This window comes from Perissodus microlepis, chromosome 10 (assembly GCF_051167445.1).
Source record: "Perissodus microlepis isolate ML-2025 ecotype Zambia chromosome 10, ASM5116744v1, whole genome shotgun sequence".
Lineage (NCBI taxonomy): Eukaryota > Metazoa > Chordata > Actinopteri > Cichliformes > Cichlidae > Perissodus > Perissodus microlepis.
Window position 1 is genome coordinate 13206943 of NC_140470.1, and position 71939 is coordinate 13278881.

The window sequence follows — 71939 nt, forward strand, 5'->3', positions numbered from 1 at the left end:
ACCTCCTGCAGCGCACAAAGCCCTGAGGTCCCGAATCAGTGAGATTGCCTGCTCTTCAGTGCCAACAGATTTTAGGCAATCATCCACATAAAAGTTCCTTAGAACAGTGTTCGTTGCAATATGGTTGAACCTCGCCTGATTGTCCTCAGCACACCTTTGCAGCGCGTAGCATGCACAGCTTGGTGAAGAAGTTGCACCGAACAAGTGAACTACCATTCTGTATTCCTTGAGGCCTTTACCAAGATCTCCCTGTGGCCACCACAAGAATCTCAACAGATCAGCATCTTCAGCGGGAACCCTGACTTGATGAAACATGCCTTCAATATCAGACATGAAGGCAACTGGTTCCTGCCTGAACCTCATCAAAACACCTATGAGGGAATTGGTTAAGTCTGGCCCCTGCAACAGCTGTGAGTTCAGTGACATGCCTTGATACGTGGATGCACAGTCAAATACCACTCTCAACTTCTGCTTGGTTGGGTGGTAGACCCCATGATGTGGGAGATACCATATCCTGCTACCACTTTTACAAGTTTCTGCCACGGGAGCTTCTTCGACATAGCCCCTTTCCAGTGTCTCTGACATAAACTTTGTGTACTCTTGATGAAACTCACTGTCTCTTAACAGCCTCCGTTTCAGGCCTTCTGCTCTTTGTACCGCCACAACACGGTTGTTTGGAAATGCAGCCCCCTTGTTCTTTAAAGGAAGGCCAATGGTGTAGTGACCGTGAACCTGCTTCACTGACAGTGACACAGACTCCATAAATTGTCTGTCTCTGGCTGACATTTCCATTTTCTCAGATAACTCATGCTCAGGGAAGTCATACTTCATTTGCTGCTGCGAGAACTCCTCTAGCTTTGTCACCGATATCCTGTTCACCATCACTGGTGGCCACTCAACAACTCCTTGAGCAATACCCTCTTCTCTTAGCAGAGGTCCATTAATCGTCCAGCCTAGCGCAGTTTTTACAGCATATGGGCCGTTGCCCTCACTGTTGATAACCTTCCAGGGCTCAAGCGCCTTTGGTACATTCGTCCCTATTAACATACCAATTTTTCCATCAATCTGCTTGAGCTGAACCTCCTTCAAATAAGGCCATCTGTCCACATCGCTTTGTTGTGGAATGTTCTCCTTTGTTACTGGAATCTCTGCCTGTGTGAAAACCTGGGGAATCTTCAAAAAGTTGTCCTCATCCAAACCACTGACCTCGAGACCCTTAACGACATGAGTACTGATTGTCGCTTCCTTTCCCATGGTGCGGAGCAGAATGTTGGACTTTTTTCCTGTGACCTGTAAATCCCTCATCAGCTCATCTGTACAAAAGGTTCCAGTGCTTCCTGGGTCTAAGAACGCGTATGATTCAACTGTTGTGTTGCTCCTTGAACATCTGACCTTCACAGGCACAATTGAAAGCGCACAGACTGCTTCGCCAGCCCCGGTACAACCGCTTGTTTCACTGCCTGCTGCTGGAGAAAAACTTGCTGCTGGTTCTCTGATACTTTTACTGTCACTATCAAGAGAAGAGTACTGCTCCTTATGCAGAATGGTGGGATGTTTCTGAGAACAAGTCTCACACGTGTGTCTTTGCTGGCAGCCTTTGCTCAGATGCCCCTGTGACAGGCAACCAAAACACAAGCTCTTTGATTTGAGGAAATCAAGCCTTTCTCTGTGAGGCTTTTGCTTGAGGAGTCTGCAGGTACTGAGGTTATGTCCTCCCTTATGACAGAAAAGACACTGTCTTCCACCTGTAGAGCCTACATTTTCCCTTTCCCTCTTTGTCTGCTCTGCACTGTTTGACACAGGTGCCATATTAGTAGCAAAGATGCTTTCCCTCTCCTTGAATTTCAGAGCATTCTCTTTGCATACCTTTGCTTTGCCCTTGTCTCTAGACAAAGTGGTGTCCTGAATGTTACCAAACAATGGGTGAGAAGCGATCTTTGCCTGCTTCTCTACAAAACTGACCAGATCAGCGAATCTAGCTCTCATTGCTGTACGTTCTTGAATGTCACAGGCGAAACCCCTCCACCTTTCCCTTAATTTAAAAGGAAGCTTGGAGATGACTGTTCTCATATTAGTAGGGCTATCCATCTCCTCAATGTACTCCATGCTGTCTACTGTGTTACAGCAACTAGTGAGGAACATAGCAAACTCCGTCAGTGCATCACCATCCTCTGGCTTGATTACAGGCCATTTTAGAGCTCTTTCAATGTAGGCTGAGGCAATAGTATATTCATCCCCAAAATGCTTGCGCAGAAGCCTCTTAGCTTCAGCGTAGCCCCTGTCAGGATACATGTGCGAACAGCTACGAACAAGAACCTTGGGTCTCCCTTGGGTGAACTGCTCCAGGAAGCGCAACCTATCTCTATTGTTGTCTGTCCTTTCCTCAATCCCATGCTCGAACGCTTTCATAAAAAACCCAAACTCCAGTGGATCCCCACTGAATACTGGAACATCCAAAGGAGGGAGAGTGGATGCTTTCTGTTGTTTTACTAGGAGCTCTGTAATCTCGTTTTGTCGCTTCATGACATCCAATAAGTCTTTAACATCAGCCATCCTGCCTTGACTAGTAATAGACTGGCTATTATCCTTCTTATTCAATGGATGAGGAAGCCTGCTACTCCTTTCTGAGCCCTGCATTACCTCTGACTCACATTCTCGACCGACATCTCCATGTTCTGGCTTAACCAAACCAAAACTGGCCCCAATATTTTGGCCCGGAGCTCTTTGGCAGGTAGCCATTTTGTTGACCAATTCAGCAGAAGTGTTATGGGCTGGCTCCTTCACAGTCAGCACCTCAAGCTTTGCGTTAGCTGCAGCAATAGCTGTTTGCAACTCCCATTCCTCCCTTTTTGCCTTAAGAACAGCTTCTTGTCTGTCAATCTCCATCTTTTGCTTTAATGCCTCAGCATGCGCTACCAGAGCAGCCCTTTCTGCCTCAGTCTTTAGCCTGGCAGAATATGTGGTCGAAGACACAACAGAAGAGGTTCGACTGCTTCGATGTGCTTTACTGCGTCTGGACGATATCGCTGAAGCACTGTCTGCAGGCTGAACTTCAGCATCAACCATTCTTGCTTCATCTTCTTGCATTTCCACTCTTTTTAACCATCTCTCGACTTTCTCCACAAAACTTCTCAAATAGCTAGCCTTTGGCTCATACCACTGTGTCTGATCATGAAGAAGTTCTGACTCAGTCAAGTGATTTTTAACTGCATCGTTGTTTTCACAAAACTCAATATACATTTTTGAGAAGTCAGTGGCTAATTTAACAGACACTTCCTCATAATTGCCGTCATCTTCCATAAGCTCCTCAATCTCTTTTATCTTTCTAGTAAGATAACCCAACTTGGTTTTCCTTGTCACTTTAAGATGCTGAAGCTTTTCCTCTTGTGCTTTATAGGTTGGCTTGGAAACTCTTTTTTCCTGCTGCTCCATATTAATTGCGCTGCCATAAACCTTTCAATGCAATTAATCCTTTACACAGGCCATGTACGACTTAACCATACAGGAATTTTCACAAACCTTAAAGCAGGCACAGCCTCTTACTTTTCAGATGCGGGGTTTTCTTACTGCCGAAAGGATCCGGGAAACACGGGAAGACTGAAGCGCATCCTCTTTCACGTCCCGTTTTCCAGTTTTCCCTTGCCGCGCCGCGGGCCGATTAACTCTGTGCGCCGGTGACGTGTGCGTAATCCTCTCACTTTCGGAGCAGTTTTCTGACTAATGTAGCGGCAACCTTCGGTCCTTCTTTGCCGCTTCTGCAGGACGTAAAGTTTCTGACTCGTGCTCTTGTTAAGTCGCTTGGATGCCTTCCGGTAGCAAAAAACAAGGCGAAGGAAAAAAGGGGCAAAACATTTATTTTCCATACAAATCGAAAGGTACAAAACAAATGCCTCTGGTGGGAGCTCCGTTTACATTCCCTTTATGTTACAACAAAAAATAACATTAAAACGGCGACGGTCAGAAAACTGTTGCTCCCCGTCCTGCTTGCTTACCTAACCCTTTTTTATCCACACCCCTCCGCATGCGGGCCAAATACACACCCCCTTTACGACATCTACCAACACTTTACAACAACAACAACAACAGACTAACAAAGCAGGATAAATTTATGGAGCACAGCCTATTACATTATAACATAAAATGATCAAGATTATAATAGAAACTTAAAAATCATGACAAATACTTAAATATGACATGATGTAACTGAGTAAAATATTGGCCTGGACTTGGCTCCAACAGTTTCATTTTCTGCTGTTTCATGGGTCAAAAAGGGCGTTGAACCAAACTGAACCTCATTGGCCGAATGTGCTGCCAGTGTGAACAAAAAATCCTGAACTTTCAAATAAAGTCTTGCTAAGCTAAGTCGCTAAGCTAACTCTGTAAATAAAAGACATCGGTGTGACTGAAATTGTTAGCTTAGGCACGAGTAGTTCATTTTTCTAAGGAGCACTGGACTGTTGCTGCACCAGTAGGCAAAACACACATAAACAATATATTCATATAAACTGCTACTGTTATTAAGAGTAAACTTTAATTAGTGGTCCTTTGGCAAGTTAATTGTCCCTGCTTAGTCTACAGCAAACAGCTTAGAAATCTTAAGGTCGAGACTGTCAACTGTTTTAATATTACAGTACACTGAGCCCTGTGTTACTTTGTGTGAGCTGCTGCTACTATTGTAGTGCAGTATCTGCTGTGTGGTTAATCATATAACCTTTTGCACACAGCAGACAGAGTCTACTTCCACTTGGTCGATCTGCTAAATAGCTTTAAAAATTGGTTAGGGAAGTGGCTTTGATTATACTAATACACTATACTGTGCCACTGTCACAGGACAGAGATCCACCAGGGAACATCTGTCAGGATGAAGAGCCTTTGCTTCTCTAAATATAAACCAAATACTTTTTCCAAATCCCGGGGGTAGATTGTAGTGAAGTAGATTCTGGGGTAGGGTTTTACATGATGTCCACAAACGCACCACTGACATCCACACCTTCCCAGCCGATAATTAGCAGGCTTATAAGAAACAGCTGCGCTTCACTACCAGAAGGAGGCATTTGGCAGTCTTGTCCATCCAAGGTGGCTGAGAGCATTAGGCAGTTAAGCGCTGCAGATCTCTCAAGGAAAGCTACTCAGTTTATTATTGCCCTTTAGAGAGTGGTAAGTGGGACTCTTGTGTTCATCATAATGTGGCATATAGTAGGGTGGACTTTGACAACTGTTTCCCTCTTTTGTTGCAGGTTTGCACTATACTGCTGCTCTCTTGTCATATGCTGTTTTGTTTGTTATGTGATGCTTTTATAACGAACAGTACTTTGGGGTGTATTTGTTTTATGTAGATCTTTTATTAATGTGTGTAACGTTTTATGCTTTGTTTTATTGCTTTAGTGGAGGTGCGGCCGCTTGCTGAGGGGCTAGGCACGTGAGGTGGAATCCCCTTCCCGCTGCATGCGAGTGTACACACCGGGAATAGGTAGATTGCACCATTTAGAGTTTAGTGTGAGTGACAGTGAGGTCTGCAGTGAAGTTACACGGGTGAGTAATTGGTGGCACCCTTGGGCACTCCTCCGTGTAGGTTGCCTCCTCAAGTGGCCGGTCTCCACTATTTTGTTTGGTTATTCTTTTATCATGCTGTGATTGTTTTAGGGTAGCATCGTGGTAGGGAGTCTGGTCATTTTAATCATCGTTTGTTAATAAAGTGTTTTAATTAACTATTTTGCCGTCTCAACCCTGCTACCCTAGGTGCCTTCCTGGTTTTATAGTTATGTTTTTAGTAGTTCCTCTTAATAAATTTTGATTTGTAAACTTCCTTTGTCTCACCTCTGCCGTTAATAACGAGTCTGTGGGCTTTGGTAGCCAGTGCAATACGTACATTGGCTAGAGAAATCTTTCCTGGGGTGTAACGCCCTCCCCCAGGTGGCGTTGTCAATATCTTAGTTACCGTCCCGGGTTATTCCTCAATCGCGACACCACACACAGATGCAACAGCTCATAACTAAATGGTGCAAACAGAGGTGAATCCACCTAAGCAGCACTTGTACGATTGCCCCCCGGCTCCAACTCCCGGTAAACTGAAGACAGATTCAACCATATGTGTGCTGAAAAATATTAATGAGTCCACACCGCATTTTCTTCTTAATAATAGCCATGTAACAATAGAAATATAGAAACGGTAATTAATCAGATTACTAGTTACTGAAAAAAGTAAAGGCCGTTATTCCATCACTGATAATGACACGATTATTTGCATTTCCACTACTTATAAACTAGTGTCAGTATTTAATGATCAATATCCACAAATAAGAATTGGAAATAAATGACCTGGATAAGCACAAATCTGACTGAGAACTTAAACTTCACCTTAATTTTTCCACTTAAGTTAACCTTAAGTGGTACTGTGTGCCTGAGAGCATTCAGTTCAAAACAGAAATTTTGAAAACGGGGTATTTCAGGAGCTGCACAAGTTATATGAGGTCAAGAAAACATTGAATCATCGTCAAGGTAACGCACAGTGTGAACGTTTTAACAGGACGCCTCACGACCTATCACGACACGGCTTACTACTGGAGAAGAAACACTGTCGGCCTGAGTATTTTCAAGAACTATTAAATGTGCACAATGGAACTCCCCATGAAACGACAGGTGACTCACCACATTACCTCTGGCTTGGAGAGCAGTCACACCTTCCTGTAGATGCTTTGCTAGGTCAAAAGCAGGTATAGAAATTAGGAAAAGAATTATGGCTCATTTATGATATCATATTGGTTTTTAGGCTGGACATAATTATTCCACAGGTAACTGGCAAGAGTGTGGTAAACGGGTCCCTAGCTGCAAGGTCACAATCTTAGAGGGGGGTGGCCAAAATTCAGTCCCTCTGGGCGCTGGGGTGTGTGGTGGTAGCAAAGAAAACACAACTTGCAAGGGAGTGTGATGTCCACAGGATTTGTTCTTTGCCGTGTTGTCTAATTTGTCCAGGTTCATTTGTCCGGCAGCTTATTATGCAGCATGGAAAAATGAAGTTCAAATGTTAGTGCTCTTTGATTTACTGAGTAGAATGAGTTCCTCGTGTTCTCAAAATAATGATCTGTCAAAGGTTCACAGTAGCAGTCGGCTATCCTAGAAAAAATATATCCTAATGCAGTAGTTATTCAATGTAAGAGATGTAGGACACTGGGCTAAGAAGATGAGGTTCAACACTAAGCATGTGGCAGTGTGTGACATTCTCTCGCCCATCTTTCGCTTCATCCTACTTTCTCTTCCTGTGTGTTGCTGATGTAGAGGGTGCTGACAGTATGCCTTCTTCATCAGAGTCATTCCCACTGCTGGAGGTGGTGTCTGACAGTTCACTGGAGGGCCTGAATCAGTTATTGGTCATCTGGTCATTGTCATCATCCTCTTTTGGCCACTTCCAAGTACCGGGCTAGAGAGCACTAACACCGGGGCATCAACCTCAGAATCATTTTCAGTGTCACGTTCAGCTTCAGATTAATTCCAAATTGGCTTCTCACCATTACTGCCCTCTTCATCGGCCTCTTCCGCAGTATTTTCAGGATTGTCCTCAATAATTATGTTGGAAATGGCATTGTGCTGTAGTTGTTCAGGAAAAAGAGAGTTCAAAATACAGACGATTTCCTCATTTAACAGGTCACACATTATACCAACCCACAGCCAGCTGACCAATAGACAAATTTTGTCAATTTCTGCATATCGTTTCACTAGAACTAATGCCTGGAATATCCTACCCCTATAAAAACAAATAGATAACTATTTTACTGTTTTAATGCTCAGATAGTGGGAAAACGCTTTGTGAAATCTGTGCAAATCTCTGTGCAATCCAGTTGTATCTGAGAGCTAAATCAGTTTAGCTTTCACATTTCAGCAGCAAATTTCCCTTAGTGGTGCCCCTGGCAATAATGTCCACAACACTGAAGGAATTATAGTGACACAAAGAGACCACAAGATGGTGCCATTATTTAGGTAGCTGATAACATTTGTGGGCTTTTAAGTTTAGGATATCATTTTCACCACTAGTTTAGCCCTAGTTTAAACTGATTGTGTTTGAAACTTGAGATTAAGATTTAGATAAAAAATTAACTTGTAGAAAATGATTATGGACAAGACTTTCAAGCTTTGATATCCAACATCTGTAGGACCTCCTTTGCAGCACTTCGAGGAATGGCTACATTTGTCCTGTGTTACTACTTTAAACCTTTTTATTGAATATAACAAAATCTATCTATAAACACTTCCTGATGCTGCAGAATGTTTAAGCCTACAGTATTTAAAATCTCACCACTAAATATGAGAGGATTGCAGATTGCAATCAACTGAGTTCTGCTGTCTTACTTACCAGTTGAACTGCATAATTAAGTTCGTAATCCAAGCTATGGTGGCCACCGTAGGACAAACAGTCTGGCCACCATTCATCTGTATTTACTCTGGAGGACACTGTAAAACTTTGTGAAAGGTGCAGGATACAAGTCGAGGAGCTAGTGAAGCTCACTTCTGCCTCATAGCCATACTGAGGTGAGTTGTTGAGGATATCCTGAACTTGTCTGTCATTAAGCGCTGCTGTTTCTGCTACAGTTAAGTGCTGTTAGCCTCTGTTAGCTGCTATTAGCCCCTGGTAGCTACTGGTAGCTGTCGTTAGTAAACTGCTGGACATTGTTGAACTCACACACTTATTGAAAAACAACAATCTTAGGTTATAACCAGCTTTTGTTGTAGTTAAAATGGCTTGCTAATGAAATTACCAAAATATTTGTAAAATATAAAACTTTAAACTTAAAAACTTATTTTGTTAAATATAATTCGGAACATTTGTTCCAATTCCAAGGAGTTACTTCTCCATCATACTTATTTTGTGTGAGGATACAATAAAAATCTTGCTCGTGCTATTGAAAATGGTATTAAGCATTTTCCTGGTTTACAAGTCTGAAATTCTAGTATCGGGAAAACCCCAGTTAGATCCCTGACTTTAGCTCAGTTGAGGTGAGGAGGAAGAAGATTGGCAGGTTTGTACACACATATAAAATGCATTTAGATTGAACTGTATTCAAGTTGGTGGGGCAGCATGATGGCTTCCACAAGCCCACTCCTATGTTTTTTTTTTATGAATTATTTCTAAGCTCATGAGAATAAGCAGATGTAATTACACACTAATTAAGGTGCATTTATGAGTACAACATTCTATTTTTCTTTTTAAATAAACTCAAAAATGATATGACTGTACCTTTTAAAATGTGAAATCAGTACTGTGTGTGGAGGAAAAAAAAGCACATGAACATAAATCTAATGGAAGATCTTGGGAGACTCTGCCATGCACTGGGTTTATTTGCTTTCTAGGCGTGCTTGAAAGGCAACACTGAATCATCCACAGTCCAGTCCGGCATATTTCTGAACATGACTGTGGGAGAACTTTGTGCCTCCCTGCCTGAATGTGTCTGTCTGAACTTAAAGCATTGCTATTTTCCACATATCTTCATATGTGTGGAAAAAAACATATTTCCCTCAAACAGAAGAAAAACAAATGCATGAAAGGTTGTCATTTTTTTAATCAAATTCTTCTTATCACAACAGCATCTTTGGCTTTCTAAATACTTTAATGCAGTGTTTAATGGCAATAGGTGTTAAACTTGCTTGATTTCCTTTTCAGAATAAGCTATATTTCGCAAATATTTCCACTATATTTATTGCTAAGTGCGTGAAATGTTTTTATCAAGCTTAAGTCCACTTAGGTGCACATGTCAAATTATACAAAAACCTCAGGTTTCTCATATTTTACATAAACAAATAAAGAAGGGGAGGACAGGGACCAATCCACGAAACAAACTGTACAAAAAAACAATGTCAACAACGTGTGGCAAGGAAATAAAATCCAGATGACTTAAACATGAAAGAATGTGGATGCAACTGGGAATGTAAATGGGAATACCACAAGGCATTCCTACAATATACAACTACTGAATAGGTTAAAGACAATTATAATACCATAGAAATGTTTGAAACTCATTTCCTCATTGTTTGAATCAAAAATTCAAAAGAAGATAAAAGCAACTGGGAGGTCAATGACAAAAATCACAAAATGCACAATTTAAACTACAAAAACAGTTCAAAATAAAAAAATAATTACAAAATACTTTTAGCGCACAAATAAACAAACATATTCCTTATCTGTGTTGCAGATTTTTTAAAATGGGGACTGGCCAATGAAAAAGGGGCTGACAATGATATGTTTTGTACATTTTATATTGTTATGACGTGGCTCCCGATGACAACATGTTTGTATGTTTACTGCGTTCACACAGTCCCATGTATGTACCATGAGAGAGGAGTGTAAGAGCTGCACGTGCTGGTTTGTTTGTGCACGCCGCTTAGATGGGGAGAGACGTAGCGGCACGCAGAGCAACGCACAGAGGTTACCGAGTTCTGCGACGGATGCACACGTTTGGCCTACGCGTGTGCACAAAGCCTTGCTTGCACAAGCACTTGTACGAGCCAGAAGTGTTCACACAGCGAGCGTTCTTGCATGGACTAACACGGACATCTGGTTCTGCACACTCGTCAATGTCTGGAACAAAGAAAAACAAGTATTCATTAGTGACAATGAGCCATAAAACAGAAATCCAAACATTAGTTGACAGAACAAAGTTATAATCTGCACATTGGCTGCTGTACATACACTAATAAGAGAATCTAGGACTCTAAAAGAATATGTGTATTTGCATTTTTGTAGTGTATATGTAGGACAGACCTATACAGCGAGCACGCGAGTAGTCTAGCCTAAAGCCTGGGTTACATTCACACATAGTGCCCAGGTAGGAACGGACACAGCGGCCATGTCCGCAGCTGCATTCGTCGGAATCTTCTTCTGAACTGTCACCTTTTCACAAAACGAACCAGGGGAAAAGAGAAAATGGGGGCAGAAAGAGGTAAATAAATAAGCCTCGTCTGAGGGCAGGAATGTTTCAGCTATCACTGATTTTTAACAAAAACCGTCATTGAGTGTTACCCGGGTTGTAGTTGGGAAAAGCTGCCTGCAAATCCTGTTCCCCGTCTGACTCCGTCTCAAGATGCATCCCACACAGATGGCTGAACATTGCTGGGTAAAACAGATAAAATTCTTGTTAATTCAATAAATGGATTAAGTGCTAAAGAGGTCTGGCAAGTTTTCAGTAGCTCACCTGAGTTTCTGGGAGGGCAGCTGTTACACTCGGGCCCCCAGCCACGACCGAAGTGACAGCAGCACTCTGAATACGTCACCACCCGGTTCTGGGGCTCGCTGCAGATCCAGCCCTCCTCAATTCGCGTGAAGCACACATCCTTGTGAGCTGCAGTCCGATCTAGAGATGGAAAAAAGGATAAAAAACAAGTCGTGAAATTTTAACTGATCTCAGTGTTCAAGTGTATTTAATAAGAGAAGGTAAAGAATACTAATCTTAATATACAATATTTGAAAAAAGTCAGATTGGTTCACATTGCAAATTACACCTAAAAACAGTAAATGTACACTTTTATTTGTACTACAAAGTAAGCACACAAATACTTTACTATTTTTTTTTACAAGCTTGTAATATCTGGGAGTAACAAGCATCAGGCGCCCATTCAGACATGTATATCCATCTACACCATATGGACAAAAGTATCGGGCCACCCACACACTTAGACTACGTTCACACTGCAGGTCTTAATGCTCGATTCCGATTTTTATGTCTGCTTGTTCACACTACAAATAAAATGTGACAGCAAACGCACTCTAGTGTGAACGCTCAAAGCGGCCACATGCGCAAAAGAAGACGTCACACACAACGCGCTCTGTTTAGACTCAAACCAAACAGTATTGTTTGACTGATGGCCCTTAATATAAAGACTTGTTTCGGACTTTACGTTTCCCAATTTTGCTCTAAGTTATAAAGTTATTTTGTTATTTACATATGGCCTAATAATTACCCTTATTGCTGTTTTAGAGAGGAGCGGTGCTTCAAAGGATAGTCGCAGATTTCTGTCAGAATCTCCAGATTATACAGTATAAATGAAATGTTCACGTTTCTCCAACGTTGTCTTCCCAACAATTTCACTAACATCTACATGGGATGGCCAGGAAGCGTTCGCGATGTCTTATCGGGCGCTTCTCCGGCGCTGATAATTGGCGTGTGACGGATTTAATTGCGACTTGTCCATTCAAACAGCAGTCGCTTTCTAAAACATCAGATATGTATCGGATTCAGTACCACATACGAAATTGACAGAGATCGGATTTGAAAATATCGGATTTGTGCCATTCACACTGTCATACCATGATCGGATATGGGTCGCATAGGGTCAAAAAAGTCGGATTTGATGCGCTTTCGCCTGCAGTGTGAACGTAGCCTAAACCTACAGGAGCTGCTCAGCCATGAAAACCCGGGCCATGAAGCTCCCAGCACACAGTTTTTGTGCTGTTGTTAAGGCGGAGGACGTTAGGAACTCTGCAGTTATTCAGTCAGCAGGGTGTTGGTGACATTTACACACAATGTGCCTCAGCACTCGGCCACACCGCTTTGACTTTACATTGTCTGCCACTTTGTGGCTGAGTTGCTTTTGGTTCCTAAACTTTTTCACTTCATAATAATACCGCTACTGTTGATCATGGGATCATGTAAAAGGGACTTTTTGTGTCATCACAGTGGCATCCTTGTAGTACAATGCTTAAATTCAGGGCGATATTTAGGGAAACCCATTGTTTTGTTTGTAAAGGCAGACTGCATCTCTCTTAAGAGAAGTAAGAGGTGTGGCCAAATACAATTGCCCATACACAGTCAAATGAAAACAAGACTGCATGGAGTCCTGTGAAAAACTAAATACACCCCATGATTCAAACTTGTAAAACAACTTTCGGCCCACTCTTCTTTATGACATTGCTTTAATTAACTGAAATGTGTAAGCATTTGTTTATGCACAACTCTCTTAACATACCGCTACAGCATTTAAATCAGGTTGAGGTCTGGACTGGGCCACTGCAACTCCTTGATTCTTTTCTCTTTATAAAAAAAATTTGCTTGTGTAGTTTTTATCATTTTCCCCTACATGACCCAGATTCAGCCAAGATTTAGAGATTGCCTCACATTTGACTCTAAAATACTCTGCAATGATTTCACGGCCAACTCAATGAGTGAAGGTGCAGGCCCTGTGTCCGCAAAACAAGCCCAAATCATCACCCCATCCACCACCTTGCTTGATGCTTGATTTGAAGTGTTTGTGCATATGCTGTGTTTAATTTTAATCAAACATGGTGCTGTGCATTCTGCTCACAGTTCCAGTCGTCTTGTGGTTTGTTAAAATGTAAGTTTGTAAATCTAAACTAAATCTAAATCTTTTTAAAGAGAACAAGAAATGCTTGTTTATTCTTTCTCTGATTGAGCTTGTCATTGACTTTAACATTACCATGGTAACTGAGCATGTTGTCTGAGTTGAAGCTCTTGACTTCTTGTATTTTCTCTGGGCTGTCTGACATTGCGATGAATTTGCTAAGATGTCCACTCCTGGGAAGATTGTGGCATTATGTTAACAAAGACCTGAATCCTTCTGGCCAGCAAACATCCAAAACCTCTGCTTTAATAGAGGTGCTCACATTTGCTGATGATCAGTTAATCAAGTGGATTTATTTAGAAGCACCTGGCTGCTACTTACCCTCTTAATACATGTGGAAGGGTGTACTTAGTTTTTCATTGGACTGCAAAGAGTCTTTTCGTATGACTGTAGTGTACGTCTCAAACTACATTTGGAGGATGGAGACCTGATCATGCTATATACTTCAAACAGATTCAGTTATTCTGTTCAATTATTCATAACGTCTTGTATCTAGGGATACGTGATAAGCATTGAGTTACCAAAACCATAAAAACACCAACAATTGTTGCTTTTACTAAGTTATTCATATGTGCAGGATACTGACAGGCTGACAAATAACAATTCCTGCAGTGTCTCTGTTTGTAGTGACAAATGATGGATGTACAAGTGTAAGACGCTAATACGATGAGATGACAATGTAAACTCAAAGGCTAAAATATATTATAGTTCTGCAGAATTATTGAGAGTGGGTTGTCAGCCTTTCATGCACTGTGTTTAATAGGAAACAACACTGTCTTTTTTGTCTGGCAAACAACAAAACGGCTGAAGTTTAGCTTCATTAGGCAAAAACCGAATAGTTACAGATCGTTTGCTTTTGGAACTGTTTGTTCTCAGCCTCTACATTCTTGGAAATAAAGTATTATAATATTTACTTATAATGTTTGTCACACTTAAAAAGTGCAGCGGTGTTAATTGCAAATATTAAATGACTCCATTGGCATTGAAAACTAATGCTGTGAATCGTGTATCGTGCAGGCCTTTCTCCAGCAAATGAGAAGGTTTCAGATGCTGACTAATTCTGTAACCTAATAAATGCAATTTTCATCCACAATTTAAAAAACCCAAAACAAAAAGGATGCACGTGTTTCTTTGTTTTGTTTTTTTTGTTTTTTTCATTTAAAAATGCAGGCGGAGTTGCGCAAATTATATGGTTACTGTCACACACTCTGGCATTGTTTGTGTGCCTAAATAAGTATATTCACCATATTTTTCATAACTACACAAAGAACAGGAAACCTTTTCTCTATAAATTGGGTAAAATGCCAGATAGAGCCAGTAAAGGCCAGATGGGACACAAATTGGAGGAATTACAGTAGGGAATTACATAAGCGGCAGATGACGAGGTAAGCCAAAGCTCATTTTGAGTGGTCAGGTTCAGGTGAGCTGACGCTGCTTTGTACCCACCGTCATAGACGCACTGTTTCAGCGCTGCACTGAAGGTGAGGGGAGGGTCACAAAAGCAGTGAAAGGAGCCGGGCGTGTTCTCACACCTCCCGTTCTTACAGTACGAGGGGTCCTGGCACTCATTCACATCTGCAAAGGGCACCACAGACACTGGTTACAGTAGGAACATCTGCTTGGGGCCGGCTATTAATTCCAAAAGAAAAAAAAACACATTACGATATTCAGAATAATTCAGTCTGGCAACTAGTATTTTTTCCACTTATTTCCTAGAAGATGTGAAAAATACATTTCCTGCAGATTTTGCTTTTTGTTAAGGCTGATGTGAGCTCTTTTTGTAAGGGTAAGGTTTATGTCTTAGTTACCCTGTATGTTATGTTTGCTACCTGTTTACATTTTTATCATAAATACTAAACATGAGGTTTTTTGTGATAAAATTTAGCCATGCACAGTACAACACCTAGAACTCCTCTGATGTGTCAGAAAGTTTAAAATAGGAGGCTCGGTTCCAGCTACATTTCAGTCTGCCAATAAATTTAAAGACACTTTAAAAGTAAGAATGTACTGTTATGCACAGTGGCTGAACTAGTTCTTTGATCACCTGCTGTATTTGTAAGTTTGCTCACTTAATAAATGAACAGTGTCTAATTTTGATGGTAGTTTCATTTCAAAAGAGAGAGAAGGAATATCAACCAAAAAGCCAGAAAAAACACATTACATAAAAGTTCTAAACGGATCATTGAGTGAAATAGGTATTTGTTCCTCAAGCAAAACATGACTTAGTTCTTGAAGGAGTAGCACTGTTGTCAAGTTTCTTGTAGTTGGACACCAGGTCTGCACACATCTCAGGAGGGATTTTGGCCTGCTTCACTTTACAGAAACTTTCTGAATCCTTCAGGTTTCTTGGCTGTCACTTAACTTCAAAGCTTCAACTCCCAGCAATGAGTTTCTATAAGATTGACATCTGGAGACTAGCTAGGCCACTCCATATGCTTCTTCTTTAGCCAATCCTTTGCTGTTTTGGTGGTATGCTTTGGGTCGCTGTTGTGCTGGAAGACCCATCCGTGACCCATCTTCAGTCTTCTGGCTGAGGGAAGGAGGTTCTTGTCCAAGATTTTAATTTATACGGCCTCTCAATGTAGTAAAATCGTCCTGGATCCTTAACAGAAAAACAGCCCAAGGCATAATGTTTCCAACTCCATGCTTGAGTGTGGGAATGCTTCTATCTGGGTCATAATCAGCACTTCTTTTCTATCACTATCTGACCACAGCACTCTCCCAAGGCTTCTCTGAATCATTTAAGCTGTTCACTGGCAAACAGCTTGTTTATGTGGCTTCTTGAGCAGAGGGACCTTTTGGGCGCTGCTAGATTTCAGTCCATTAAAGCACACTGTGTTACCAATGGTGTTTTTGGTAACTGTGTTCCCAACTGCCTTCAGATAAATAACCAGCTCCTCCCGTGTAGTTTTGGGCTGATTCACCACCTTTCTCCTCATCATCCTCACCGTATGAAGCAAGATCTTTTACGGAGCTCCAGACCGAGGCTGACTGATGGTCATTTTAGATTTCTTCCATTTCTGAATAATAACACTAAGATCAAGCAGCTTCACACCAAACTTCTTACTGATGGTCTTGTCGTCCGTTCCAGCTTTGTGCAGGTCATAAATGTCCCTGATGTCCTTTGACACGTGTGTTTTATACACATAACGAGTTGAGATCAGGAGTATCTGTAATTGATTGACTGATTGCAATCTGTGTGTACCATAAAAATTAGAGACTGTTCATTTCTTTCTAAGTAAGGAAACTTATAATAATTATTTTCCCCACTGTGGGCCATTTACCTGGATTGGAGTTCTGTTTATTATTACTTTAAATCTCTGTTCTTTTCCTTGAAGCTTGAATTTAACAAAATATGGTGGGACTACTGTAGACTAGAACCTACATAATAGGGTTTTACCAAATACTTAGATGTCATGCTTAAAATAGAGACCTAATCACAGTGGATTTTCACAGTTTTCAGTTTCATACTCTTGATTTCTATTTTCAGTACAGAAGTACCAAGGATTTTGTGAAAAGCATACAGTTACAAACTATTTTACACAGGCCTTATGCTTTCCAAAATTAACATTTTATGACAAGAGCATATGTAGAAGTAAGTTTATTTTAAACTCATCAGTATCCATCCACCTGTTCCTGAGTAATTTATTTATGTCGTGGTTGTAGTGGTAACAGGCAGACCCAAACCATTTATACTTCGTACTCTCATGAGTCCAGGTCCTGTTATCTAAGAAGCTTTCTCTATTTTTGCAACTCTAGCATGTCAGCCACAAAAAACTGAGGTGGACTTTCCAGGAGCTGCTAGAGCCTTGTTTTGATGACATGATGCAATGGATTGGTCTTGGTAGAGTTCTTTTAATTTTAGGGATTTTGACTGCTTGTATCCTGCTTGAGGTTTATGACCACTGGTGGGACTTAAATTGACAATTCATGTGCATGTAGCATTTTACTTTTGTTGCTAACATGAGAGCTGGTCAGCTTTATTGGAGCCGATGTCCCGAACCACAGGTCAGTGCCAAGATTCTTAATATGATCCTGTGTTACCTGAACTCCTCCACTATGAGCTATTGCTTCCCATGTCACCTGTAAGGTGTAATCCTCCATTCTGTGGGACAGAACCGATCTCAAATTTGAGGCAACCATCTATGTCCCAACTGTACCTTATTCAGCAGCAAAGTGCCTCTGTGAACTTCATCTGCACATCTGCAATGGTGCGTCATTGCTGCAACATGAGACACACGCCAAACCCACAGTTTGGTTGTGTGCATAAATATAGTATAACAGACAAAACAAGGATACACATGGTGTTGAGAGCCCACTTTAAAAGACTGACCACATTTACACAGGAATTCTGGCAGTATGTTCATCGTACTGCCCCCCTAAAGTCATTCTTCACTGCTGAATTTCAATACAACTTTTTTACTGCATTTGCTTTGCAATTGTAATTCTAACTGCAAGTCCTCAGCCTTTGGTCATAATGGGAAAAAAAGCAATTTTCCTGTATAACACAGATTTTTCCACCACATGATATTAGCAAACTTACACTCCATGGGACAGCTAGGCCTATCTGGTAGCTGATGCAGCTCAGCACTGAGTGATGACCAGATGAAAGCCCAGTTATTTTTTCCATCCGCAACATTAACTTCAAGATTTATGAAACAGCTACATGATAAGTCATTCTTTTCGAGCGTTGTGTAACACCAGGAACTCAAAACCTTCTTTTTTCCAGTATAAAAAACAAAGCGACTACTTCAAAAATCTCATCAACATGCAGATTTCTCCTTAACAAATGTAATATTTGTTCAATGTTTGACACTGATGAGCCACAGATCCAAGCAGCAATCACACTGGACATCATAAAGACAACCGCTGACTGGAGTTATCTAGATTAGAGAACATGTAAGCATTATTAAAGCCAAACCTAATACTTGTAGAGGAAAAGGAGGCTATTTTTAACAACTCTGTCTGTTACAGCACTGGACTGAGACAGTTGTCTACAGTCTAAATATAACATTTTTCCATCACAAGCACAACTTCACAGGTTGTTGTGAAATTCACAACTGATTTACGTGGACAGCACAAGCACAAGGTTTTAATCTTTATATGCTTTAGCTCTGTTGACTTGATAAAACATCACTCTCATTATATCACCATTTCTACACGTAAAAAAACCAAAACACAGTCAGACAACTTACAGTATTGTGCAAAAGTCTTGAGTCTCATAACATTATATATTTTTCTAGAAAATGGGAAATGGTTATAGCCAATTATTGAAGCGTGTGTTAACATAACTGTAGAGTTGGCCGACCTTTATTCTTCAGCATAGCCTGAACCCTCTTAGAAGAGCTTTCTTGTAATTTCTTCTCCTTACTTCCAGCGAACACAGTGATGATGATTTGAATCATAATTTCCAAATTTGGATTTATTAATCAATCAGACTGGCTTCTTGATAGAACTGAGACTGATTCTGATGAGGCTTATGGCAGATGAGCCATATGCATCACTGTGCCAAGTCTTTGCTGGATTTTTCCCCCCTATTTATTAAGGCCGAGAGGTTCAGATAACGTTCATCTGCTATAGACGAGACAGAAAAACTTGTCAAGTTTCTTTAGATATTTTAAGGACACAGTGCACACCATGCCAAAATACACCAAATCTTTGGCCAATAGCTCTTTAAGGATCATCTGGCTGGTGCAAAAATACAGGTTCCTGGTAATAAAATAAATAAATATTTAAACCAATTTAAAATTGGTTCTGTAAACACAACAGTGGTAGATCCCTTGAGTTGGGTGCCTTTTTATGCTTGATCAGTGTTAACTGGCTTAACAAATAAAAGAAACACTTCTCTGAAAATGGACAGGTGCAAGGACTGGATTGAAAATAAGTGAAAAAGCAGCTGATTAGCCAAGAAAAACTTTGAAAGACCTCCTAAAAGTATGGAAAACTACTGCTCAAGATCACTACGAGAAAGGTCTGACTCCTTGCAAACAAAGCATAAAGAAAGGAGGGGTGAGTCAAGACTTTTGCACAGTATTGTGTGTTTGAAATGACACATTTATTACAGCAGCAGCAGAATATATTAGTTTTGCACCTAGGCTCCAAGACCATCACTCCCTACAAATATAATATACAAAACTTGGGGAGTGAAGCGTAAATATAACCCCCCCAAAGGCTTTCAGAGTGTATTATTGATATATGATGTGAGGAGAAAGTGGAATTTGATATGTGCATGATGCAGTGCAGCTGCAGTAACCAGCCTAAAATGGCTCACAGACGTTATTCATTTTAACCAGGCACAGAAATATTTTGTCTTACATAAAACACTTACGTAACATATAACACTGATCACTGGTCTCTCCCACTGCAGGGAGTCTGCACTCACCAGCCTGCTCCTCAGGAGTCACACAGCTGTTGCGGTCAGTGGCCAGGGTCCAGGGTGGAGAGCAGATGCAGTAATAGGAGCCTGGGGTGTCCACGCAGCGGCCATTTTTACAGTTTTCTGGGTTCTCACACTCATTCACATCTGCGCAAAAAACCCAAAACAAACAGTGTTCAGGATTATTCCTATAGTATCCTGATAAATGCAGTTTAAGCGGGGCGAAGATACTAACCTGCTACTGTTACCATTACGCACTTTTTCCTGTTGGAGTCTGGGACCCAGGGTTGATTGCAGTTGCAGTAGAAGGACCCTTCAGTGTTGATGCACCGGCCATTAGTACACATAGACTCATCGTGACATTCGTTCACATCTGGGGAAGAACAAGAAAAGAATCCATCAAACATCTTTTAGAAAGAACCTAAAAATCTCTGTTTTGATTTTTCAAAATGAACCTTTAATACATATTTTTATGGGAGGGATTTACCAATGCACTCAAGGAGGTTGCTATCGTAGTAGAAGCCCTGTTGACAGTAGCACTCGTAGCCTGGAAGCGTGTTCTCACAGCGACCCTTCTTACAGATTTCTTCAGCAAACAAGGAACACTCGTCAATATCTGTGGACAAGGAGAGAAAGATTGCTTCCTGAGCAGCAGATTCACAGCTGATTCTCAGAGGGATTACTGACAACTGTGACTAACAGCAAACATTAGAAACTGTCAGCTTCTTTGGACATGGATGAAACAAAGGCTCTGCAGCTGATTAAAGTGGAGCTCAGATTGTTTTAACATCACAGAATGGATTAAGCACTGTGTAATTCTGGTGTGCAGTATGTGATCTTGGCTCTGACTTTACACAATACCTACCCTGGTAGGCCGGGAGGTTGTACTGGAGACTCTCTTCATAGTAGAGACCCTGCCCATTTGGACAAAGGTCGTGGAACTCGGCTGGGTTGGAGAAGTAAAAGTTGAATTCACAGTACATGATGTAATTTCCACATATTTACGGAACACAAATATAAGTTGACTTGCTTTTTGTGTACATGGTAAGGTTCACATTTACCTGAATGGGAGACAGGACAGGGATAGATCTCACAGTGATCTCCCCATCCCACTCCGATGGAGCAGCAGCACTCCTGCTTGGTGACATTGGTGGCCAGGACGCTATCGCAGAAAACGGTGTCATCAAGGTTCAGGTAGCACTCTTTCTTCTCATCCATCACCACTCGAACATCTGCAGCATGAGGAGGGTTTAGTGTGGATTTCCAGCGACTTCACTGGGCTACAAACGGTTTAACTCAGTTCAGTTTTATTTATAAAGCACCAAATCACCACAAATCACCTCAAGTTAGACCCTACTATAATGCAAAGCCCAGATGCCCTTTCTTTTTGACCTTAACAGCTCATACATATACAGAATATGATGATTTATGTCTTCTGAGGAAATCAGAGCAGACTTACGCTCACAGTAGTGTCTATCCTCTGAGAGGATGTAACCGTGATTGCAGACACACTCATACGAGCCCGGTTTGTTCCCACAAAAGCCGTGGGGCTGGCAGAGACTTCTGTCCAAGGCACATTCATCAATGTCTGAAAGAGAAATCAGACGGGCTGCTCTAAATATGGGAATTCATACAACACCTGAGTTGTGAGTAAGAAAAAAGTGTGCTGTTTGTTCATAAAATGATTCACAAAAATGACGACCTTTCAGAATTTTAAATAAAAGGCCAAACGTGGTGTTCAATCCAATTCACAACATTATCATTTATTACACACAATCCTGTTTTCTGGTTAAAACATGACGTGACCGACTGACCTTGGCATTCCCTGCCTCCGACCAGTTTGTACCCCTGCTGGCACTCACAGTGGTATGTACCCATCTTGTTGATACAGCGGCCCCCATGACAGCTTGATGGATTTTTACACTCGTTGATATCTGACGGGAAGGAAACAAAAACAGCGCCAGAATGTGAAGCATGTGATGGGAAGCTGGAGCTCCGTTCTTTCCTCGAACTGGTCAAGGCTTCACTGAACTTTTTTTATGTGCTCTTAATAAAAGCAGGTGGTTAAAAGATTGCATTTCACTGTCAGCGCTATCTGAGTGTATGGTTTCATGCCTTCACAGTGGCTGCCCTCTTGTGTGCGCTGGTATCCTGGGTAGCAATGGCATTTGAAGGAGCCGTCAGTATTGATGCAGTGGCCGTTAGCGCACAGCCGAATGTCCGCACACTCATCGATGTCTGCGCGGGAGAAATCATTTCAGTGAACCCAGCCGGTGCAAACACACCTTCTTTTATTGACAACTCCTCATTAAAATGCGCTTGTGGGGATGAGGTTGCTCAGTTTTAAGACAGGCCAGGTGACAAAAGCATTACTTACCAGTGCAAGATTTGCTGTCTACAGATGGGAGGAAGCCCTCGTTGCACAGGCAGCGGTAGGTACCAGCCAGGTTCTCACAGTGACCGTTAGGGCAGATGCCAGGCTTCTGACACTCATTAATATCTGGTGAAACGTGGGAGAGATCCAAACAACTTAGTGTGATGCAGTAGCCACAGATCGCTGCTTCTTCTTTGGATTCTTGCTGAGTTTACCTGCGTATTATCTTGATGTTTGGGTTTGACAAGACTTGATAACCGTTCCTGTCACTCTACTACAAATTCCTGCTGCTGGAAGTATTTGCCATTTATTTTTGGGGATTTGACATGTGATTTATGTTCAAGTTCTATATTTAGTCCTTTGACTATGATATCATTTCCTAGTGCTTCAGAGCTTTGTTTCCTACGCTGCTAGTTACCTTTCCTGTCCATTCTCTCCTAGCCTCATCTCTGTGTTTTGGCTTTTAGCTCTCCTTTGGGAAGTCAGCCCTGTTTCCATGTCAAGTTTGGATGTTTGAGTCTGTGTCTCAGTGTTATTTATTTCCTGTTTTATTTTGACAATCTCTTGACTCCTGTGTTTTGTGTTTAGTTCTACTTCCCTCAGCTCGTCCTCGGTGATTAGTCCCACCTGTTTCCTCACCCCTCATTATCTCGTGTGTATTTATTCTTTGTTGTGTATTCCCTCGTGGTAGTGTGTTCCTTTGCCCTGTATCTCCTGTGTTTTACTTCAAGAATCAAGTTCCTGCCCAATAGCTGTTTTTGGATTTGTTTTCCTGTGGACTTCCAGCAATAAAGCTGTGCTTTTGAGCTCATTCCTGGTTTCCAGAGCCCTGCATTTGGGTCCTAATCCTGTCTGCCTCACTGCCGAATCCTGTTGTATGACTTCTTGTCTTATTTTGTGAGTCTCTTGTGCCTTGTTCTTAGTTCTACTTCCTGTGTCTTTGATTAGTTTCCCAGGTGCTGTCACTTCCCCTAATTGCCTTCTGTGTGTTGTTGTGTATTTACTGCCTCAGTCCACTTTTGCTCCCAGTCATGTCATACTGTTTCGATCCAATATTTTTGTTCTTGAGCATAACTCAGCTGTCATAAGACAGGTCACCAGAGAGAGAGACATTCACGCTTAAATTCACAGTTACAGCCAATTTCGAGTTATCATTTAATCTAAGTGCATGTGCTTGGACTGTAGGAGCACCGACGCAGACACAGGGAGGAAAATAAAGCCAAATAAATGTCTTGCTTTTTGTTTTTAAACTCTGCTCTTGCATCCTGCATTTAGGTCCTTACTGTGCACACTCCAAACCTTGACCTTGATTTATTCCTTAAATTACAAGGCGGCAAATGAATGTCACGCTTTTTTTGTGTCTCAATCTCAGCAGGTTTTGGTTTTCTTAAAGTTTTAGTCTGATGATAAAAGGCCACTAGTGATCAGTTTTGCTGTATGGCAGAGCTGCACTTACCATAGCAGATGCCAGCACGGGCTTCATGACCAGGCAAGCAGGGGACACACTCGTAGGAGCCTGGCGTGTTCTCACATTGTTCATTGGGGCAAGTGTCGGGATTCAAACACTCATTTATGTCTGAAAAAGATGTGGAGAAGCTTACACACCGTCTAGCTGTGCACATATTAACAAGTAGATGCATGCATATTGTAGCAACACACATAGTAGGTGCTGTGTCAGAGGGAGGCCTGTGCTCTAGTATGCACAGTGTCACAATAACCTGTGTTTTTGTACCTTCACAGGCTGGACTACGGTGTGACTTGCTCCTAAAACCGCTGTGACATTCACATTTATAAGAGCCTGGTAGGTTCACACAACGACCCCCGATACCACAGATGTCCTGGTTAAAGCACTCATCCACATCTGCAACACAGAAAGGTCAGAGTCAGTGCAGGGATATAGAAAAAAAATCATTTTAACATTGGAAAGGCTCAGCTTAACTTACCTACACACTTAAGTCTACCATGCTGCACCATGTGTTTGTAGCCTGGGCGACAGAAGCATTTGTATGCTCCCTCTGTGTTGACGCAATAGCCTCTGCCATGGCCGCACGGCTCTGACTCACATTCGTTATCATCTAGACAACAGGAGTGAGAGAATGAGTCAAGTGAAAGCAGTATTTAATACAGACAGACAGCAAAGGCTCATAAAGCTTAAGGGACAGATGGCTGGAGTTTTTCACGACGAATGAATGTCAGTCGTTTGGCGAGATCAAGTGGCTTTTACTCAGTTAAAAAAAATCAGGAAATTAAAAGCATAGTGGCTAAAAATATGAGTTTTTCATCATAGAAATTATAAACATACCCGTTTCCTTAAGAAAGCATAAATTATTTCTATTTGCACACAATAATAGAATTATTTCAGAAAATATAAATTACCAGGGTGAATAATATAGCTGAACCTTTTATTGCAATGATAAGCTTTATCTTTTTAATAAAGAAAGTTAAAATTGATGTTAACTGGAGAAAACATTGTGCCAAAAACCAAAGAAATCAGTTTGGACTGAAAGAAAAAGAATTGTTGATGCTCACAAAGCAGGAGATGTATATGTAAAGTTATCAAATGTCAAGAACTGGGTTGAGAAGCATCATCTATAAATTCAAAGAGAGACACACAGTACCGAACAAGAGTGACAGAGGTAGGAAGTGAAAGATTTCAAAGCCTCTAAAGAAAACTAGTGAGAGTTTCAAAGACCCAACTTCAAAGACATGTGAATGACTCAGCCAAATCAGAAACCAGAGCTGTGGGGAGGAACGGACTATGAGGCATCAGAGCAAGAAAAACTCCACTTCTGCAGAAGAGACACCTTCAAGTCAGACTGAAGTATGCTAAGGACAACCTGGAGAAAGATTATCCATACTGGAAGCACCGTCCGTACAGTGTAACATAGTGGTGGGAGTATTATGATGTGGGGATGCTTTAGTGTGTCTGGAACTGGGAATCTTGTTGAGGTGGAAAGAATCACGAAATAAGAAATTTTTAAAGACAACCTCGAGCTGTGTCTTCGCTTTGGTGGTCCAACAAAACAACAACATATGTGACCCCTTAACTACCTCCTCCCTCCAGAAGACCAAAGTGAACATTGCCTACTGGCCTGTCAAAGCCCTGACTTGAATCCCATTGAGAATCTGTGGGGTGAACTAAAGGAGACCATCAAATCTGGAGGATCAAATCTAGAGATTTGCTAAAGAAGAATGGGCTGAGAGCGCCAAGGAGACGCACGTGAGACTTGCTGAAAAGTACAGAAAATGGCTGCACCCAGCAAAAAGATACATGACAGACTATTAGCATAATGGGAGCTAATAGTTACAGGTGTAAAAGTAGCTGTTCAGTGTGAATAGGCCTGCACCATGAAATTTGAGTTCAAATACAATTCAATACAGCTGCTATTTCTGCTATAACAGGAAATAACATGTAAAATATTCCTGTTATGTGTCTATCTTTACACCTGAAACAGCTCAAGGCACTCAAAATACGCCTCAAATAGCAGAAATGTTTCCAGGGCACAAATAAGTTCTTACTGTGGTTTGAGATGTGTCATTTTGCCATTCAGTCCTTTATGCCTTTAAACACATTTGAAAATGAAGTTGGTTCCATTTTAGCTGAAATTCTAACACTGCTGATGACTTTAATAATGTCAAAAGTCACAAAACATTAATGACAAGCAGACGTTAACACATCTTTGTGTCACCTGGAAACCTTTGACATCTGGTTTGGAGAGTATTTCTGGATTTAGTCGTATGTTGTGATACTGATGAAGATGCTCAGTGTATTTTGTGTTTCATCTATTTGGAGGTATTTTGTAAGTTGCAATGTGTTGAGCTCTTGCAGCCACTGTAATGTTTCTCAAAAAGAGATTTTTGGTGCCGTTGTTGTTTTTTTACATAATATTTAACATAATAGTTTTTATTCTCTAAAAGCTGTGCCTTTCCATTCCTATATGAGAAATATTGCTTGAAAAAAAAAACCAAAATTCTCACACTCATATGTGAGAAACTACTCTCTGCTGGCACCTCCTGTCTCTACCATTGTCTCTTACCCTCACAGATGTTCCTCTGCGGGTTGAAATGGTAGCCAGGATGGCAGTGACAGATGTGCCCGGTCAGGCTGTTCTCACATTCTCCATGACCACAAATGTTTCTGCTCAGCCTGCATTCATCTGTCGGTGCTTCAAGGAGGAAACAAAGAACGACGTCATATATATATATACATGCATATATATGGATACATAGATGCAGAAAGCTGAAAATGTCCATGCCATGCCTACATTTTTCTGTCACTGGCTTTGTTTGCATTCTAGCAGACACTGAAATGCGTCAGACTTTTTCCAAATTAAAGCCAGTGACAAAGCTGAATAGAAAAAGACCGACTGAAGCTGCCATGAAAGAGAAATTACACTCAAGGAAGACTCTAAAAAAAAGTCACACATCTGCATAGAAGACAGACCAGATGAAAGCAGCAGAAGCACAAAAGCTGAGCCCTGTGAGCGCTTTGGATTCCTGCTATCATTCGGCACATTTTTTTTTCATTTTCATTTCATGGAAATGGAGTGTGTCTCTTACCCTAACCTGCTAACCTGCTCTTAAATACCAGCACACTTCACCTCCATAGAACCGAGAGACTGTAAACATGGCCTTGAGGCTGGTTCATGCTTCATGGTTGAATGCATGTGACATGCACGGTGCCCCAAAGCATCAGGTAATCACTAAAGCAAAGCATGCGTCAGATCAGATTGGCTTACTTGAGTTATTCCCCCCCCCCCCCCCCCCCCCTTTTGTTGGATTGTTTTAGCCTTTAAAGCGGAGTGCTAAAACAACGCACAATAAAAAAAATAATTTAAAAAAATGGAGTGCATCACATGACAAATGCTGTTCACCACACAGAGAAAGTCAACATGTCATTTGTGAGAAACAAGCGCTCATCAGGGGATCTTCTCTTACTGGGGAATGTGGAGAGCTGGATTTTTCTACCTTTGTGGTGCATGAAACATGAGCCAGCATTTATATTCAGAACCCTTTAAGAGATTAATAGAAAGAGATTTTTTTAAGCTGGTTTGACGGCTTGTGTTTGAGACTCACGGAAGACTTTTGTTTGTGTTTCGAAGGGGTCATTGCCGGGGGTCATTCGGATGATTGTCGGCGGGGTGGGTTTAATAACTGTGGAGAAATGAAGTGGACAGACTTCAGGAGGATGTATGACATGTTCAAGTCCTGATGTTTGATCATTCTTCACAGCATTCAGTCTACAATGTCTACAGATGTTCCCTGCAGTGTGCATTTAGTGAATGAATTTCTTTTTTTTTCATAGGTATGACTCATGCAGGCGATCCTCGAGGTGTGCTTACCAGGCACACGAGGACGGGTGGTGCTGGTGGGGACCTGGTGCGCAGTGGTCGTTGTCTCTGCATGAATCTGATTGGAAGAGACGATCTGATTTTTAAACGGCAACAGCGATTGGTTTTTATTGCTGTATTAAAATGTAGAAACTATATCTTACCCTCTTGGTGTGCTCTGAAAGAAACGGCAATAAAGGGAAATTTAAACTCTCAATTCACATGATTCATATAAAGGTTTTTCTAAAAATTGCAAAGAGATTCTTTGTGCACTTACCTTGGTTTTCATGGTCGCTGGGGACGGTGATTTGCACCGTCTCTCTTATGTTTTGCAAAAAGTAGCCTTTCCCAGCAGGGCAGAGTTTTTTGAAGGCCACTGAATGCCGTCGGGAGGAAAAAAGAGGAGAGGACTTAAATGTTGCTTTAATTCTCACACCCTGTAAAATAGGTTCAGCCAACTAATAGTAAGTTTGGAGAATCACTCCGTTGATATGTTTAAGTACAACCAAAAAACTGCATTTTGGACTCCAACCCTGCAAATAGAAATTGTTTAAAAAGCATATGGAAATCCCAAAATGCAGGTTTTGTAACTTTAAGAGAGAAAGAAACTACACTGCTTAAAAATAATTGATCTGGTCAGTTGAGTAACAGAGGGGGTGAATGGTGGTAATGAAATGAATACCAGGTGCACTCAAAGGGCAACAATGAGACAACCCCCAAAACGCTGACATTTTCCCCATCAGCAGGACCGGTATCAAGTGCTTAGTGGAAGGAGGGACAGGATGAGTACTGCTAGGGTCACAAAATGACCTCCAGCAGGTCACTGGTGTGAATGTCTCTGACCAAACAATCAGAAACAGACTTCATGAGGGTGGCCTTATGGCCTGATGTGCTTTATTGGGCCTTGTGCTCCCTGCCTGGCATGGTGAAGTCCTATTGACACAGAGGGACACACACAAATCCACAGGCCTGACTGCCATTAGGCATCAGGATGACATCCTTAGACCCATTTTCAGACCCAATACTCCTCATGTGGAGTACGCAGGCAGTTCCTGGAGGATGAATCATTAGATACTAATCACAAGGCCCCAACACTCGCCTCACCTAAATCCAATAAAACAACTCTATTTCAGTTTATCTGGCACCAACACTTTGTACTGTCCAAGAGCTCAGTGATGACCTGATCCAGATCTAGCAGAGATTCCACCGGGACACCGTCTGTCCCCCCATTAGGAGCGTGCCCAGATGTTGTCAGGCATGTCAGCACATGGGGGCCATACAAACTACCATTCTGAGCTGCTGCAGTGAAATCTCAGCAGAGCCTACTGGATCAGCCCACTGCATAATTTTTCACCTTTTTTCAGGGATCTTTGAATTCAGCCTTTTGCAGGTCAATCATTTTTATTTCATCATCAAATGATGTGGCATCCTTTCATTCCTAACACAGTGCCCGGTCCATATCAGTATAGATATCCAGCATGAGTGTATTTCCCCACTGAGCTCTTATATATTTTCATAGTTTGACTTTAATTTGTTTGGAGCAATGTATGAATGTTTATCTTTTTAAATTAAATTATGAAAAGAAAATTAAGTATATTCTACTTAGTTCACTTAATGGCCTAACAGTTCAAAATATCCTGCTTTTTTTTTCTTATTCTATTCATCCCATCAGACTGAGGAGAGCAGAAACTGTTTACATCTGAGAAGCTGTAACGATTTATTTTGTGCAACTATTTTAACTAATTATCAAACACAGCAGCAAACTGTATCTTCAAGCATGGGCAACAAAATGGAAAGCTCGAACGCTTTCTTTTGTTATTATTATTTCTATTTCAAACTTTCATGTCATCGAGAATGAAGAGCAGAGCTGCATAATGACCTGGAAAAATCTCTACAATATATCTAGCTAAATGAAAATAATGATTATTTATTTAAAGAGGAATTCTCTGTTGATCATAAATAAGTAACTTTGTTTCTAGACTATGCTGGTGTGCAGCGAGTGGACTGATGTCCCCGTGACAAAAACGAACACGACGCTCGACGTGGCAGGAAGTAAAACTCATAAACTGACTCACCTGTGCCCTCCTCAGGACATCTTTCACAGTTTCGGCCCCAGGCTTTGCCCACTGTGCAGCAGCATACCACCTGGGTGTGGGGGGTCGGCAGCGGGTAATTGCAGCTCCTGTCGTTGGATGCTATCCGGAAGCACTGACCCAGAGGTGGATACTCTAACACAGGAGATAAGTGTTGTGGCAATCTATCTCGACAGTACATTACACATTTGGAACGATTGTTTCATGTCTTGTGCTTTGTGGCTGTGCAATAAAAAGCAGAGAAGAGAAGAAAGCCAGAGAGGGTTTATATTCACCAACACATCGATTTCTCTCCAAGACAAAACCAGATTTGCATGAACACTTGAAGCTGCCCAGTGTGTTCAAACAGTCTCCGTTCTGACAGACGCCCTGCATGGAGCACTCGTTGATATCTTCAGGGTCAGAGGGCCAGGTGGAAGAAAAGATAAGATTAAAATTAAAATGGCAGAAACAACTCCTAAACTCGGCTTTAAACTGTTCTTTTCCTGAGTTTTAAATTTGTTTTTGCACATTTACGTAAATGTTTCAGCTCATTGAACAAATTTTAATATTAAACAAGGACAACCTGAGTAAACCCAAAATGTAGTTTTTAAATTATGTTACCTACTTGGATCTGTGTGAAAAAGTAATTGACCCCTAAAGAACAGCAAGAACTGCAGTCAGGTGTTTGTGATGACTGACAAAGAGTCTTTCACGGGCCACACTGAAGGCTCGAACGGCCAGGTTGAAGTCATGCCAAAGCATCTCAATCGAACTTTGATTAGGTGGGTCCAAAACCTTTACGGTGGACTTGCTGGTCTTCAAGCAACTTAAAGAAGTCCAGACGCTTTATCTTTAATTGTTTTTGAAATATTCATTTTGAAATATTCATGTTCAAATATTGGCTCAGATTTTAATGTGTGAAAAAATGGTTTGAGAGTGGGTCAATGGAACACTTTGCAAATTAAAAAAAAGAGCAAAATTACCCTGAAAAACATTTAATATATAAAGGAAAAAATTCACTGACCTTATTACATGAAACTGTGTGTGATCAAACTGTGGGCCATAAAATGTTTACGCAAATTGGAGATGACGCTAAAGCAAGAAATGTTCTAAATAAATGGCTGGTTTGACATGGAGTGACCCAAATTTGAGACGGGCCTTTGTGCTCTTTGTGGTCAGCAGTGGTTTTCTCCTTGGACTCTCACACGGCTGCCTTTTTTGTCCAGTCTCTTTCTTATTGTTGAAACATGAACTCTGACCTTGACAGATGGAAAGTGATGCCTAAAGATCCTCTTGGATGAGTCGTCGCACTGCATTTTCTATTTACTCAGGTTATCTTTGTCGAATATTAACACTTATTGTTTAAAGTAAGAATTCAGGAAGGGGGAAAATACTTTTCACGGCTCTAGTTTACCTTTACAGTGAGTGCTGTTGAATCTTTTATAGCCTTGGGGACAAGTAGAGCCATAGTCTTCCACAATGTTCTGTTTGACTGATGCATCTGAGGAAAGACACAGCAGAGCACACAGGTAAAGGTATATGAAAAGCAGATAGTTTGACATCAAATTATACAAAATGTTTAGGCACCCACCAGGTAAATGCACCGCAGTTGCAATTTTTTATACTTCAAATACTACAACAGCCCTTTACAACTAATCAAGCAGCTGTGAAACTCCCACATCACCTGTACCTCAGGTATTCTCGTCTAAATCTCATCAGTAAATCTTATATAAGGCTTTAGTGTCTCCCTACTGTTGCTACAGATCTGCAAACTTTTTTGCAACCCAGCTCCACCCCTGCCTCTCCTTTCATGCTGTGTCTGACAATCAATACTGTATCCTTTGTAATGCCTGTTCTTTTCTGCCCAGTGATCTGGCTGCTGTTCTACAGACCTCCAGCTTCCCACACAAGCAGGTAGAACAGGAGGAAGTTCCTACACTAAAGTCACAACACTACCTATAGTTTACTGCGGGTGGAAATGAGAGCTTTCTTTTGAATGTAGTGGCCCCGGTTATCTGTTCATGCAACACTTTTTCACGCCTTGCTTAAACTCTTTTCTGAACAAAACCGCTTCCATGACTTTTTGAACAACTGTCACACAATCAAAGCCTTCAAGCAAAGCGTGAAAAAAGTGAGAATAGTTTTGTAATTATTGTAGAGGTGTGGGAGTTTAATTCTTGATAGGAAAAAACACAGAAGTCCTAGTTTAAACGTCAGTAAGTGGGAAAAGCACCTTTTTACTGTGAGCTAAGTGACAGGGCTGTCTCCCAGTGTCTGTGAAGGCTCTCTGTAGGTCTCCCACAGTCCAAAGACACGGCAGTCCAGAAACATGAGTTTGGACTGTGGAAGTGGTGTTTCTAAATCACCCAAAGGCGTGAATGAGTGTCTGTCTTTTTGTGTTAACCCCTTTTGACGGACCACTTATCTGGAGGGTACCACACCTCTCACCCAATGACAGCTGAGATAGAATCCAGACTGAAGGGGATGGTTAAAAACTATTGCCTGCAATTCAGTTCAATTCAGTTTAATTTATATAGTGATAAATGTCAACAACAGTGGCATCAAGGAGTTTTATGTTGTAAGGTAGGGAGCCTACAATAATACAGACAAATACCCAAACTTGAGCAACTGTCATCAAGAGCAAGCACTTGGTGACAGTGGAAAGGAAAAACTCCCTTTTAACAGGAAGAAACCATCTGCTGCGATTGGTTCAGGTTGAAGGGACAAAAAAAGTTTTCATCTGCACAAAACTGCACGTTTATGTCTCAGTAATTGCTACTTCTCATTTTTTATGTATTTGTCTAATTGTGTGGTTATACAGATCAATGTTTCTTTAATACTTTTTAGTTTAAGTTCCATTTTTAGGTCTGGACAAACCTTTCCTTTCTTTTTGTTTTCTTTTCTAATCATAGTTGTTTGAAGTCTTGGGGTGGTAGCTTGCAAGAGAACTGCCTTAAATTTTCTTTCATGAGACCTGAAATAATAAACCACGGTATTCTCCTCCTCCTTCTTACTGTTCAACTTTCCATCAGGGAGTAAAAACATGCAAAGCAGTTTTATGACAGAGCCGTGGAAACACTGCACATTGTGAAATCACAATGGAAACAGAGGCAACACCACAGCTTACCTTTATCATCTCATTGAAAAAGAAAAAAAAAGATTAAAAATACAACCAGGTGTAACAAAACAGATAGCACTTTTTGCAAAAACAGCTTTTAAAAGACTAACCAGGATCAGGTTTTGTCAAAGGCCACATTGTCTGAAGCCAGAACTGAGAGAGGGAATAATAGCGGAGTGGAAAAAGCACGAGTAGCCAAGATTTTCATGAAATTTGATCTTCTGCAGCGCGATGACAGCGCTGAACTGGGCAGGCCCATAGGAACATGCTTAACTAGAGGGTTATTTTCCACATTCTCTTTTTCTGTCTCACTGTCTGTGTGTAATTCTCATAATTTCTTCCGTTTCCCCCACCTTACCGCTAACTTTCATGTAGACGTTCAGACACTCGTTTTTTTAATAGAGGTACAAAGTGATTGTTTTAATCCAGGGCCATAATTTCAGAAGGTGGAAGGTATAAATTGGTGGGAATGCTTCACATTTTTGGCTCAATAAACAGTAATTTTATTCCCGGGAACACACAAGATGTTGATTTAAAAAAACAAATCTTAATACTGTAGATAAAGATGAAAGATATAAACCCTAGATGTGTGACATTTACAAAGCTGGTAAAAAAGGACATTTCTTGAGGTACTCACTTGGTAATTTGGGGCACTGATAACATTTGTTTTGTCCCCATGAATTCCCCACACTCCCACAGCAATCCTCCTGATTGGTCAGAACAGGAAGCGGGGTGCTGTTGCACTAAAAGACCAATATCGAGAAATATTAACAATGGGAAAACAAGGAACGCATCTATATTTCAAGTTCAAAACTTCTTACAACTGAACTCACGGCTTGTTTGGGCGTGGTCTCTTGAAAGCAGCGCCCCTTTGGTTTGCGCCTCACCAGGACCTGGCGTGTCCCCGTCTTATGAGGAGGTTTGATATCCGTTGAGTCGAGTGAGTGAATGATTACGGAGGTGTCTGGCGTGTGGTGAACACGTACATTAAACTGCACTGGAAGAGAAAAATCAGATATGAAAGGAAAGGGAAGAAGAGATATTACAATGTGAGAAGTGCTGAGGCAGACGATAGGTACCTTCTGAGGAGTGATGCCCCGGCTGTGATAAGGGGACGTTGAAGATTGACATTGACGACGTGTGTGTGAACTGGCTGCGGCTTATGCTTGACTCCATAAATTTCTGGCCGTCTGGCTTTAAAGCTACGGGGTACACAGGCTGCTCGTTGCCTCGCGCTGCCTGGGCTTGCTGGAGAGGAAACTGGCAGAGTCGACCGGTGAAGCCGGGAGGGCACAGGCAGTGCTTCCTCGAGCTGCATACTCCTCCATTCAAACACGTCAAGGGACACACAACTGCAGAGAGGAAAAGGCAACAGGCGCAGTCTTAGAAATATAAGTTGATAAAGCATGTCTTCATTGATTCACTAAAATACAAGTATTTCATACTTTGAAATCCATCAATATGTATTCATGAGTTTTGTCAAACTGAAAGTGCTGATTTAGGATCCCCTGAGTCAGAGGCAGACCTTTATATGATCTTTCATAGAGTGATGTGAACAGCCTTATGATTCAGTAATGTACAGCATAAGTATGGAAGACAGACCAACGGGTTTGCAGCATAAGCAGGGCAGCGTAAAATCTTCACTTTGAACTGTGCCACTATAAAAAAAATGAATGAGTCCCTGAAGCCAGTCGGCCTGAGCAAGAAAGCAGGTAAAGTCATTGATCTGTATAACGGCTTCACTGTGGCATATGGGAAAGATCTTGAAGTTCGTGGGAAAGCGGCTGGCCTTAAAGGCATATACAGTACTCACTGCAGGTTTATTAGGTTCCCCGCTGTGTTTATTTAAGTGCAAAGTTGTTGAAATTCCCACAATAAGAACAATCGCAGGAAAGAGATAAGAGAGAGAGAGAGCAGGACTGTAAGAAAACAGCAAGCAGTGATGAATCCACAGAGAAAGATAAAACCCAAACAAGTTAGTGAAGTGGGAGTGAAAGCTTAGTCATGAAGGCCATCTCGTTATTGTGCTTCGATCCATGTTAGGTCTTTGTAGCATCCCAAATGTTTGTGATACCTGAGCATCAGTAAGACTTCCAAACACATGCACTGCAATTATGAATTAACATCATAAGCCACACGTATACTTAAGAGCAAATCAAGACAGTTATTATTAAATGTGCTGCAATTACATCACACAGCAAAAAATACTCACTGGCCACTTCATTAGGCACAGCAGTTCGACTGCTCATTAATGCAACTTGTTTAATCTTATCAGCCAATCACATGGAACGAAATCAATACATTTTGTTCAAACTACATCAAAATAGGAAAAGAAAGATCGTTTGAAACTGCCGCGGTTTTTGGTGCCGGACGGGCTGAGTGCTTTAGAAACTGCTGACCTGCTGAAATTTTACTCCACAGTCATCTCTAGTGTTTACAGACAATGAGCCAAAAAAAGAAAATATCCAGTTTGTGGCAGAAAATGCCTTGTTGATGTAAGAGGTCAAGGGAGAATGACTGCTTCAAGTCGATAGGAAGGCAGCAGTAAGGTTAGCAGCCACTTGTTACAATCAAGGTATGCAGAGGAGCATCTCTGAACGCACAAGGTGTCACGAGACACTGAAGCAGATGTTGCCTGGTCTCAACATGAAAACATGGAACCATCCTGTCCTGCGTCAACAGCGTAGGCAGGATAACGCCCCATACCACAAAGTTAAAAACATCTCAAACTGGTTTCTTGCAACATGACAATAAGTTCACTGTAGTCAAACGTACTTCAGCAGTCATCAGCATCATCTCATGTGATGGAATAGGGGATTCACATCACAGGTGTGCAGCCGCAGCTGCGTGATAATGTCATGGCAGTATGATTGACATGAAACAGATGCTTTGGGAAAATGACACATTATAACTAAACACATCCAGAAAAGGTGTATATAGGGTGCATAACAATGTGACTGTTAGAGCGAAACATCTGAATGATGAAGCTCACACAGTAATCTAACAATGAGTTAAAAAAATAAAGGCATGTTTCTTCAAGGCAGGGCTCAGCGGTTTGATAAAGTGCACCATTTTTGTTTCACAGTGCTGCATAAAGATGTTCATCTTTAAGACAGTCTAAGCTTTCCATCTTGTATTACATAAGAATTTTTTTTCAGTAAGAGAAATACTGTGTCTGAGCTTAAAAAAAGGAGTCAGTCGGTTAATAAATTCACACATTTTGATAGTAAATCAGGCAGCTGGCAGCAACCAAACCAAGAGGTTTGTGGTTAAAAAGCAGCTGTGGACACTACTCATCAGGTTAAGAGCTTTAATGATGCTGTGCTTGTGTCTTTAATGTGTCTTTTATGTAAGAGAAAAATACGAGTATTATTAGCTGTCATCAAAGTCTCTGCCAAAGGAATGTGTGTGCTTTCCAAAATGTTGACTAATTCATTTATTTAAAAAAAAAGCTAGAGGTCTGTTTGAACATCAGAATCCGACTGCATTTAAGGCCCTTTTTTAGGTTATAAACCAACCAATTAGTCAAGAAAACAAACAAAAAAAATTGACTGGATGAAAGCAACTGTTATTTTCTAACAAGCAAGAAAGAAACTAGACTTCAAATGACAGAGTGCTCACTTGTGGTGTTCACACAGTGTTTTTGTTTCATTTTTCAGCTCCATTGTTCTCACTTCCTCACACCCTCCCTTCGATTACCAAGATCCAAAACCTTTCTCCTGTTAATGCAACTCCCTTTGTCAGAACAGTTTCCCCTCGGTTATTTTGCTGCCGTGTTTTCCTCCTTTGTCTCTTTTCGTGTCACTTGAAGTTGAATTACAGCCTCTTTGTTAAATGCACTCACTGTTGTCTTCCTCCTCCTCACCACCGCTTCAGACTTCTGCCTAAATATAGAGTCCACCATCTCTTCTACATGAGTTCTGCTTAATCACTCAAAACTTCAAATCCATTTTTCACCAAAGAAACATTCACTATAGCGCTTACCACTCCTGTATCGCTACAACATTAACTTTGAAGAGGAGAGGAGAGGAGAGGAGGCCTCTCACTGTTGCTGAGCCAGGTTCGCACACGTGGAAGTAATTAGTTGCGGACTGCCGAGGAGTCTGGGCTGTGGGGTAATTAGGGGACTAGATCACTTTAAGCACAGCAGGGACATCCTCATATGGTGAAAGTCTGGCAGAAAAATGAAAGAACCTCAATGAAACACCCAACAAGTGGCATAAAATATTTTCACTCTGAAGCAACATGGACACTTCAGAGGAAGTCTGCCTATAACACTTTGTGACAGAGGACTTTAACCACTAGGACTGGGTGCAGGCAGCAACATGCAGAATCAGGTGGAAAGGCTCAGGCACAGACTGAAGACTACTTAACTCTGACATAAGAGCTCCAGTTTCCAAGGTTCACATTTCATCTCAGAACTGGATTTCGAATGAGAGGAAACTGGGAAAATGAGGGCCTTGAAAATTGAGATTGCAGACACAGAAAAAGAGCCAGAAGACTTTTTTCCCCGAATCTTACATTAGATTACACAATCTAAACGCACAGAGGCTGTGGAAACGACTAACTGTAGACAGTCTGGACTTGAGCTGGGGATGTGTCTGAATGAGACCTGATCCAGCTCCTCAAAAAAGAGAAGAGAGAACATTTTTCATACCTGGAGTTGAATTTCTTGGACACCAGACTGTAGAGTCCTGTGAATAAAACCTCTTGATGTTTTTAACCTGACGTTGCGCCATGCTACGTGCAACAATTGCGATTACACAAACAATACTCTGTGGATAACACACATCATCTGCTTGGTGCATGATTATATATATCACATCTGTTGTTTCTGTGACCGGTCTATTTTTACAGTGAATTGTGAAACACACTGGTTTATCTATTTTAAACAGAAAAACAGTCAAAAACGCCAAAAAGGGTCATTCACAGCATACAGAGATGACAATTCTACGTTGATTTGTTATGACAGATAGTCCAGTTTTTGGAGGGAAAACTCTGTTGTTTGTGTCTTCTGGCTGTTTAAAGGAACAAACTCCACCCTTGAAAGGTTGTAAAATATACTCCTGACGAAGAGCAAAGTGAGCCTGCAGCTCTAATTAAACTGTAGTTTAAAAAAAAAGAAGAGAATTTCATTTTAAAATCAAATCCGGACACACCTAAACAGCAAGAGAGACTATAGATGTAGGAAATATCATCAGCTGTGATATTGCAGATGACCTTATTCCTTCCTTTTTGGGCTTCTTGACAACTGTTAAGATGTTCTTCTCTATGTGTTACATGCTGCTGTGAGCGTTTTGTTGTGTAATGTCATAGAAAAAAAAACATATTTATTTACAAAAAGCATTTCATGGCGCTTTAAACAGAAATGACCGAGTTAAAAAACAACAACCTGCAACATCTGGAAATTTCAAATTAAGCCAAAGTGAAAGAGCAAAAATCTGAAGATCCTCAAAGAGGCCATTTCAGATAGGCTTTAAAACTTGGTCAGCCCTTGAGCTCCCATGGTATAGTGTTAAAATGCCTAACTTAACAGCAGAAATAAACATATAAATTTGGGTTTTTTTAGGTGTTCGTAACTGGCTTTAACTGCCCAGAGATACTGCCATGATGTCTGCTGGGTGGCAAGACGACACAAGCAGCCAAGATGCAACTGTTTCAGGACTTATTGAAGTCTGGTAGATGATCGCGGGATCCTTTCCATGGTAAACAAAAATGCCTCCACAACAACCAGCCAAGTGTTAAAAAAAAAAAACTTTGCAGGAGGAGGCTTTATCACTCAGTGGACCATTTAGGCATATGATATCAAATCTATCGGAACATGAAGACTGTATACGGGAGCAAAGAGGGCTCAGCACAAAGTGCATTCTGCAACAGCATTCTCTGGATGACTGAGTCTGTGTTCAGGAAGGAGGAACTATGGAGGTTTTGAATAGCTCATGGCCTCAAGCATATAACATCATCTCTAAAACAGTGTGATGCATGCGCATGCCTGGCTTCCAGTGGCACCGGGTGACGTGTTTATTCGTGTTTATTCATGATATGACAGAAGTGAAAATATGAGCGCTACTTTCTGCTCGGATTCAGGGGTGAGGAAGGTTTCCAGGGTCACAAGAGTTACGTATCAAGTTAAAGCTCCGACGGCAGGTGGTATTACACCTGCACTTCATGCCTTTATTATCCTGACACACAAACCTCCGCTTCACATCTTCCTCCTTTAAGTTCGAGCCATGCACAGACTAATGTTTCCTGCAGATTTTGTTTGTAAGTGGGTGTGTTTGTTTGTGTGAGAGTGCTATTAAGTCAAGGGTGTATCGCCTCCTCAGAATGCTGCTGCGGTGGAGCGACTGCACCACATTACAAGCTGAAATGGGCACAACGTTTAAAAGCTGAGATCATAACAAAGGGTTTTACTCTCTGGTGGACTTTCCCTTTAAATCATCACCTCGGAGTTCATTGGCAGAATTTATGATCCAAAATCGCTCAGCGACTCCGTCTGTCGGCTAGCTTAGCCTCTCGGAGACAGACGCCCTCTGTTTTCCACCACACCTTTGTCTTTACAGATCTAACACATTCCTGAACCGAGAGGTGGTGTGTTATTAAAAATCAAACGTGCTTAAGAGTTATTTGGTGGTCTAGATGAATGTGAGGCATGAACAGGGCTGGCTGTGTCAGTGGTGGGATGTGGAACATGTGCATCTGAAGCAACTACTCTATCATGAACAATATTTTCCACATGTTAAAAAAACAACTGAAGAAGTAGAGAACAGTCCATGATTTCAACATTACTCACTGCTAATCCATGCCAAATCGATCCACATAAAGTTTTTAATAGATAACTTTATTCACTTCAGATCATGTAGACACACCACACTGCCATTTCATATTTTTGATCTATCTTTCCAAAATGTGGTTGGAGTGGAGCTAAGAAAGCATTTGAAGTTGACCTTGTGCTTTGCTGTTATGCTTTCAAAACCTAATTTAATTTTGAATGCCAGCTTCCCTGTACGTTCCAAGAGTCAGGAAGCTTATAATTTTCCCACCCACCGCTGACTTCAGAAGAAAGACACAAACAGCACAAAGAGACAGGAGGGAGACTCCTTGTCTTCAAGCTCTTATCATCAGCACTTCAAGTGATGGACAAATGAGAGGGAACAAACAGTGTATTTATTATATATGTATGTCGAGTACATGTTAAAGTGAGGGAATAAAGCCACACGAGAGAGATGTAAAATCCACAGATTAATGAGATTCCCAGACACTTATTTCTTTAAGAAAAAAAACCCAGATTGGTACATTCCTCAGCTCCTACGTAAGCAAGCCCAGTGTAACAAGAAAGACATAAATAATGTCCAAAAAAAGCCCAGGAAGACTCGATCAGATTGAAAGATCTGAAAAGTTTAATGATGTTAAAGAAAGAAACAAAGAAAGAGAGAAAGAAAGAGTTGCCCTTTGAGTACCCTGTGAAAAACCCACCCACTCACTTCTGTCTGTCTGGAGATGACGCATCATCAGCCCCCTCCCTCCACGGCGTCCTTTCAGCCGCAGCCGCACCCTCCCAGCACAAAAACAACAAATTACAGTCCTACAGACTGCAACTCACTGAACTGAAAGCTACCCCACGTAATCTTGAGCCATACAGATGATACAATGGCCCGATCTGTCCCCGTCTCTCACTACAGTCCTCTGGCCAAACTTAGCAAGCTAACCCGTCTGAAAGTTGGTGATGACTCCCGCTGAGTCACTTTCACTGTGATTCAGTCCCCGGATGGGTTTTTGGTCAACATGCCCGGATCTTATTGGCCCGTACAGCTGCAGGAATACAGAGTGCGACACCACCAGGAGTTGTTTTTAGACTGGTGGAGCTTTCAAATTATTACTGAGTAATTATGAAGCACGACACAGTTGGTAGTTGGTGTTTATCTTCAGTGGAAGTAATGATTACATCAAACTGAGTGTAGAAATATCTAAAAATGTACTCCAACGTGTTTTTTTTTTAATATTTCTTCCACGTAGTGAGTAATTCTCATCAATATTTTATGAAAATTCCACTTGGTGGTTTATTAAAGTGGACCTTTTCCTCATTTATCGCTCCATATTCATAGTCCTGGACTCTGCTACAGTAGAGTGAGTCACAGCTGCTTATTTTTCTTATACTGTACCTTAATGCAGCCTCTCGGTTCACCCACGGTCCAAAACAAGCCATTTAAGCCTTAAAAGGTGCCTTAAGGCCACCCTTCTTTCAGGTCAGCTTTCTCGTAATTGGCTGTTGCTTGGCTTGGCTTCAGATGCAGTTGTTTAGTTTCCACAAACACGGCCGGGTGCTTGAGGGTACTGCCACTAAATCAGGTTCTAAGTAAACTAACTGCAAACCCACTAAAAAACATAATTTGTCAGACTTGATTGGGCAGTCTTTTAAATCCATCCATCCACGTTCAAGGCCGAACCTGATCCAGAATATAGGAGCTGAGAGAGCAGAAGTCTGAATATTTGGTACAATAGGTCAGCTTTAGTGTTCACAGTGAAACATAAACACTGCTTCTTTGTTTTTCATGGCCTCTGTGGTCTCATTCTACTATGGAATATGAAAGTGGTGAAGCTCAACCTAGCTTAATGTCTGCGAGTGGAAAACTAGATTTAACCCCGTGACCCTGTTTTCATCTTTTAAAAAGTGCCTCCAGGATTATTTCTGGTTACATTTTTTTCTTCTCGTTGACCTGAGAGAACTGTGACTAAACAACACCGGCTCCCATAAACAGTTGCCACAAGAGCCGGTGTTTAAAACGAGAAGAAGAGAATGGCTATCATCATATGACGTGCTTCCCTTTACCATCAAACCACGTCCCCAAATACACCCACCGTCAACTGGCACTGTGAGACCACATACCACGCCAAGCAAGGGACGACGCATGAAGTGGGTCAGACTCCCGCAGCTGAGCCAGACACTGGGAGTAAATGACATAATCACCGCCTTATGAAAACACAAACCTGCGTACACATTCCTCCTTCTCCTCCTACTCTCCCCCTGTAGAGCTCCCGCTCCTCCATCAACCCCCAGAAACTCTGGACGGCCTCACTTTCAGCTATCCAAACAACAGTGCTGCCCTTTGCCAGAGTCCAGCACTGTCACTGAAGGCTTTCATTACCTCTCTCTCTCTCTCACACACACACACACACACACACATAAAGGCTAAAACAACAGTTTGTTAACATTACAGAGACGGGATGATGACAACGACGACTGCTCCCGAGAAACAGAAGCAGCCGTCATTAAGGGGGATCAGTCTGAGTATAGGGAGGGCCGCAACTATCCAGATCTAAATCAAACCCTGCCTTGCGCAATGTGGTTTTCACATGTCATGGAAATATGCAACCACACTGCACAGCTTTTTAGCGGGCACAAATCCAGCGTTACCCCATCACGCCCCTCTGGCACATACGTTTTGTGGAAAGAGAGCAAGAGAGTCAGATAGAATCTTGGCACCGGTGCAGATGATGTCATCTAATGACTATCTAAAAGCCCCGGCTATAAGGACTGCAGGGCAGGCAGGTAATAGTGCTGACTGTTGCGCTGCTGAGATTATGTCAGATACCTGTGCTGTGAGATACTCAGCACTGGAGTGCGTGGCAGGTAATGTCTGCAGGGCGCTCTGTCTCAGGCCAGGGCAGGAGGCAGCGCTGGCGGAGGCCATGTTATTCTGTTTACCCTTCCTAATCGCTACAGCTACAGGGTCTCTGCTCGGTGTGGGTGCAGTCCCCAGCATTCCTCTCAGTAGCTTTAAATAACTGCTCCATTCCCCCCTCTCACTACACAAATGGGAGGAGAGTGTTAAAGATGGCAAAGAGGGTTGTTTGTTTGAGCTGGGTTCATTCAGCACACCGCTCCCGGACACAGTCACATGCAAAAAATATACACGCCATTGCCCTGAGACGATTTAAAAGAGAGCACCTCTAATTGCTGCTTTGTTTCCACAAAGTTCATTTAATGAGATGCTTTTTTTTTTCTCTTTTTCTTCGCGCAGAAAAGTAGGATTAAAGCGCTCGGAGCGGCCTGTAAGACTAGAAAAGCGCTACATAAATGCAGGCTATTTAGAGTCTGATTGGATGGGGAACTCCGGCTTAAGATCATGTGGATGTTGGCTCTGAGTGAGTGTTGTGGTGCAAGCTTGACTAAAGTAAAATTTAAAAAAAAGGAAAAACTGACTGTGGAGTTAACCTTTTTAAAAGGCCATGCTTCACTGAGGGGAAGCTGCACTGAATCAAAACAAAGTGACTAAAATTGGGTGTGTTTATCTTTTAAAAGATAAGGCATTTTCACAGCTTTACCAGTTGGATCCACTTTTATGAGGAGATCCCACAGTGGAAACAAAGGAAAAAAAGGAAAAGGTTAACGAGAACACAAAACCTCCCAAATAATTACAAGCATTATTTAAATGGACACACGGAGGTTACACCTATTTATATTAAAACTCAGCCTTGGCAACGGGGTCAATGGCCAGCCTGTAAACAGCAGCCAAAGGTAAGAAGCTTTCGTGATTATTAAGCTGGGAATGAATGTGCCCGAGAGTCCCTCGCTCATGCGTGTTTGTGTGTTTGTGAGTTTGTGAGCACGGGAGCCATGCCCAGCTTTGCCTCTGAGCTCAGTCCAGCCTGTGGCAAAAAATCCGGAGTGCTGCAGGTTTCTTGGTTGCCTGTGTTAGACCGCTTTCTCCAAAGTTTGGCATGACAGAGAAAAGAGCGTGTGGGGAAGAGCAGAGGGCTTTGAAAGGTAAAATAAACTTGCCTCCCTAAAGAGAAAGAAGGAGAGAGAAAGCAGAACCAGCCTTGACTGCTGTATTTAACTGACTTGTGTTCATCTTCAGGCTCCCATGGACCTCTGACCCATGCCAAGGGAAAACCAAAACAAACCACAAGGCTACTACTGTCACTTTACCCTAAATACAAAACCACATGGGAAATCCTCAAATAGCCATTTCCACTTGTCATGATGCCCATTTTAGGGGACGCAAGCCCAGACTGAGCTATGATAAGAACCACTTCCTGTGCAAAAGAGGCCCCGCCCCCCCCTCACAGCATTCCCTTAGTTATTCCAGAAAAAGATGAGAATCTGGAGCTGCCTGGCAACAGCAGGCCTGATAAAGAGGAGATGCAGAGGAGAGAGGAGGCTCAGCGGGCTGTCTGGGAGCTGAGCAGCTGCTGTCAGGAAGGCAAGATATATTGGATGCCTCCGTGCTAGCAACAACAAGAAACATTTAGACTTGGACTAAAAAAGCACGCCTTAGTCAAAGCAACCACAGTATGTGCACTGATTTTATGTAGCCATTGATTCTGAAAGAATGTCTCCTAAAAGAAATACATAATTCTGACAAAGTACAAGATGTATAAACTTTGAGGAGCAATAACCAAGAACCAAGATTGAAAGTGTTGGGGATAAAAGACATTTTTAAAAGGGGTTATAGCATGTGATCAGCATAAGCTAAGGTCATTCACGGGTTTCTCTGTGAAGTGAGTCACATGCAACTCTTTCATCCTTTTTAATATTTTCCAGTCTCTGAATGCTAAAATTCAACTTTAATAAATAAAACAATATGTATTCTGCAATAGTTTTATCGCTATCATAACCACCTAACCCCCTGCAGAGCCCTGTGATTACTTACATAGGCACCATGTGGAGTCCTTGAGGAGGGCAAATTGTATGTTGCTGCAAACACTTCTTTTTTCTGCCTGCCATGCCTGGAAGGAATTCTTTGCTTTCATCAGTTTTATAAAGTGCAAAGTGAAATGCAGATTAATTTATGACACATGTAATCAACGCAAGCGTGTCGACAAAACAAATCGGATGTCGTAATCTGATGGCCGATCCTGAATGGGACATACTTAGCAATAAAACGATGTCCTGTAACGTCTGCCTGTGTGCAAACGTTCTCTTATAGAAAGTCCAAATGAGCAGCGTGCTGTGCAGGTGATTTATATTCATGTGCTCCAGGTTATTCACACTGAGACAATCTGCTCTGTCTGAACATCTGGGTGGTCGCCTCTCCGTCTGTGTGTCCCAGTCTGCAACAGCATAATGACATCCCGCGCAGATGAAACAGATTCATTATTTCTATTTATTACTTGATTTACATTTTGGATAATTGCTGTTTATGAACTAGTGTATTTTTAAACATAAAGAAGCTCGGGCCTTTACGCAAACAAAGCTTCTGTGGTATATTGCTGGAAAAACAGAGTAATTGTTTAAAGCTGCTCTAATCTATGCCATACCTTTTTATTTTAGTTACAGTACTGCGCCAAAGTCTTAAATCACCCCTCATTTCTTTATGTTTTGGATCTTTCTGCCTTTTTTTCAGTTCTCTCAAGATGATCCCACACTGTTTCATTCATGTTGAGGTCTGGGCTGTGGGGAAGCCAATCCATGACTACCATAAATGAGCTCCAAACCATGACAGATGGCTGTAGACACTCACTGTTGCTTCTCTCCTGACCTCCTCCATACATGCTGATGGCAATTTAAACCAAAAGTTCCAAATTTGGATTCATCTCTCCATCAGACCTGCTGTCACTAATTTTCAGTCCAGTTTTTGTGTGAGCAAATCTGAGCATTTTCTCTCTGTTCCCCTTGCTTAAAAATGGCTTCTTAACAGCCATCCTTCCACTGAGACTATTTCTGATGAGGCTTCGACAAACAGCACATGGATCAACTGAGAGATCAAATGAGTCCTGTGTCAGGTGTTTGCTGGATTCCTTCTTACTTCTTAAGGACATGACTTTCAGATCAAGTACACCTGCTGTAGATAGTTTTTAGGCCTTCTTCTGTCCTCTGCTTGTCCAGTTTCCTCAAATTTGTTTAATGACACGCTGCACACCATGGTGAGTTTTCTGCTAATAAATCTTTGGGAATCCCCTTGTTGGTGCAAATTTACTCTTTTGTATTTGTTGAACTGTGTTATCTTTGCCATTTTTCATAGATTCAAGTAAAGAAATTAGTAAAAAAAAAAATAGGATATTTTGTTAGTAACAAAGTGCCTACAGATAGAAATTGGTTCTTTGCTAAGTTGTCTGTTATGTGTAGACACAACATTTGTTCATCCCTTGAGCTAGCTGCCTGTTTTATGCTTGAATGATACATAGGTCAGCGTGAAGTGACTTAACAAACAAACAAAAACAGCCAGGTACAAGCACTGTGCTGAATACGTTTGGGAAAAGCAGCCAATGTCCAAAGAAAACCTTAGAGAGATCTTCAGAAAGCCTGGTGAACTGTTGCTCGAGACCACTCGAAAATATGTACAGGTCTGGTTTCTTAGAAACAAAATATAAAGAAATGGGAGCCAGCTCAAAAGTTTTGAACAGTAACGTACAAAGAATACAAATCCTGCAGAGTGATTTCACATCCTTTAGCTCAGCCGCTTTAGTTTTAAGTGTCTGTCACTGGCTGAAAAGTCAGAGGATCAACAAACTGAGGAGGGTTTTATGATCACCATAAATACACGCACTGTACCTGTATTATTTAGCTTTTGATATATTTAACTTTGGATAACTTCTTTGACCTACTAAAACAGAACAAACAGAAGTAACGAACAGGATTTCACTTCCCTCTTTCAGTTTAATATAAAATAAATGACCTATTTTGCCGTGGAAACACAAACTTTTGAGAACATGTCAAGTAAAGCAAAGCAAAAAGTCTCAGTGAACTACATTATGACCAAAAGTGTATCTTGGTTCTGAATGTGTTTGCTCTTTAAAGACTCTTCTTTACTTCTACAGACTGACAGGAATCATATTTTCTTTTGTGGAAAAGTTTTGTTCAGTCTGGGCGTCAGGCTCACCGTTGCTTACATCACAACTGCTCAAATATGGAAAAGTCTTCATATTGTTGCTGCTATAGCCGTGGCCGTTTTAACACGGGAGAGAGAAATTTCCACTTGTCCAGACCACATTCCAGCGCTCGCGCTGAACAGCACACATCTCCTGTGCAAGCTGGAGTCGACTCCTCGGTCCCTCTCTGCAAAAACTCCGATAAACGGACGGATAAATCCGGGAGACGGGACTGCGTGACGACATGATCTCGTTATCCAGACACACTGCGAAACAGCATGAGGCATTCCAGGAATCCGACGCGTCTCTCTTGAATTACTTTACACAGAAGCTCCATAAAACGTGACGTACCACAAGGAAATCGGGGGGAGAAGAGGGAAGACTGATGCCGGAGCCAACTCTTTGCCTCTACACAGTGTCAGAGTGGAAGATTACTGTCACAGCAGTGCAAGTACCATTCACTTGGCCTCAATTGAATCCAGCCTGCTTCGACTCCAGCTACGACTCTACACGCAACTGCAACTCTGTGCAAACCTGTGTGTGATGAATGCAAAATGCACCACAACCACAACCTGCTGCTGCCACCCCTCCCTCCCCACAGGCATTGTTTATTTTTCATCCAGCAGCTCTGCATCTTAGTTTGGTTCTAAGAATTCAGCCAATAAAGGAGAGAGAGAGCACATAAGTGGAAGAGGAATCTATATTTAGAAATATGTGAGTTTTAAAAAAGAAAAAGAAGAAAGAAGCCGTATCATGTTAATAAATATATTTATTACTGAGCTGTGCCGTGCAGCGTAGTGTATTAGCTCACTTTCATTACTGTTATTGAGTTAATTCACTGTCAGACTGCGTTAAAAAGCTCAATCTCACTCTGTACACCGAGCCACTGAGGGTAAATCCATTTGTGGAGCGGCACACTGATGTAGACTGCAAGGCTCCAAGTCTCAACCACAGCTGATCTGATACAGCACAGAAACAGCTCCACTCATGCCAACCAGACACTGGAGTGAGGGAGGTGGGGAAAGTATAGATCTTAAGAGTACATTTATGTGCCATGTAATGAGCCGTGCCTTACTAATTAAAGTGTAACCCAGGAACGTTTTCCAGATGCAGCGGAGGGTAAACCTCAGCTCACCTCATCTTAGCCACCTATTTATTTGCACAGTTTCCTCACATGAACCCACGGAGCCTATCAGCAGCAGGTATGGAACCAAGAGGCCTCGAGATGATCAGATATGCTTGCTTTGAACCGGTTATTTTGTGGATTATGGGCCATTTTTTGTGACATGGTGTTGGTTTTGATTTTTAGGTGGACTTTATTGCTTCAACTCGCGCTCGTGCTATCAACTAACCTTGAAATGAGCTAAAAGTGTTTCAGATTTTCAGGCATAACCTTTTCTTATAGAGAAGCACAGTTGGGCCAGTTTTAGGTGTTTTATGGAGCTCCACATTGGTATAATAAGCTATTAAGAAAGTCAGCTTTTAAGCAAACAAACAGGCCTCCCTCACCTCTCTACAGGGGCGATGTGCCAAAAAGTGATTTCCATGGTTTCTCCTTGTTTCTTATGTCTAATATCTTTACTTATTTTGGTAAACAGATGGAGGGGAACATGATGCTGGGGAAACTTAAAGTATGCCTATAAAATTGTAATGTTATATTTGTTACAGTTTCTGCTGTCCTGTTGGCCAGATCCCTTATGAAGATTGTTTTTTATCTGCATAAATAAAGAATATATAAAAGTCACTTTGCCAAAAACCCTCCAGCTTCGCCTTGTGACAGAAATGTTCCTTCTGGCTTTAAATGGCAGGACATCAGTCATGATATGAGATGTGTATGGCATATTTTTGACAGATTGAAGGCCAAGGAGTCATTTATAATCGTTTAAATAATCGCGATCATTTCTTTTTGCAATTACCGGAAATATTTTTTTGGCACAACAGGGATAACCACAACGTAAAAGCCTGGGGTCAGGACAGGGCTCTCAATCGCAGGGTGTCTATTTAATCGCCCCCAGCCCTCATAAGAAACTGCCTCCGTCACTTACCGACCCTGAAACCCGGTCCGGTGAGCGTGTCGGCCCCCTGCCCGTTCTCCGCGATCAGCGTGGTGTTGTTGCCCTGCTCGCAGGTATCCTGGCACTGCCCTTTCAGGCAGACCCGCTTGCAGATGAGAGGAGCGATGACCACCTTGAAGCGCTCGCGTGTGGAGGAGCGCTCCGTGCACCACACCAGCCTGTGGACGCTCAGCCAGATGACAAGCAGATGGGAGATCAGAGAGGGCATCCTGGCATCCTTTCACTGCCCTCCACAGAGACCCCGGGACATTTAATTACAAGCCGAGGGTTTCAGCTCCAGCTCAAAGGCGCCTGCTTTGTTAACACAGAGGGAAACTTTTGACGTCTCATACGGTGGAGGAAAAACAAAAAACAAAAACGTGTGTCCTCCCTCCTGTTTTCTTCTTTGGGAAAAATAAAATCAGTTCCCTCGCGTACCCATGTGATCCATCTGCAAAACCGACGCGTTTGGCATCCTCGGAAGCTTCTCCTAGTTGCGCTCGTTCCAAAAAGTTGCAGGAGTTGCTCTTTTGCTTTTGTCGCTCTTCCTTCTTCTCGCCTGTTGCTTTGGAGGGCTGGAGAGGAGTGCGTATGTGGGTTTGGAAGAGAAAGAAGAGAGGGAGGAGAGGAAGAGAAGGGGTGAGCCAGCCCTCTCTGGAGAACTTGGCAGCAGGCCAGCCAGGCGGTGCAGGAGCAAAGCTGAAAGTGGTTTCCTTGTTGGTTATTTCTCCTCTAACAGCCCTCCTCTGCTCTATTGCCCCCGCACAGACAAATCACAGCTGCACAGCTGTGCGTGTCACTCTCAAATAGAAAAAATAAAACAAAACATGGACACAGGCTAATAATTCACTCCGTGTTCGTGAGATTCTAGTGCGTGAAAATGCACTGGCCTCTCCGAGGTTCCTCTCTATGTCTGTAAAAATATCAGCCAGTGTGCATACACTGATCATAACATGTCATTACGCCGCAGTGTGTCACTGCACTACATCAGTCATTTTATTTGAATATTTAGCTTTTCACTTGAAGCTAAAAAATATCAGTCATGTGGATTTCTTCAAGATTTTACAGGCAGTCTAATATTTCTTGTATTGTGTGATGAGCTTCTTTATATTTCACAGCTCAGATATTTAAATAGCCGTAAGGATGTCCAGAAGCACGGTACAGCTGAAAAGCCAGTATCCCAAGGACCACTGGTGCTGAATGACATATACATGCTATATACATGCTTACAGCCATTGTGTGTGTATTCCAACAGCATTGTCTTTTAAGAAGAGTTCACCAGGGGTTTGAAACATAAGGCCCGGGGACCAGAATTAGCCAGCATTTTCTGTCCAGTGGGCCGGAGTGTAAAATGACAGTCTTTGGCAGGCTGATATGAGGCCTTAGGTTTGACACCTGGTCTAAATGCTGGCCTACCTGCAGTCCTGGCCTATCTATGATGGTAAAACCTTCCACTTTCAAAATGACAGCAATGGGTCTCCTCTGTTTCCAAATGCTTACAGAGTGCTGTTAATAGAAGAGGTGATGCGACCTGGCATCAAATCAAAACTGAGCATACACTTCTCAGAAAACACCTTTCTTACTTTCAGCATTTAAATTTGTTGGCTCCGCAGCTAATAGATGCTTTTACAGTCTGGGGTTATAAAAGCATCTATTAGCTGCTGAGGTTTTTGTAGCAACTGCAACAAATTCCAGTTTTCCATTCTTGCCCTCGGTGTGCAGATAAATAGCGCTCAATCTCGCAGCCACCCACGCCGACTGAAACAGATTAAAGTCAGACGGCCAACGTGACACCACACAGTCTGCAGCGCTGAGACCTGCCTAAACACTTAATGCATGATAAGTTCAGCTGCGACTCTCGCCTGGGACGAACGAGCGTGCTGATTAATCACACTTCAAAAAGTAAAAAAAAAAAATATATGAAGGTGCAGCACGGGGGCTAGTCAGTGTCTGGGGGTCATGTGAGCAATGGGTGAAAGTGAGAAACAGACAAAGGGAGGGGAAGAAAGCAAGCTGAGTCACTTCCTCTCCAAAAAAAGTGAATGTGTTTACTTTTAGTCGCTGAGGAAATGACTGCATGGGCCTACAGAGAGTTCACGAGCCGTTCTCACATGTCTCTGAGCCTCTGCTGCTCACCATCATAAGGTCACCGACTGCCAAGACACACACACGTGCACACATGCACGCACACACAGAATGAAAATACACTGCAGGTCAGACAAGAACCATCCTTATTGTTAGTACAATATAATTACTTCCCATCTGAAAACTGAAACCCTGGTGATATTCTCTGACAAGCAGACAATAATAACAGACAGCACGGACAAATAAGCAACCTTACACAATCTGTGTGTAAAAAGAGCTGAAGATGGAAATTCAATCCTTTACTTGGATAAAAGCAGAAACGCAACATCCAAAAGATGAAGAATGTGAGCGACTAAAGCAAAGACTACTTAGAGCAGAGTGCCCCTAACAATAATAAACCCTTCTGCTCAATGTGTCCCGGGCCTCTAAGTTAATCAACACACAAAGTGCAGTGAGATAGTTAACATATTAGACTGCGTCTTTATTTCTACAGCAGCTCGTGTTTCTCTATGGAAACAATCAGAGCCATTTCCACAGACAATGCCAAATTTTTAAAGCGATCACGAGGAACCTCAGACTACACTCAGTGGCGTTGGAAGTTTTATCAGGTTTGGCCACGAGAGAATCTCAGTGAACACTCAGGAGCAATGACAACAGCTTAATGGATTTATGGCAGCCTCTGCTGGATCACTTGCCCAGTGGTTTAAACAAAGACGTCCAAAGGGCACGTTGGCTCCAAGTGGAGTTTTCTCTACAGAACAGTAAGAAGAAATTAGTTTCGGTGCCATGCACAAAGAGTCTTTTTTTTTTTTATCAAGCCTGTGAAGCATATTGGCAAGATTTACACTACATGAACTATATACGGTTTTTCTTAGGAGCAGATTAGACTGTGTATCAACACAATTTGTACTCTGGATTTTGTGCTTTCATCCCCAGGAGGGTCAGTGATTATGACTGTTTATCCTTTACAAGGTTAAAATGTGTAGTTTCTTTTCCAAACTGGTCTAAAACAAACCCACAGCTGCACAACTTGAACTCAATGGTGCATTTTGAGGGAATAATAACTGCGAAAACTTGTCCTGGGAGATTAGCTTTTAGACCACTTGCCATAAAACTCATCACACTGGCTATTGTTCCACCAGACAATTGATTGTAGTAAGTTTAGTGATCCTGCAACTTTTTTATCTACTGCACGTTGAAATTTCTCTTTGTCCATTTTATTTATTTGTGACCAAACGGATACAACAAGGTGCTGGAAGCATTTCTCAGAGAATTTCGTCCATATTGACATGATAGCATAACACAGTTGGTGCAGATTTTTGGGCTGCACATCCGGCATGTGGATCTCCTGGTCCAACATGTCCCAAAGGTGCTCCGTTAGGTGTAGATCTGGTGGCTGTGGAGGCTTTGTGAGTATAGCAAACTCACTGTCATGTTCACGTAACCAGTTTGAGATTATCTGAGCTTTGTGACATGATGTGTTATCCTGCTGGTAACAACCATCAGAAGATGGGTACACTGTGGCTGTTTAAATGATGCTCATTGGTCATAAGAGGCCCAGATTGTGCCAGGAAAATATCCCGCACACCATTACACTTCCAGCAGCAGCCTGAACTACTGATGCACAGCAGGGTGGATCGATGCTGAACCCCTACCATCAACACTCATCAAGCCAGGTAACCTTTTTTCTAATCTTGTATTATTCAATTTTGGGGAGCCCACATTCTTTGACCCAGTGTGGTCTTCTGCTGCTGCTGCTGTAACAAATCTCCTTTAAGGTTTTATGTGTTGTGTATTCAGATGCTCTTCTGCACACTGATTGTGACCAGTGATTATTTAAGTAGCTGTTACCTTCCTATCTGTGGTCGACTCCTTTGTCACGTGGTGTGAGCAGAATCATCTGCAGCTCAACGTGGCAAAGACCAAGGAATTGATCGTGGACTTCAGGAAGACCAGGAAACACTTGACCCCTGTTTCAATCCAGGGGGTCAATGCTGACATTGTGGAGGACTATAAATACCTCGGTGTATACATTGACAATAAACTGGACTGGGCTAAAAACACCACAGCACTTTACAGGAAGGGCCAGAGTCGTCTCTATTTTTTGAGGCGACTGAGGTCCTTCAACATCTGCCGGACAATGCTCAGGATTTTCTACGAGTCTGTTGTGGCCAGTGCGATCCTCTATGCCGTTGCATACTGGGTTAGGGGGGGTGGGGGGAGCAGGCTGAGGGTAGAAGATGCCAACAGACTCAATAAACTGATCCGTAAGGCCAGTAATGTTGTGGGGATGGCGCTGGACTCCCTTAAGGTGGTGTTGGAGAGGCGGATGTTGTCCAAGATAAAGACAATGTTGGATAACACCTCCCACCCACTCCACGACATACTGGTCAGTCACAGGAGCACGTTCAGTGAAAGACTGAGATTACCAAAGTCTACATGTCTAATTTAACTAAATTGCTGCCATGTGATTGGCAGATTAGACATTTGCATTAACAAGCAGCTGAACAGGTGCACTTAAAATAGCTAGTGAGTGTATACCAGATAGTACAGTTCTTTGATTGGAACTGTATCACAGCATTAACTATCCTTTCTCTGTGTTAAAGGCTCATCCAGCTTTGAATGGATAATGTTTGCGTGAGATGTCCCAAATATTTTTGACAATCCCAAACATGTCTTTAGCAGTATTTTATGCCAATGTGTTCTGGGAGCTATGACTGCTAATTATATCAAGACATATCCAATTTACGCTTACGAATCAACACATTTATGTGCTATGAACCTTGATGAGCGTGACCTCCTCTGGAGGGGATATAACCAGGAGGGACCTCGATCTGTTTTATGGCAAATATTACAAAAAGAAAAGAGCTTTAAGTCTTATAGTGTAGCCAACAATGCTATGGAGGAAAACATTCTCATTTTTTTTTTAGGTCCATCTAACCTGTTAAGTTTCCGTAATCGTACCAAAGGCTAACTTATACCTTAAACAGCAGTTTGGTGTTTTTGAACACAGACGCCATTACTCAGCACTGCAAGGAGAGCAAAGTGTTATTTGGGATCTGTGTCTGGGTGTGACCACACCACCTACACAATCTATTCTGGCAGCGTTTCAGGCACTGTGGAAACTCTCCCCCCAGGCTTAATGCGGTTTTTCCTGCCATAATACGACGAAACAATAAAATGAAACAAGATGAAATGGCAGCTTTACATGGCTCAGTGAGCAGTTAGGCGGCTGATCGAGCTCACAGATTATTTACTACCTATGCACGATATAAATTATCTGGGTGTGTTTTGGCTTTAAAGCAACTTTTTCCCTTTTTTCCCCTAAAAAACAAAACAAAACACCAGAGAGAAAAAACAATTATAAACAAGGCCCTTTAATATAGTAACATGTACAGTATGAATGTGAAGTGGGTGAACAAATAAGCATAAAAAAGTAATTCATTTCACATTTAAACACTGATTTCTTAGGGAATAATGCCATTTCTGTTCAAGCCTACATGCAAAGGTCCCCCCCCCACCCCTCAAACCCACCCATGTGTAATACAAAAAACAATAAATATGCTTATCTGGGGCAAAGACTACCTTCTTGGTATACACAGTGACAAATATTTAACACTTTTAGTGTCACTTTAAAATGACTTGTACATAGAATAGTTACATGGAGGTCGTTATAGTAGTACACATGTTAAATAACACCAGACAGTTTAGTTCAAAGGGCTGAGAAGATTAATGCTCTGCTGTTAATGCCTGGTGCGCTGTAGCATCAGGAACAAATGTAACTGCGTTACATACATTTACATGGTATGTTAGTATACTGCTGCTTTCAGCACAATGTGTGTTTCCTTTAAAAAAACAAACAAAACTGTTGCACGACAACTTAAGCACAACCCTTACTAAACCGAATAAAAATGCTCTAACTACATTCTTATATACACAAACAGCTGAGAGGCTTTGTTGCCAGCGGAGGAACAGATATGCACATGCAAGCACCAACGTCTGTCTGCTAGCGACTGCCTAGTAACAATGATACAAGTCCAGAAAAAGAACATCTTTCCAGACATACAGTAGCAGCGTGAAAAAAACAAAACAAAAAGAATAAAATAAAAACGGAATGCTAAACTGAGGTCCACGCGGAGACGTTATTTAGCGAGAAGAGAGAATAGGAGAGTGTTTGAGCTCCTGATGTGGTGCATAAAGATGCCAGCTAATTGCCTTCAACTAGTCCTGTATGATTTGATGAACAAATAAATGCACTGAGTGATTTCTTCAAAACAGGATGTCTTCGACACAGATAACTTCCATTTGATAACATAACAATTGTGGACCGATGAGGGCTCTGCACAGTGACGGGAAGAGATAAGAGAGGAGAACTGGCTGGGGGGGGGAGAGAGAGATGATGGCTGACTGAAAATTGGCTCATGATTCATCTCTCTCACACACACACACACACACACACAAACAAACATAGCTGAAATTACACTTTAGCTTTTGGTCTGTTAGTGTTTTATATGGCATTGCTACAGCCTTTCATTATAAAAAGGAAACAGCGGTGATAGCAGTGGTGTAATAAAAACAAGCATACTGTTGTCTTTTTTTAAAGCAGCATATTTTAGATTAAAATGTTACCGTTTCCACCTATAGAGGGCAATAAAGTATCTACCTGGGGTTTTACTGAAGTTGTCAGTGAAAGAAATCAGATGCTTCATTCACTCACATTCAAACTCTGATGAGCTTTTTTTTCCCAGGGATGCTTTGGCGTGCACACTGGAGCAGCCGGACATTAAACCATCAACTTTCTGATTAGTGGATGGCCTGCTCAACCTCCTGGTGACTGTATCTCAGAAGGTATATTACTAACAATGTTACCAAGAACATGAGCCCTAGCACCTTCATAAAAGAAATCAGGATAAAAGTTGGTAGACTGGGCCGATTGTGATCCGTGACCACTGAAACAGCTTGTGCATATAAATCTGGCATTAAATAAAGCATGAGCATCAAAGATGAAAGGAGCAGAGGTGGGAAGATATTAATGAAAGGAGACCATCTTGGACTACCTTGGCTATAAAGCCATCATAGTTTACGCAATTTGAAAGTTGAGTGTTAAGGCCTTTATACATTAAACATGTAAAATTCACACAAATATTTTGTGCAGCCTCGCCTGTTCTTAATGCAGCCGTTCATACCAACCAGGTATGATTTTTTTCTAATTTTTTGCATGTGCATAAACAAAGCTGACCAATCAGATTACTGCGTTTTCCAACAAGTGTGCTCAAAGCGCACACCGGTGCTGAACATACAATTATATGGAAACAGGAAAATAATATTATTTTACCTCAGACACACAACTAGACGCTGCTCCGGGTCAATCTGCTCACTGAAATGATTTCTCTGCCTCCTCAGGTGTTAAATGTTCTTAAATGTACGAAAGCTGCCGTGATACAGCTTCAACTCCTGGATTAAACCAGCTTGTGAGAATTGGAGAAAATCAGAATCATTGTTTCTTCTTCTTGATGTCGATTTGACGTTACATGACAAATTCGCATCCAAAATAAATTCGGATTTTTGTGACATTTTTCCACAATGTGCTTGGTGTGTAAAGGCCTTTATCTGCTACTTCAGCTGAGGGAAATTCGCCCACATTAGACATTGGTCAGTTTCATAGATGTGATTATAAATGCCCAAACCTGATCAATTTATTATGATTTAAAAAAAACAAAATAAAAACCTACAAACTAAATATGCTGTTACCAAATCCTTTTTCTGTAACAGTAAGGATGAGCTAGAACTATGCCTTCATTATTGTGAGTGTTTTATAAATTCATGCCCAGCTCCGAAGTTTTTTGTTGTTTTTTTTTAAAATATCCTTCCTTTTTTTTTTTTTTTTTTTACATTTTTTGGCTTGTGCCCACGTCTGCAATAAATTTCCCAAATTATTGCCAGAAAGTTTGCAATCCAGCATCTTCCCGGAATCTGTACACTACCTGCACTGCTCCATAAACATCTGTATGAAAGAACAGCTGCTGCTGAAGAATGTACTGTGGTAATTTAAAACTAAGCTTCACATCTAAAAGTGTAACACTTTAATATCTTGGACAAACTAAGCTCCAAGGCTCTGGTTATATGTAGCCTGGTTCATCACCCTAACACCGCGGAGTGAAGGTGACCTCGTGGTCCATCAAACTACACAAACACATCAGTCTGTGCTTTTTTAAAAACACCAACAGCGAGGCACCTCTTTAACCTCCACCTAGACACAGTCTACAACTGAGCTGTCATCCTCCTCAGCTCCCCACTCCCCAAACCTCATCTGCGGAGACGGAGCTGCTGGATGGAGGTTATTAATGTCGTCCATGGCGTCTGGATCGGCGTCTTCATTGGTGCCGATTCCCATGTGACCACCTTCCTCGCGGTGCGTGCGGATGTGTTTCCGCAGAGCCGCAGGCTCTTTGAAAGTGCGGTTGCAGAAAGGGCAGCAGCACGGCCTCTCTCCGGTGTGGATCAGCTGGTGGTGTTTCAGGTGCTGCAGGCGACTGAGCCGCTTCCCGCAGATGGCACACACGTAGGGCTTCTCCCCCGTGTGGGTGCGCCGATGTTTACGCAGACCATCCAGGTGGCGGAAGCAATTTCCGCACTCTGAGCAAGAGTACGGCTTCTCCCCTGTGTGTATGCGCAGGTGGGTTTTAAGCGCCCCTGACTCGCGGAACCGACGGCCGCAGACTCCACACGGGTACGGCTTCTCGCCTGTGTGGATGCGGATGTGCTTCTTCAAGCTGGAGATCAGACGGAAGGTCTTTCCGCACTCCAAGCAGTGGTGAGGCCGATCTCCAGGGGGCTCGACCACCGCCGTGTCAGGAGCTGATGGTCCTGCAGAGTCATCAGCTCCGCCCGATGAAGCGCTGTCACCTCTTCCTGCTCCAGGAGTCCTAGCTAACTGTTTCTGTCCATTAAGTCCGCCCAAGGCACTACTGCATTCACGCATGGGTCTTTGGTGACGCAGTGGGTGAGGGAAAGATCGCTGGGAACCTGCCTCTCCTCCAACTTGACCGTAGCCAAGATCTCCCACGTTATGTGACGACCGTTCTCCGTCCCCCGTCGCTATGCTGTCCTTCCTGTTGGGTTGAGTGGAGCCTGAAGCTGGTCCCTGCTCCTCTTTAATCTCAAATCTGGACGCTCCACCAGGTCCCTGAGACTGCCTCTCGTCTATAGACAAAAATAAAACATGTACATCATTACCATGTTTGAACACAGTCATCAATCTTTGCAAAAGCTCGACACTCCACACTCACCTGGTCGGCCAGAATCGGAGCACATATGCGATGCATTGGATGTGAAGGAGTCCAGAGCGTGGTTGGTCACAGACCCATCTGGCTGGATTGAAAGCTGGCACATTTTGTACTCATCTCTAGGTTCAAAACCATGAAGTGACTCGTCCACAGAGCCACCAAGACCCAAGTCGACACCCGCTCCATTCACGTTTCTGGGGTTCTGGTGGTCCCTGTCCAAAGTCATGGAAGCCATGGACGACAGCGGCGGGGCAAACACTGACTGACTGATTGACTGAGGGCCCGTGTAGGACACCTGAAGCTGATCTATGAGCTTCTGAGCACTGCACAGGCACTCCTGCAGGGTCTTCAGCTCCCTCTCAGACACTTCCAGGCGCACTTTGAGCCTTTCGTTCTCCTGCTCCTTATGCAGCAACTCCTGCTGAGTCTCATTGAGCACTAGCACCACTTCCCCGAGCAGAGTGTCCACTGCTGCAGACATGGCGGTTTGGATGGTCGGGGCGAGACGCGATTTGAGCGACGTTACAGTCACACTGCCCTGCGAGCCTCCGTATCCACCCTTGTCCGCTTTGCGATCGTAACAGGACTCAATCCTGTCGGGGATGCTAACAGCGCTTTGTTTGCGGTTCCCACTGTGGAGCGAGCTGCTGCCGCTGTTTGACGGAGAGGAGGAATCCATGCTTCCAGCATAGCCCGTCCTCCTGGAAGTCATTATTATTATAATGCAGTTAGCTAGCTGGTATTCAGTCAGCTAACGTTTACACGCCGTGCGCCTGAAAGCAGCTCACAAATCTGAGCAGCAAGAGAGGGGAAACTCTGCGGGTTTTGTTGCTTTACTGTGTGAGAGCAATGACTGTCAATGACTACATGCGCCTCATTAGCTGTTTAACTGGCGCTGCCGACAAAAACAATGTAGGTAACTCTCCGCTGGGCCTGGCTCTGGCCCGCTCTCTGCAAGAGTAACAAGGCCAGACGGCAGAGGACCTCTGCTAACGCTGTGGCCCTGATGGAGAGGTGTGCTGCCGCTCTTTAGCTGTCCTAATAAAGTCTACGAGTTATTGTTCAAAACACGTCCACTCTGCACAGCGACTCACCCATCTCCTGCCTCCGTCTGCGGCGACTGTAAGCACAGGCCCGTCGCGTGTTTGTGACGTCAGAAGATGGGGGCTTATTTTACCCAGGGTAGTGACTCGCAGGATGTTCTGCGCACCTAGTGACTTATCTTGCTTTAATCTCACAAAACATTCAAGTTTAGACAAGTCCCAGTTCGTACTTTTTTTTTTCTTTCGTTTTCTACTTCTACCCTGAACTACAGCTACAAATATGAATATCAGATTCATGTTTTGGGGGGTACTTTTTAAAATATTTTTTTCAGTGAAATAGAAAAAAAAAATTCCTGTAAGTTCTTCTAATTTTTTAAACACCCAACTGGCCACAGTTTTGTCAGCACTTTTGGCAAAGTTTTATGGGCAGAACTTTGTTCCACCAGAAACTGGATTTGAAGAATTCAAGTTACAATTTAGATTCAATCCGAGGAATTCAAATTCGAATTTAACTTATTCAAATTCAGTTTCTGATGGCACAATGTTCTGCCCATACTTTTAACTGTTCTTTTTCTAGGTTGGTTAAGAATGTACAGCATCTGTAAAGACTTTAAAAAACACGTATTGGTGGCATAAGTTTCATTTTATTTTGGATTCTAAGCCACACAGCCTCAAAAGTATACATACAGAATATATACACACACACACTCACTAATATTTGGTTAAATATCTCTTAGCAAGTTGCACCTCAACCATTTCAGTAACCATGAAGAAGCTTCTGGGATTATTCTGGCTGTATGTTTGAAGAATCTTATTGTTAAAATAGGTAGAGTTCACTTAAATTGGTTTGGTTTCCTAGTATGGTCCAGACTTTTAAGCCTAGCTTTTAACCCTGACTTTGGGAAGGCCATCCAAGAAGTTCAATGTTAGCTTCTTTATCCATTCAAAACCTCTCTTAATGTGTGTTTGGGGTCATTGTCCTGCTGAAACACCCCATTGTGTCCAAGCTGATTTAAAGTGAAGTTAAATAATGTGGAGGTAGTAGTAGTCCTACACATTGTGCTCACATTTAGGCATCCAAACATACCTAACCTGTCATTGTGGCCAAATGTCTTTGTGCCTTCTGTCCATAAAAGTTTTCACCAGAAGGCATTTGGATTGTCCAGTTAGGTAGTTGCCTGAGACTTTCCGGAACAGCTGAACAAATTTCCTTTCAACTGAGGGTGACAGTTTGAGTCTTCTTGTTTGGGGCGATCGTGGCTCAAGAGTTGGGAGTTCGCCTTGTATTCCGAAGGTTGCCAGTTTGAGCCCCGGCTTGGACAGTCTCGGTCGTCGTGTCCTTGGGCAAGACACTTCACCCGTTGCCTACTGGTGGTGGTCAGAGGGCCCGGTGGCGCCAGTGTCCGGCAGCCTCTGTCAGTGCGCCCCAGGGCAGCTGTGGCTACAGTGTAGCTTGCCATTACCTGTGTGTGAATGGGTGGATGACTGGATGTGTAAAGCGCTTTGGGGTCTTTAGGGACCAGTAAAGCGCTATACAAATACAGGCCATTTACCATTTAATGAAACTTTTAGTCTGCCTGGTGGTTTCTGGAGCAACTAGAGCGAAAAGTGTTTGTTAAAGTGTAATGGACAAGTGTATCCTGATTTACAGCCTTAATCCCATGTTTCAGGGTGAAATTGGCTCCACATTTCCTGGCAGTACAGCAGCCATTTGATGAGGACAAAAAAATAATAGATACAAGTAGAGCTCACAGTCTGAAGTACGCCCAGGTCACCGACCTCTTGGTCAGGCTGACCCTGTGGAGAAAACATCTGCAGTCTGCTCCAGGCGAAGCTTTACAGAACCACTAAAGCTGAGGAAACTGGCCAAAAGCACCGTGAACTTTATGTTTTGCAGATGTCATTGCAGTCCATCATGCACACTAATTAATATCAAATCCACCCATTGCAGTTACGGCCCACACAGAACAAATCTGCTGTAATCAAGATTTTTTTTGTGTGTTCCCTCTAAAAAATTTTTTTAGAGACCCAGGCTGATGAATGAGCCAGATAAGAATCTGGACGTTGCTTTACAATTGGACCGGCTCCTCTCAGACACGAACACCCTCAGGAATTCAGCATATGTTCCTTTTTATATTAATACTGGTTGTTCACAAAGATTGTGTGAACTATCGGAACAATTTCCACTTACTGTTTTCTTTTCCTGTAGGCCGTGGAAAAAACAGTAAATGGTTTACGTGACCACATGTGGAAAGAAGGCGAGCACCATTATTAACCATACCAAGATCCCCTGTGGAGATCTGTTCCAGATATAACAGGACCTTGGAGTATTTGTTTGTGCTGCTTTAGTTTCATATATAAAAATAATCGATTCCTTATAGAGTCATTTCTGATGAGGAAAGCAGACCTATCCCCAGCCGCAGGCAGAGTTTTTTTTTTAAAAGGAAAAACTGATGTGATCTGTGGCAAATAAAAAAGGGTAGACCATTTCAGGATTATGCAACAACCCATTTAACAGTTACCATCTGCTGGGATTTGTGTCACTTCGGGGAAACGTTTCTTAATCAGTGACTTTACATTTGTCATATTGCCTGTCACACCCTCTCTGCTTTCATTAAATTCTAAAGACAGTTTGTGTCTTAAATGTTTTATTGACTTATTGTGAATAAAATCCCCCTTACTTTGTTATAGAGGATATAACGTAACATTATAATACTATCAGCTCTTTAGCTGCCATCACACTGATTCACATGATGTGATGCCATCACATGATTCAGTATTTGTATTACACAGAAATAAAAAGTCAGCGTCAAGACTGTGCAACCACCCTGAAGATGAATGTTGTCCGGGTGTGATGAACCCCGTCCAAGCCAGAGAGGTCAGTTTTTTGTTTAACACTGATTTGACCCACTCAAACACAGGAAGCCAGACTGCACAGTCACAGCAATCAAAATGCAAACCATGACTTATACTATACCCATTTATTAATTACTTGAACGTAAACATTTACACACTAATGAGCTTCTGGGCCCAACAAAGTAAAACAAAAAACAAACCCCAAAACATAAAGTTAACGTACTTTATTATACAATTAGTGAACAGTTTCCTGTATTTTCATAGAAATTTGTTACAGTGTGTGAAATGAAGTATGGAGGAAAACTGACGCAGGCTTCGCAGTATTGAACTCGGATATAATAACAACACGCGCTGCACAATATAAACAGAGCATTACTCAGACGCATCCTGGATGCAGATATATATATACGTGCCCCCTTCACACCCACACGCTCTCCTATATATCCAAAAACATGTTCACACATCCACAGATAGAAGCGACAAACACTTATACCGCACCTGATAATGATATAGGAAATAAAACTTTTAATTCATCCATCTGGTGTCTGCTGAATAACGGCAGGAACGATGTATTTGGGTATTTGAGTGGGATTGTGACTCATTCAGCGCATCAGTTTTCAACAGACTTTATCTGAGCTGTAGGTATCCCTCAGGTACAGGACGGTGTGTTTTGTGTTTTTCTGTGACTAGCTCAAAAGCAGGGCAGAGATATGAGGGAACAGTTGGGTTTAAAGCCACGTGAAGTTTTTAACAGGTAACAAAAAATAATCTCATACAACTGGCTTTTGACATCCACCACGTTTTCTACTCAATTTATTTTATGCTTTCATTTTTTCTTCAAGGAGAAATAAGTACATCCGTTACAAATGATTCCCAGCACAGGTCCAGTCTGTTTCCTTATTAGTAATTCGGTGAACAGCTGCTAAACAGTTTCCTCTATTTGACTCTGGAGCTGTTTCAGTGGAAGTCACAGTCTACGTGTAGCCACTACGTGTATGCCAATGATGAAAAACATTTAGATGAATCAAAGCTAGAGCTTTCCAGTCCTCTGTAAATCCCTTCTCCCCTAAAAGGGAAACGAGCCTTCATTAACAAATGAGACATGCTCTGAATAATGTGCTTGTTGTGAAAGAATGAGACAAAAAAAAAAAAATGTGGTCACCAAATTAACCAGTGGTGATGTAACTAATAGCAGACTATAGTATTTCTCCACTAAATGGCGTGCACAGCTGCTCACTCACAGACACATCACTAAACAATTTGGCAAAGAGGGAGGTGGAGCTGGTGCAGAAGCCAAAGCATAAGGAATAAGGGAGGACAGAAAGAAGGAGGCGATTGTTGGGCAGAAGGAAAACATATAAAGAGGGAGAGACCACACCGGAGAGAGCAACTGGAAGAGAGGCGAGGAGAAAGAAGCTCATCGGTTGTCTGATAACGTTTTCAAACTTCTCCGAGAAACAGGTAAATGGATATCTTTTTATTACACAGTTTCAGTGAGTAGCGTTAAGCTGCAAGTTGCCAAAACAGCTTGCATAAAGTAGATTAGTATTCAATGGGGGCTCCTACTCCGTTCACCGCACTGAGATTTTTGAATGGCCCCATTGTTAGGTTGCTATGCAAGTTCACCACACAGCATATTTCAGGTATGCTCGTGTGGATTCTCAAGAAGCAGCAGCTTTCCTGTAACTAGATACAGCTGACAAGCCTACGCTGATTCCTGGCGTGCAGGCATTTGAACCTCTTGTGCAATAGGCAAGTCGAATGCTAAAGTGGAGTGTGGAACCTCCAAGTCTTAACAAATGAGGACTATTACTTGCAGTTTGATATACAACACTAGACATCATTTATAAACACTTTGCAGAGCACTCAATTTCAGCTACTTAGGTGTCGGCATTTTGTCATTTTGCCTATTTGAAAGCTATGTGGGCTGGGAAAAAGTTTTGATTTTGACCGATTTATTTTCCCACTGAAAATAGCGCTTTATTCAAGTCAGTCGATTCATTCGAAACGGTCCTTTGCCTCTGCAGGTAGATCATCTCCAAAAGACACAGAATCAGGGGGAAATATGTTCTCATTCTGGCTCTTTCACACAAGAGACAAAGCAACTGACTTACTAAATGTACACACAGAAGCCCGAGGGGCTTAAAAACACATTCTAAAAAATTCTGATGGAATTCTACGTTTTTATGTTTTCCAGTACAACGGCTGCCATGAGGGACCTTACTTTCCCACTCGGGATCATATGCCTGCTTTTCATCAGAGGTTACTGCCCCCTGCCTATGAGCTCAGAAGGGATGCATCCCATGGGAATTCACGGCCCATACGCACACTCAGACGAGGATTCTCTTGTTAACGATGAGGATTACAATCAATATGAAGATACAACCACTAGATCATCCAAGACGTTGATTCTAAGTAGAGGGACCCTTAAGCAGTGTGACTATGATCCCTGTCTTGAAGGCCAGATCTCCTGTTTTGAGCTTGCAGCCTCCTCTAACTGCTTGTGTCCGGGGTTCACTTTAAATAATGTGCCCCCAGAAGCGCCCAAACTAAGCTCAGTATCCTGGAACGGGTCCGAAGTTGTACTTCAGTGGTGCACACCTTATTCATTCGTCACAGCCTATGTTGTGACTGTCGGAGGGCAGGAGAGGCAGAAGTTTGAGGAGGACCGGAGAAGCGGAGGAGTGGGCGAAGTTGGCAACATAGCAGAAGTTTGCGTGGTGGCCGTGAATGATGCCGGAGCCAGCAAAGGATCTTGTATGATGTACCATCCCAGAGATAACAGCCTGCCTTTGACAGCAGGGCTCATCGGGGGAGCCCTGGGCTTCCTGCTGCTCCTCTTGCTGGCCGTCCTGCTGTGGAGGCACAAGAGGCAAAGGAAACAGGAGGCCACCATCTCCATGCACAACACAGCTGAGACGAGGTGAACAGGAAGCACCGCAAGACTGGACACTCGTCGAAAGAAGTCTGTGCTCTGAAACTCTTCTGCATTATTGCAGTTAGCTATGAAAACACGATAACATCTGAGGTTTCCTGCACCACGAGGCTTTCTCAAAACAAGAGGAAGCAGCGATGTATTCATTTCACATGAATACATCCAACTGGTTATGCTCATCCCCTGATGCCTCCATCCTGAAAACCCCTCGGTGCGAGAAAGTCCCACATCCACAACAAATGCATAAAATTACTCACAGAATTCATTACTTGCAAATTATATTTTTTTTTCCCAGAAATGAAACCCTGAAGACAAACATCAGGGAACATCCCAGCATGTGGTCCCTGCTTTCAACTTGCTTAGCTGAGCAGCACAGTGTGTAACTGCTAATAGTGGGGTAAAAATATTTGAAGCTTACACGATAAAAGTTTTAAAAGCGCCACTATGGTGCTCCAAGACTTTATTACTTGACAGAAGTGTATCTTTCCTAATCTTCTGTGCAAATTAGAGGTTTCTTGGAGTAGTGTTTACAAAATAGTGACGTGTATTAAAGTGTTAATAGCATAAAGCACAAGTAAAATGACAACAGGCACAAATTCTGTTTGAAAGAGTACAGCAGAAGGCATAGGAGATGGTAGCAAAGGTTCAAATGGCACTATAATTTTTATATAATATAATTAGGGTTTGATTGCTGTTGAGCTCTGTGATGGGATGGCGATCTCTCTGGGCTGTACCGCCTCCTCTGCTCTATGAGGGCTGAGGGAGGCTCCCCCAGGAAAGGAAAAAGATGCTGTCACTTACTGTTGTAGACATCAAAGCAAGCTGTAATGAAATCTTTTCATTGAAACTCTCTGTGAGAGCTCCTTGTATAATGGAAGTAATTAAAGCGTGAATGGATCGATTGTTGGAAACTGACTTAAACTGTATTTATTACAATTGTGTTCTTTTTTCGCCTCTGGACGTTAAATGTGTTTGATTGACCACTTTTGCTCGAGCCTGACTATTAAAATTAAGTAAAACGTCGCCTTAGTCACCACCGCTGTGTCGAAACGTGTCATTTTGTATCATCTTTTACTTGGTAGGATGGGTGTGCTTTTCCATCTGTCTTATTGACGGAAGTTATGTCAGCACCCTGGATGAGCACCAGTGTTCGATGCTGTTTTTTCCAGCTGTCACACAATCGCTTTTTCAGAGGGATATGGATTTTGCGAGGGCTGTCTCATCCCATCTGAGACTTCCCGTCATGCAGCATTGGGCTGATGAGAAGCTTGAGGCTTTTTTTTCTCTGCCATGATGAGAAGAAAGTCCAAAATTTTAATCCCCCCCCTCAGTTTATCTCATGTTCAGGCCTCCATCTGCGTTTCTCGCAGCAATGTTATAATTCCCTTTTGCTCCGGCTGCTGCCATGGAGTTGTTCCACCGCCCTTGGCATGGCATCTTTCTTATTCCAACTTCACTGCACAACTTACACCACAGAGCGCAGCATCGAAGTCATCTAACATCTGTAATTTGGAAACACAACAGACTGCTCGTTTGAGTGGCTCAAATGGCCTCAAGATGTTTGCTTTTATGACACACATTGCTGTCACTGTCAGACTGGGAGGGAAATATCTGCATGAATGGGCCGCTTTGAGATGAAACCCAAAAAAACACGAGCTGGCGGCAGCCTGTTTAAAACAGAAAGAGACGTCCTGTGCTCAAAGCAAATGCAGAACACAAGAAACTTTGAAACCAGTAACAGACAGTTCACACCGTTTCTGCGATGGCTGCAGAACAGAAGAAGAACATGAAAAATACATTAGTATCTTATTTCAACATGCACACGGCTCGATTTATTTTAAAGTACACTACTTTTTCAAGCCCTGAAAATGTTTTTGAATTTTTGAAGAAATCAAAATTTAGCCCGTGAACGAGCGCCGAATCCAGTAAAGTTCTAAGAAGAAGAAAATGAAATAAGGGTGTGTACAGCCCCCCGTGGTCAAGTATAAACGCTTCTGAGTCCTTTGATGTTAAAAATGAAAAGGCTACAGATCTATAATGCCAATAAAAGACATAAAGTCACACTTTATGTCTTTTCCTCTTCAAGAGACTTCCAAGATCTTGTATGGAAGCATAAAACATCCGTATTAAAGGCGAGTAAAGTTTCAACAACTAATAAAAAACAATATTTGAATTAGATTTGCAAAATTCTAAATCTAAACAATCAGAATGAATTTACATGGTTTGAAGTCTTCACTTTGAAAATTCGAGGGTTTTTTTCCCAAGCAAATTCATTTTTATACTTAATTTTAATTTATTTTAATACTGAGCATCTGATCTGCTGAATCTGTGAACTATTAGAAGAAAAAAAAAACCTAAAATACAATAAAATAAAGTCAAGATTTTGCTTTTATACCTGCGTTTACACCTGCAGCTGATCCAAAACAATTCAGCGCTATTTTCTGTAAAAAGTATTCTTTAGCTGTGGTGTTACAATCAGGCATTTACATGAAATTTGTTTTTTCAATAAACGTTTATGATCTCCAGCTCTGAGGAAATGACTTAATAACTAACTACATAAAGGCTCAATTGGGACCTAGATGATGCACAGACTGTTCTGTTCTCTGCTAATCATTTGCTAATGTGAATATTTTGAGGCTCCTGATATATGACTCTCCCGAGTTTTGCAGAGCGCATTTTGAAGCTCTGTACAGCACGTCCCAGGGAGACGCAGTGCCTCTCCAAACAGATTTTGGATTTTACTTGAATAAAGTAGAAGATTATCTGGAAGAAAAACAGATGTGAGGTGCATTTTCCGTGCTGCAGAGCTGCTTCTCAATCTTCAATTTTTAGATGCAATGGTGTCTTGGTATTTTGTTTTGTTTTTTTGTTGGCAACAGGAGGGAAATGTTGGAGTGAGGTTAGGAGCACTGGAATGTGCTGACAGATGCTACTCACTTTAGAAGAGTCATGCTGAATCATAGAAATCTCCTTCAGTGATCCGGTGAGTCATTTTCTGGTAAAGAGGTAAGATATAAAGAAGTGAATCAGCTTCACTGACTGTGTCAACAAGAAGCTTCGTCTCTACCTGACACCTCTGTTACTGTAACCACATTAGTAACCACATTAGTAACCACATTAGTAACCAGCGGACAGAACAAGTGTTTGTTTGGTCTGTGAACCGATGCTTAACATGTTAACGTCGGGGTTTATGAAGTTTGGGATTTTCCCCAAAAGTCTGACGTTATGTTATGTTGCTAATGATATTGCAATGTTTAGACGCGCAGAGTTGCGAAATAGCTCACGAATCAAGCCGTTGCTTCTCACAGTGGAGCAGACGCAATGTCATAATCCCGGACTGCCATTAGTGTCATTCAGTATCCACGACCATTTCTGCATCAGGGACAGATTTGATTTAGTCATTTGATTTGTGCCGATATGACACAAAATTTACACTCACCGGCCACTTCACTGTTTGTTAACACAAATATCTAATCAGACAAAAATGTGACAGCAGCTTAATGCATTTAAGCATGAAGTCATGGTCAAGACATCCTGCTGAAGTTCAAACTGAGCTTCAGAATGGGGAAGAAAGGTGATTTAACTTTGAACGTCTCATGATTAACCCTCTCAAGGCAGGCGTTGCCAATTTGCAACAGTTAAAAACTAACAACCTGATTACCCCACATACATATTTTATGAGTTTTCTTTACTCAGAAGTACCACTGCAGGACTTGGTTGTGCATTAGCAACAAAAAGTTTAATTTGAGCCTGAGAGGGTTAATGGCCAATGTTGTCGATGCCAGAGGTCAGAGGAGAATGGCCAGACTGCTCTGAGCTGATAGGAAGGCAACAGTGAGTCATTTCAACAAATTTCCCACGTGTGGGACTAATAAAGGTTATCTTATCTTATCTTATTACAACCGAGACATGCAGGAGAGCATCTCTGAACACATGACACAACATTAAAGCTGATACAGTTTACAGTAAGCAGAAGACCACACCAGGTGACACTCCTGTAAAAAACAGTTCACAGGGGCTCATCAAGACTGGAAAAAGCTTGTCTGCTCTGATGAGTCTATATTTCTGCTGCGTCATTCAGATAGTAGAGTCAGAATTTGTCATAAATAACGTGGAAGCATGGATCCACCATTCATTTAACTTTTAACTGACGTTAGGCTTGGAGAAGTAAATGTATCGCCTAGAAATGGTCAGAAAGAAGAGGCCTGTCTGCCTGAATGGACAGAGACTCAAAGTTGCATACCTGTAATTAGAAACATGCCTACCAAGTGGCATCACATTAGGCTCAGTGCTGATTGGAAACAACATAAGATAAAACAGATTCCTCGAGGTCGAGTCACCTCCACTCAAACACTGTGAGCACACAAGTCAAAACAACACCTGCAAAACTAGAGGAGGAAGGATCCTTAAAGGTCAAATGAAAGCTGAATAATCACTTGTGCTTTTTTCTCAAGTTTCACTCTCATCTATGTCGTTTCCCGATCCACCAAGCAGCTGTTTTCATCACCGTACGGGACATGCACCACTGCGCAAAAACTGTCAGGGTGAATATCACGTCAAATAAACCGACGACGTGAAAACGACAAATACAGGAGCTGCTGCAGTTGAGCTTAACCTTCAGTAATGTGGCAGAAAACAGGACAAAGGGGGCCGAACATGATAACTGCCAGTCGGATTTGACCTTTTATTTGGCAGCTGCTTTGGCAAAAAACAGATTCTTCTTTCAGCAATTTCCCTGCTTCTCGCATTGCGACGGCACCACAGAGAATAAGGACTGATCAATTCATGATTTGATCTTTCTGCTGATTGTGCTGCAGCACGTAGGTGAGGCTTTGAGAGGCTTTTCTGCAATGAAAATAATTGGAAGCTGTAATACTATATTCATCCCATAACATTATACAGGTTCCCATTCAAAACTGTCATTCACTTCCAGGCAGTTAACATTTGTGAAAAATTTATTTGCATTTGGCACTGGGGGAAAAAAAAAAAAAAAAAAGCACTACGTATGTATAAATGTTATTATTAATATCAGTAGTAGTAATCCACCAGCAGGGGCACTAATGGCTGCTTTCTCTGTCCGCTGGGGTCAGCTTTTACAGGGCATAAAATGTTCAAAGTAGGTCAGACATCCATCAGTGCCCATTATTGGAAATGGTGCCAGAACACATACTGGTTTGATTTAAATGCAGAACTGGTCCTCCTCCCCTTTTAGTCTTTTAGGCACTTTGACGAGAGTACAATGAAGAAAATGAAAAGGGAAAATGAAAGGGTGTCAATCAAAAACCTCTTCCAAATGAGCTGGTTTAGTTTAGTCGAGTGTATAAGCAGCTTTTTAAATGGGGGGGGGGGGGAGGGGGTGGCCTTCATCAGAGGAATCAGCGGGTCTAAGTGGGTGGTTGTAACAACTGATCTCCCCCTGCAGGCGTCTCATCCTGTTTACTTCTGTGTCTGTCTGTCTTGGCTACAACTGCAACCCTGTAAATAAAAAGATTACCTTCTGTCTCTAAGTGTAAGCCTGATGTCACTGGCAGGATGATGGCGGGGGGGTGGGGTTAATGCATAGATGATGATATTTCCCTTTTTTGCAAATGGAAAAAAAAAAAAGAGCAAGAGCACGAGTGGGACTTCCTTCGCATCATCCAGACATCTCTCCAAACAGGTTCAGCCCGAGTCTCGTTTGCCTTCACTGGAAACCACTAGAGGTCATTATTGCAAAGAGCACTGCAGAAATTAAAGCCACCTCTGGCATGCACTCAGTGATAATGTGCTGGAAATGGAAATTAGTTGTTCTAACAGGGATGAAAATGAGTTTGCAGTGGTAATCAGCTCAGACACATTTGTGCATCGCAGGGGGAGTTCGAGGAGAAGAGTTTGTGTTTGAAGAGGCAGCTTTCCATCACTGCTGCTTTCCCACCATTTTTATTTTTTTATTTATTTTTTCTCGTATATTCACTGTTTGACAGGCAGGTCAGCACTCCCCACTCTCAACCCCCCAGGAAAGCTCTGCCACAGCATGTCAAAGGATGTGGAGGAGGAGGAGAAAATGCCCCCCCAACACATCCCCGCCCCACTCCCCTTATTTCCTTGTATGAAGAGCTAGGGTAACCATGGCAACCTGGCATTATACAGGAGGAGCTGACGAGGTTGAGTCTGAGCTCAGCTTGGCGAGGAGGGTTATCAATCACTTTGGCATCGGCACTGTCACACATGCTCCCCTGCTCTGCTCCTCCACCCTTCATGTGACCTCGCAGGCTTTTCATCAGGAAACTACAAATACAAAAATCACTCCACCGTCTCGTAACCTTAGGATGTCGATGCACAGGTCAGAGGAGTGCTCGCAAGTTGCACTTTTTCTTCATAACCATGTCCGGTTTGCCAAATGAAGTATATTTAGTCAAGTAATGTACAAGGGCACAGTTTTGACATACATCACATTTCAAAAAGTATGGCTGTGCTTTTCACAGAGCACCATTTAATTGGACCAAACTTCGATAAAAAGCATACAACTGTATACACACACGTCTGAAGATCAAACCGAGCATGGGAATGAGGAGAAAAGAGATTTAAGTGACTTTGAACGTGGCATGATTGTTGGTGCCAGACATGCAGGCCTGAGTATTTCAGAAAGTCCTCGTCTGCTCTGCTGGAGTTTTCCCACGCAAACATCTCCAGGGAGAGTCGACAGAGAGTCGTCCAAAAACCAAACCAAAATATACATATATATATATACATATATACATATATATATACACACACACACACACACACACATATATATATACACATACATACATATATAACAATTTGCTCAAAATTGGACAATAGAAGGCTGGAAAAAAGTTGCCTGGTCTGATGAGCCTCGATTTGCTGTTGCTGAATGCTGCTACAGCCACATGGTAGGGTCAGAATTTGGTGTAAACAACATGAAAGCATGGATGCATCCTGCTTGTATCAACAGTTTACACTGCTGGGAGTGTAATAGTGTGGAGGACCATTTAAGCACCACAGCCTACCCGAGTAGTGTTGCAGACCATGTCCGTCCCTTTATGACCACCCATCTCCTGATGGCTGCTTCCAGCAGGATAACACCGGACGCCACAAAGCTCAAAGCACCACAAACTGCTTTCTTGAACATTTCAGCGAGCTCTCTCTACTCAAATGCCTCCAGTCACCTGGTGGAAGCATTTTACTACAGAATACACTTTGACTGTAATACTTGCTAGCGTTTCTCATTTTTCATCAGGCTTA

At 42.2% G+C, this 71939-nt stretch overlaps 3 protein-coding genes across 6 annotated transcripts; 1 reads left to right on the top strand and 2 right to left on the bottom strand.

The window, feature by feature from the left end:
* Window positions 1–9533: 9533 nt before the first annotated feature.
* ltbp3 (latent transforming growth factor beta binding protein 3) lies at window positions 9534–49216 on the bottom strand. Of its 4 annotated transcripts, XM_084942199.1 has the most exons (29): window positions 48478–49205; window positions 33697–33969; window positions 33451–33614; window positions 33255–33360; window positions 30914–31000; window positions 29793–29909; window positions 29500–29652; window positions 27702–27800; window positions 27589–27602; window positions 27437–27503; window positions 27171–27248; window positions 26132–26260; window positions 24038–24169; window positions 23827–23955; window positions 23551–23670; window positions 22098–22220; window positions 21836–21958; window positions 21535–21654; window positions 21180–21308; window positions 20782–20952; window positions 20586–20666; window positions 20208–20336; window positions 19956–20093; window positions 19727–19867; window positions 14791–14919; window positions 11181–11339; window positions 11009–11098; window positions 10751–10879; window positions 9534–10567 (listed from the first exon to the last, which is right to left on the bottom strand). In XM_084942199.1, exons 1-29 carry the CDS (start codon window positions 48713–48715, stop codon window positions 10416–10418), a joined length of 3720 nt encoding a protein of 1239 aa, XP_084798325.1. In that variant the 5' UTR covers window positions 48716–49205; the 3' UTR covers window positions 9534–10415. The 4 variants fall into 4 exon arrangements, with proteins under 4 accessions (XP_084798325.1, XP_084798324.1, XP_084798327.1 ...); XM_084942198.1 differs by having other exon boundaries at window positions 23551–23955; window positions 48478–49216; XM_084942201.1 differs by lacking the exon at window positions 26132–26260 and having other exon boundaries at window positions 48478–49208.
* A 4711-nt stretch (window positions 49217–53927) lies between these two features.
* On the bottom strand, window positions 53928–59250 carry LOC146378977 (uncharacterized). The gene is made up of 2 exons (XM_084942203.1): window positions 57861–59250; window positions 53928–57774 (listed from the first exon to the last, which is right to left on the bottom strand). The coding sequence occupies exons 1-2, from the start codon at window positions 58567–58569 to the stop codon at window positions 56822–56824; spliced, it is 1662 nt and encodes a 553-aa protein (XP_084798329.1). The 5' UTR covers window positions 58570–59250; the 3' UTR covers window positions 53928–56821.
* Window positions 59251–62823: 3573 nt separating this feature from the next.
* Window positions 62824–65727, top strand: LOC146378978 (LRRN4 C-terminal-like protein). Its single transcript, XM_084942204.1, has 2 exons — window positions 62824–63217; window positions 63954–65727. Exon 2 carries the CDS (start codon window positions 63967–63969, stop codon window positions 64681–64683), a length of 717 nt encoding a protein of 238 aa, XP_084798330.1. The 5' UTR covers window positions 62824–63217; window positions 63954–63966; the 3' UTR covers window positions 64684–65727.
* The last annotated feature ends 6212 nt before the right edge of the window (window positions 65728–71939 follow it).

Coding starts and splice junctions, on each gene's coding strand:
- ltbp3 (XM_084942198.1), bottom strand. CDS start 48,715: ATGCCCTCTCTGATCTCCCATCTGCTTGTCATCTGGCTGAGCGTCCAC. Junction 26,261..27,170: donor AACACAAACAAAAGTCTTCC/GTGAGTCTCAAA, acceptor TCCTCCTTGAAG/CACCGACAGATGAATGCAGG. Junction 20,667..20,781: donor CTGTCCTGTCTCCCATTCAG/GTAAATGTGAAC, acceptor TCTCCAACCCAG/CCGAGTTCCACGACCTTTGT.
- LOC146378978 (XM_084942204.1), top strand. CDS start 63,967: ATGAGGGACCTTACTTTCCCACTCGGGATCATATGCCTGCTTTTCATC.
- LOC146378977 (XM_084942203.1), bottom strand. CDS start 58,569: ATGACTTCCAGGAGGACGGGCTATGCTGGAAGCATGGATTCCTCCTCT. Junction 57,775..57,860: donor CTCCGATTCTGGCCGACCAG/GTGAGTGTGGAG, acceptor TTTTGTCTATAG/ACGAGAGGCAGTCTCAGGGA.